This window comes from Marmota monax, unplaced genomic scaffold (assembly GCF_021218885.2).
Source record: "Marmota monax isolate L192 unplaced genomic scaffold, Marmota_monax_Labrador192_F-V1.1 WCK01_AAM20220418_F8-fsc00405, whole genome shotgun sequence".
Classification (NCBI taxonomy): Eukaryota; Metazoa; Chordata; class Mammalia; order Rodentia; family Sciuridae; genus Marmota; species Marmota monax.
In genome coordinates, this window is record NW_026694917.1 from 267,963 (window position 1) to 340,051 (window position 72,089).

General features: G+C 40.6%; 2 protein-coding genes and 1 pseudogene across 3 annotated transcripts; 1 reads left to right on the top strand and 2 right to left on the bottom strand.

The window, feature by feature from the left end:
• Nucleotides 1-22,784: 22,784 nt before the first annotated feature.
• LOC124081079 (coiled-coil-helix-coiled-coil-helix domain-containing protein 10, mitochondrial-like) lies at nucleotides 22,785-23,376 on the bottom strand. Its single transcript, XM_046427210.2, has one exon. It carries the CDS (start codon nucleotides 23,347-23,349, stop codon nucleotides 22,927-22,929), a length of 423 nt encoding a protein of 140 aa, XP_046283166.1. The 5' UTR covers nucleotides 23,350-23,376; the 3' UTR covers nucleotides 22,785-22,926.
• Nucleotides 23,377-26,265: 2,889 nt separating this feature from the next.
• Nucleotides 26,266-34,365, top strand: Gjc3 (gap junction protein gamma 3). Of its 2 annotated transcripts, none has more exons than XM_046427208.1 (2): nucleotides 26,266-26,360; nucleotides 32,993-34,365. In XM_046427208.1, the coding sequence occupies exon 2, from the start codon at nucleotides 32,994-32,996 to the stop codon at nucleotides 33,804-33,806; it is 813 nt and encodes a 270-aa protein (XP_046283164.1). In that variant the 5' UTR covers nucleotides 26,266-26,360; nucleotide 32,993; the 3' UTR covers nucleotides 33,807-34,365. The 2 variants fall into 2 exon arrangements, with proteins under 2 accessions (XP_046283164.1, XP_046283165.1); XM_046427209.1 differs by having other exon boundaries at nucleotides 26,284-26,350.
• A 1,422-nt stretch (nucleotides 34,366-35,787) lies between these two features.
• On the bottom strand, nucleotides 35,788-59,716 carry LOC124081048 (serine/threonine-protein kinase 24-like; annotated as a pseudogene).
• Nucleotides 59,717-72,089: the final 12,373 nt, after the last annotated feature.

Sequence of the window (72,089 nt, forward strand, 5' to 3'; positions counted from 1 at the left end):
CAGTACTGGGGATTGAATCTAGGACCTCATGCATGCTAGGCAAGAACTCCACCACTGAGTCACATCCCCAGCCCTTAGTCTTTTAAAATTGTGTTCTCCCTGACTGAGCTCTGTTTCTGGCTACTTAATTATTTTTTCCCCTCCACTCTTCGGTCTATACTTTCTTGTCTAAGGCCTATTTCTGATGTCTGTTAATCCTCAGGTGTCTGCTCATGTTTACAAGTGAGGAGAGGAGGCAGTAAAGAGTTGCTTTGGGGATTTAAGTGTATGCAAGAGCTTGACTTAATAATCACTTTTAGCTGCTTGCTCATTTAGGTGAGGCTCTTCAGTGTCTTTATCTTTAGGTCTTCTCCATTGGGGTTGATAAAATTCCCCAGAGAAAAACAGGAATATCAGGACATAGAACAACCCATTGCTGGCTTGACTCTGGCTCCAGCCCTTGTTTTCCTTTTTGGTGCTGGGGATTGAACCCAGGGCCTTATGTATGCAAAGCAAGCACTCTACCAACTGAGCTACACCCTCAGCCCTGGCTCCAGCCCTTGATGAACCACCTGGGGCTTTCCAGGGCCAGCAAGGAGGGAAGACCATCCTGTTCCTTAACCTTCCTATTGCTTGTGGCTTCATTCATCTCAAAAGCCCAGCTAGGGACTTTGGTATGCTTCTTTCCCTCCTGTCACAGAGCTGGGGTTGGCAGAGCTGGGGTTGGTGTGGATGGTGGTCACTGCCACTGTCCCTCCCACCCTCATGCTTTAGATCCAAAGCAGCACTTGAAGTTCTGATGCCTGCCCCCAATACACAAAATAGCCTATAACCCTTAACTTGACCTGTGTTCCATGTCTATCAGACTTATCAAAGATCAGTGTGGACCACTTGGATGCAATCCTGCTCCGATCAACAAGAACAGTCAATTCACAAACTACACCTCACCCCTCTGGACAACAGATCACTCAGCACAAAAATAGATGTGGGAGGGACCAAGGAGGATGCTGATGGCAGGGAGAGGCATCTGCCATGGACCTTGGGATCTGTGTTCTTGTTGGGTCTGTCAAGAATGCAGGGCCCTATTAGACCAGAGACCCTGCACCTAAGATCATTGTACTGTCATGTGTAACTAATTAAAACAAATAAAAAAAAGAAAATCTAAAAAAAAAAAAAACCAGAAAAAAGAAAAAAAAAGAAAAAATAGGCCCAAATCCGCATCATGTCCACTTAGGACTTGACTTTCTTTTTCTTTCTTTCTTTTTTTTTTTAAAAAATATTTTTTAGTTGCCAATTGACTTTCATTTTATTTATTTATATGTGGTGCTGAGAATCGAACCCAGTGCCTTACACATGCTAGGCAAGCACTCTACCACTGAGCCACAACCCCAGCCCAGGACCTGACTTTCTTAACAAACCTCCTAAAGCAAGAGAAGTAAAATCAAGAATCAACAAATGGGATGGAATCAAACTAAAAAGCTTCTTCATAGTAAAGGAAACAATCAAGAACGTGAAGAGAGAGCCTACAGAATGGGAGAAAATCTTTGCCACCTGCACCTCAGAGCATTAATCTCTAGGATATATAAAAACTCGAAAAAGTTAACACCAACAAAACAAATAACCCAGTTATTAAATGGGCAAAGGAACTAAACAGGAACTTCACAGAAGAAGAAATATGATTGGTCAACAAGTATATGAATACATGTTCAACATCTCTAGTAACTAGAGAAATGCAAAATAAAACTACACTGAGATTTCATCTTTCTCCAGTCTGAATGGCAATTATCAAGAATACAAGGAACGATAAATGTTGGCAAGGATGTGGGGAAAAAGGTCTACTCATACATTGCTGTTGGGACTGTGAATTGGTGAAACCACTGTGGAAAGCAGTATGGATATTCTTTTGAAAACTTGGAATGGAACCACCATTTGACCCAGTTATCTCACTCCCCGGTTTATACTCAAAGAACTTAAAATCAACATACTACAGTGACACGGCCACATCAATGTTTATAGCAGCTCGATTTACAATAGCTAAACTATGGAACCAGCTTACATGCCCTTCAACAGATGAACAGATAATGAAAATGTGTATATATACACAATGGAATACTACTCAGCAATAAAGAGAAATGAAATTGTGGCATTTGCAGGCAAATGGATGGAACTGAAGATTATCATGCTAAGTAAAATAAGCCAATCCCCCCAAACCAAAGGCTGAATGTTCTCTCTGATATGAGATGCTAACTCACAATAAGGGGGTGGTAGGGAAGCATAGAGAATTTTGGATTAAACAAAGGGGAATGAAGGTAAGGGAGGGGGAATGGGAATAAGAAAGAGAGTAGAATGGATCAGACATACCTCTCTTATGTGCAAATACTATTACACAACCAATGTAATTCTACATCATGTACAACCAGAAGAATGAGAAGTTATAGTTCATATATGTATAATATATCAAAATACATTCTACTGACCTGTATAACTAATAAGAACAAATTAAAAAAAGAATGCAAAGCCCTGTCTAATCTTCCTCTAGGACATTTCTCAGGGTGTGTTTGCAGTGAGGTACTGACCCACTTTGGAAAAACAGCAGGTTTGCTTTTAGTTCACTACAATGGCATGCGTTCCTCAGGGTCAGTGTTCCTTGCCCACAACCAAGTCCACCTGGGCTGCTCAGAGTCACCATCTGTTACTTAGGGGCATAGAGGACTCTCACCAGCAGATGCTTATGCTGCTGGCTGCTCCCTGATCTGCTGTCTCCCACGCAGCCTCTCCGCCAGCATCCAGAAAATGGCAACGGACTAATCCATTGGTTTGCAAATAGGGTTAAATTCTAGACCTGGGCAAGCACCTGTCCCGGGGGAGGATCTCACCTCCTCTCCTGGCTGCATTGGGGTTACAGCTCTGTATGCTGATTCAACCAACCCACCGGAGATGTGGGATGGGGTTAGGAGCCAGGGTTAGAATTGGGTTGGAGCAACAACAGCCGCTAACTTGAGCGTGCTTGCACTGTTTCCAGAAACCCAGTTCACCACTTGGCGGGGCTAAAGGTCAGAACGATCCGGCCTGAAACTTTGCTGGGGACTCCAGAGCCAAATTTAATCCCTTGATGATTGGGCCAGAGCCAAGGAGCAACGATATAAAAGTGGTCGCTAGGTGGCGGCCGATCACCGCGGGACCTGGACGGACCGGTCTCCAGTGGTCTTGGATTTCCAGTCCCGCTCGACGCTCGACGCTCGACGCGGTGCCTCGGCTCTTGCCCTTTGGATCCTGGAGGTGGGAGATTGGTGGCATCCACACTGGGTGACCGCAGAAGCCTCCGGGGGTGATGGTGTGCAGAACTTACGCATTCTGATTTCATGCCTTGCCTTAGATAAACCTTGGGCAAGTTGCAGAACCTTTCCCAGCCCGGCATCTTCATACCTGTTCACAGCCTGTGTGTCTACAGAGCATCATCGCGGTGTCCCCTGCTCCCCCAGCGGGGTCTCAGAGGTCCGAGGCCCCCAGTGCGCAGAGTCTGAGAGCGCAGCTGGACTCTGAGCCACAGGAAGAAGGAGCGGCTTCCTAATCCTGCACCTCGCTTACCCCTTGGGTCCCTGAAGCGGCTTTTGTTAGAAAACGGGTCTTTCAGAATCTCTGTGGGATTGATCTTCAAGCCTATAGTTTAACTTCCAGGGAACTGGGCTTCATCTAAGGGTTCATCGCCTAGTATAGTGATTGCAAAGGTTTTCTCCCTAATGATTGCAAAGGACTTCTCCTCTATCCTGCTTTTATCATCCATGTCCTGATTCTTTTCTTTTGGTACTGGGAATTGAACTCGGGGCACTCAACCACTGAGCCACATCCCTAGCTAGCCCTTTTTTTGGGTATTTTATTTAGAGACAGAGTTTCACTGAGTTGCTCAGCACCTTGCCCTTGCTGAGGCTGGCTTTGAACGTGAAATCCTCCTGCCTCAGCCTCCTGAGCCACTGGGATTACAGGCATGCACCACCTCGCCCAGCCGTGTCCTGATTCTTGATGTTTCTATCTCCTCCATCCATTTTCAACAATTTATCATCCCTTTCCCCTTCCTGAACTCCCACTTTCTGGGATCAGTGCAACCCTTATTAGGACTTCAATCTCCTTCTGGTTATTTGAAATCCTCTTAACTAGGATTTTACCTGATAGAGTGATAATTATTAGCAAATTCACATTTCACAGGGAAGCAGTGGTTGGCCTTGACTCTCACCTCTACCACTATCTGCTAAGTTTGTGACTTTAAGAAAATGACTTAATTTCTCTGTTTCAATTTCCTCATCATTAAAAATGGACATTATAATAATAGTGTTATCCTGGAGGTTTTTTTTGGGGGGGAGGGGAATGAGAATTCAGTGGTCCATAATACTTACTCAATAAATGCCATCTACTAGAAATACCTAGTGTGCATCTCTTCTGTTCCTCATGACTTCTGCCCACAAGTTTTCTGTTCCAATGTCTCCTAGGATCCTCTCTGTTTTAGTCATCTCTATTTAGAAAATAGTCCAGGCTTTTTTTTTTTTTCTAATTTTTCTTTCTGAAGTCAGAGTCTCTAAATTCTGTGCATGTCTACTGTTGCCTTTGGTGCTGCTTCTCCTCCTCCTCCTCCTCCTCCTCCTCCTCCTCCTCCTCCTCCTCCTCCTTCTTCTTGTACTGGGGATTGAACTCAGGGACACTCGACCACTGAGCCACATCCCCAGCCCTATTTTGTATTTTATTTAGAGACAGAGTCTCACTGAGTTGCTTAGCGCCTGGCAGTTGCTGAGGCTGGCTTTGAACTTGCGATTCTCCTGTCTCAATCTCCCAAGCCACCGGGATTATAGGCATGGGCCACAGCGCCTGGCACCTTTGATTCTTTTTGTTTCAGAAAAAATCCAGTCCCAGGGTTTAAGAACCAGCTGTCAAATGCAAAAGATGTGAGACTGAAGAAGGAGGTAGACAGTGGATTGCACAAAGTGCAATTTATTGGGGACTTCTGAGCAGAGCTTGTCTTGGGCAGTGTGAGACAGGTAGACCCCTGTACCCAAAGGCAGGAGAAGGGGTTTATATGCTAAGCCAGTCAAAGATGGGCAATCAGAATGTACCTGGCCTTTCTCAAAAGCTCTTAACAAGGGTGCCGCAGTCTGGCTGGGCACAATCAGGAGCCACTTGTCAAAAGAAACTAACTTTATTTTTAGAACCACACACGCCAAACAAAATAGCCTCTCAGGAAAAACCCTCAGAGCCTCAACTGCCACCACCGGCTTTCCACAAGCCTCTCTCTCCCACACAAGCTTCTCTCCACCTCCCACAATCCTCCTGCTCTTGAGGCCGATTGGCTGGGTCACCTAGGTGGAGCCAAAAAGTCCCCCAATGAGCAGCTCTGTGGTCTGAAAGGGCAGGGAAACAGCCCAATGAGCATCACCGCAGAGGAGCCAATCAGCTAGATGTTGCTGGGGCCGAGGAGCCAATCAGCTAGATGTTGCTGGGGCCGCTGTGAGCCAATCATCAGCCGGCAGCTGGAAGTTTGCTGGCAGCTGGAAGTTTGCTGGGGCCCCTTTGGCTGTGGCTCTCAACATCTCCCTCTCTCTGTTTAAACAACAAGCATGTGGCTTAGGGACCGTGCCTGCCTTAGGTTGTCCAATAGTACATATGGTCCTTAGGTTGGTACCATTGCAATTGGATCTTACCCGTCACTGACTACCGGTCCAGTATACAGCCACACCTGTGGAGAGGTCTTTGTACCAGCCGGGGGGGGGGTGAGGTTCTTTGCCTCACCTCTGTTGGCCCCCAAATTTTAGCTGGACGATCATGACAAGCAGAAGGGAGGAAGATACACCAAGCCAATTGACAGCTCCTTTTGGAAAAATTGTACCACCAATGACATCATCAGCAAAAATACCCCAACACTACCACAAGTCGCTGCACCAACAGATAGTTCACAATGCATACAGGTGAGCTCACAATGTGTCCAGGCAAGTTCTGCAAGCAGTTCAGTGATGGCTATTGTAGAAGCTGTAGATTGGTTTTATCTTTGACTTCACCAGCACTGGGATGAAGATAGGAATTCTGGCAATAATGGCTAAAGAAAAAATTATGTAACATTCCAGAAGGCACTAAAAGAAAACAATTTTCTTAACAATTTACATTATCTTTAAGAGAATTATTAAATATAATGCAAAGGAAAGGTGAAAGTAAACAAACAGATCTGTTAACCTTCTTTTTTGTTTACATATTAAAACAATCCTCAACAGTTGTTTACCCAAATTAAATTAAACCATATAAATCACGTGAAAAAAAATATTTGGATCCATTTTATCATGAGCACTCATCATATATGATATATGGACATACGTACATTCAAACATATAACACAAAACACAAGTGTGCACACATAATATAATACATACAACACATAACATTATAGTAAAGGCCTTATAACTTTTTACAGGTGAAATCTCCATTGCAATGTTTAAAAACTCTATAGTCAAAAAATAGAACTGATCAGCAAAACATTAACCTAGGTCTGTATGAGCTCAAAAAACAAAATAGAACTTCATGATATGGCAAAGGGCAATAATAAAATAGATATTGAAAAAAGCATCCTGGTTCTGTTGCAGATGTAAGAATAGCCAAACTGGAGTTTTGGATATTAGTTGTTATGGATTTGAGCCAAATCATCTTCTTTTTGGTCTGTAGAAATCGCTTTAGTTAATCTTTCTGGAATCCAAATCGGCTGCTGTTCTCCCTGTGGAAACACACAAACAGACCCCCGACTCCAGACAATTACTGGGTCAGGACCTTTCCATTGTCCTGTTAGAATATCCTTCCAAAGTACCTTGGGCTTATGCACATTTTTTGGACACATATGCCTTTCCGCAGCACTAAGTCCTGATGAATCCAAATTTAAAAAGTTTAGAGTAAAAAGGGTTATTTTAAGTTTATCTTTGGGGAATATATACCCCTTCCCAATTCCTTCTTTTTGCTTTAATAAGTACATTTTAATAGTTTGATGAGCTCTTTCAACTATGCCTTGTCCCTGTGGATTGTATGGGATTCCTGTTATATGAGTAATGCCAAATGTTGAGCAAAATTGTTTAAAAGAGGTAGAAGTATAACCAGGGGCATTATCTGTTTTTAACTGTTTTGGAACACCCACAGTGGCAAAATTTTGTAAGCAATGAGCTATAACATCTTTAGTTTTTTCTCCGGCATGAAGGGAGCCCATCAAAAATCCAGAAGAAGTATCAACTGTAACATGCAAATATTTTAATTTTCCAAATTCTGGCAAGTGTGTGACGTCCATCTGCCAAATATGGTTAGGTATCAATCCTCTAGGATTGACTCCAAGATTAACTTGTGGTAAAAAGGTCACACAATTTTGACATTGTTTTATTATTTGTCTAGCTTGTTCCTTAGTTATTTTAAAACGCTTTTGTAAAGTATTAGCATTGACATGGAACTTTTTATGAAAATTTATAGCTTCTTCTAGTGTAGAGAAAATATGTATGTCATGTGTAGTTTTATCTGCTAAATCATTGCCCAAACTAAGGGCTCCAGGCAATCCTGTATGTGCCCTGATATGTCCTATAAAGAATGGATCTTTTCTGTCCCAGATTAGACTTTGTATAGTGGAAAGCAAAGAGAAAACAGTAGAGGAAGGGGAAATCCTACCAGCATCTTCAAGAGATACTATAGCATTAACTACATACTATCAGAAAATAAATTAAATACAGAATCTTTAAACATCACAAAAGCTTGTAAAACTGCATTAAGCTCTACCTTTTGAGCTGATTGCTTGGGTACTAAAAATGTAAAAGTTTGATCAGGGGTAACTACTGCTGCTGTACCATTATTTGACCCATCAGTGAATATATTTGGAGCATTCATGATAGGTGTTTTTCTTGTCATTTTTGGAAAAATTACAGGATGCAATGACCAAAAAGACAATAAAGGATTAGATGGTAAGTGGTTATCAAATGAAACCTTAGATTTGCACATGATTATTGCCCAAGTATTTAACTCATTAGCTAACTCATCAATTTGATTCATAGTATATGGAGTAATAATTTTATTGGGAGAAATTCCAAACACTCCCTTTGCTGCTTTTATTCCTTTGAGTATTAATTGTCCTACAGCCTCAGGATACCTAGTAAGAATAGTGTTAGGAGAATAAGATAAATGTATCCATAATAATGGACCTTCTTGCCAAAATACTCCTGTAGGAATATTTTTTGTTGGTAGTACAATAAATAATAAAGGCAAACTTATATCAATTCTATCCAAATGCATATTTTCCATATATGTTTCAATGATTTTTAATGCCTTTCTTGCTTCAGGCGTTAACATTCGGGGTGAATTTGGATCTGATGGACCTTTTAGGATATCAAATAAAGGTCCCAACTCTCCTGTTGGTATACCTAAATAAGGCCTTATCCAATTTATGTCTCCTAATAACTTTTGAAAGTCATTAAGTGATTTGAGTTGATCTACTCGTATTTGAATTTTTGGTGGACGGACCATGGTTGAGGATAATAGAACTCCTAAATAATTAATTGGAAAATTTAATTGTACTTTATCTATTGCTATCTCTAGATTATAATTTTTTAATAAGTTTGTAAGTGTGGCATAACATTCTAGCAATGTGTTTTTATCTTTGTGTGCTAATAATACATCATCCATATAGTGAAATATTTGTAGTTCAGGATTTTGATTTCTAAGTGGCTGGATTACTTTGTTAACATAAATTTGACACATAGTTGGGCTGTTAGCCATCCCTTGAGGGAGAACTTTCCATTCATATCTCTGATCAGGACCTTCATGATTCAGTGCAGGGATAGTAAATGCAAAACGTGGACTATCCTCAGGATGAATTGGAATTGAAAAAAAACAATCTTTAATATCTATAACTAAAACATACCAGGTTTTTGGCAAAGCAGACAACTGAGGAATCCCTGATTGAGCAGGTCCCATAATAACCATCTCATTATTAATGGCTCTTAAATCTTGCAATAATCTCCATTTACCAGATTTCTTTTTGATGACAAAAATGGGAGTATTATGGGGAGATACAGAAGGTTGTATATGTCCTTCTGCTAATTGTTGTTTGACCAGGTCATGGGCTGCTTGTATCTTTTCTTTAGTCAGGGGCCACTGAGGAACCCATACTGGTCTTTCTGATTTCCAAGTAATTTTTATTGTCTCAGTGGCCCTTTCTGAAAATCCAACTCATGTCTTTCTGTTCCTTGATCTATTTGTATTGGTGCTGCTATACCTTGTTCTTGTTTTTCTAATCTTTTTCCTTTCCTAAAACCTTGTCTAGTCATAATAGTGGGTGCATTTTGGTTGATGTTATTTGTTAATGTCAAACCTAATTGATCTAGGACATCTCGTCCCCATAAATTTACGGGAAGATGATCCAATACATATGGCTGTATAGTTCCTTCACATCCTTCAGGATCCTTCCAATCTAATACCATTGCACTTCTATGGGGATTAGTCGCCACTCCTAGGCCTCGAAGCGTTTGAGTGGCTTGTTGTAATGGCCAATGTTTTGGCCATTCTTGACGAGAGATGATGCTAAGGTCTGCACCTGTATCCAGTAGCCCATTAAATTCATGTCCTTGAATATTTAGTTTTAGCATGGGGCGAGAATCTAAATTTAAAGAAAGCATAGCCCAATCTACACCTGTGGAGCCTAATCCCTTGGAACCTCTTTCTACAGTACGACTGGAAAATTTATCATGTAGGCTGGGTATTATTAGTAACTGTGCTATTCTATCTCCTGGTGAAATTACTGATATACCCTTTGGAGAACTGGCTATAATTTTTATTTCACCTTCATAATCGGGATCAATTACCCCAGGACTTATCATAAGTCCTTTTAGAGTAGAAGAGCTGCGTCCCAATAATAAGCCTACTGTTCCTTTGGGAAGAGGTCCTTTCACCCCTGTGGGAATGATTTGAACTCCCATCTCTGGAGTTAGTACTGCTCTGGCGGAGGTGCAGATGTCCAACCCTGCGCTCCCTCTGGTTTGTCTGATGAGGGATCTGATGGACAATGTGTCCTGGGCACTACCCTGATGGGGTTGCTGGGTTCCTCCAGTGCTCCGTATATTTGTGGTTTTGGGCCCCGGAGCATTGGGCCCCCCTGTCCATTTTTTGGCAATGGAGCCCGATGCCTTTCTCCATGATATCGTGGATAAACACCTGGTCCTTGTTCGTTTTTTGATAATGGAGTACCCTCTATGGTGGTTTGAGAACGGCATTCATTAGCCCAATGTCTCCCTCTACGGCATCGTGGGCAAATACCTGGTATTCTACTCCTTTGATACCTAGTTTTGTTAAACCCTCCTCCAATGGGGCAATTCCTTTTAAAATGTCCTGTTTGTTCACAATTGTAGCATGTTGTTGGCCTGGCATCTAAAGCCTGTTTTACTGCAGCTGCCACAATTTGCCCTTGTTCATTAATGTCTCTGGCATCTAAAGCCTGTTTTACTGCAGCTGCCACGACTTGCTCTTGTTCATTAATGTCTCTACATAATTTAATATATGTGTTTAAATCTTCATGTTTCCATGGTCTAATGATATCTCTGCACCAACGATTCGCTTGCTCATAAGCCAGGTGTTTTAGTAATGGCATTGCTTGTTCTGTATTCCCCAAAACTCTGGTAGCTGTTTGAATAAGCCTATCTACAAATTCAGCATAAGGTTCATTAGCTCCTTGTATTGCCTTAGATAATTGACCTTGTAAACCTCCATGTCCTTGTAAAGTCTTCCATGCCTTAATTGCATCTGCAGCAATTTGTGCGTATACGCCAGGATCATATGCAATTTGTTGCTGCTGATCCTCATAAGGTCCCTTTCCTAACAACATATCTAGATTTCTCTGAGGATAACCAGCTGCTGCATTTCACCTAGCCGTCTCCTTGCAAAATTCCTCATTGGCAACCTTCCATAACTGGTATTGTCCTCCATTTAGCACAGCTTTACACATATTAGCCCAATCTGCTGGCGTCATGTTCAAGTTGGTAATGGATTCGACCATGCTTACAGTGAAGGGTGCTTGAGGACCATAGGTTGTTACAGCCTCTTTTAGCTGCTTCACTGTTTTGAAATTTAAAACTTGGTAAAATCGCTGCCCTCCTGCCTCAAATACAGGGCATGTTAATATTTGAGATCTTGTCTCAGGATCCCAACTATCAACTGTGGGGGTTGGGGACCTCCCAGCATATGGAGGTGGCCTTGTTAGTTGGACACTTACGTCCTCTGGTGATAGAAAGGTGTTAGTAGCAGTCTCCTGTAGAGGTGGTGCTGTTGGTTGGACACTTACACCCTCTGGTGATAGAAAGGTGTTAGTAGCAGTCTCCTGTTGTAACTTTCCCCCTGATGGCTTTTTCTGTTTTACACTTTCTTTCTCTGTCTGACTAGCTTGAGAGGCCTTCTCTTTTACTTGAATCTTTTCCTCTGTCTGACTAACTTGAGAGACCTTCTCTTTTACTTGAATCATTATGTCTTCTTCTTCCTCTACCATTGGGGTTGGGGCTCAGTGGTACAGCACTTGCCTAGCACATGTGAGGCACTGGGTTTGATCCTCAGCACCACAGACAAAAATAAATAAAATAACGTTGTTATGTCCATCTACAACTAAAAGCATTTTTTTTTAAAAAAAGTTATTAACATGTCCAAGGTCAGTTTAGAACAAGAGGCCAGAACAAGGGGCCAGAACACAATGTTTGACTGACTATCTCAGTAGCTTTGTTTGTTCTATAAGGTTGGGGTGTGTGCCAGGGTCACCTGGTGGGCAAGATGGTGGTTACAATAAAAAAGACTATTGTCATGTCAAGTGGGATCTCTACATCTCTTTGAGGCTCTGATATTTTCTTCCTGCTAACACTCCTCTTCACCCCCACTTGGGAACTGCCCCATGAGCTTGTAAAATCCACAAATCTTAGTCCACTGAGCTTCTCTGCTTTTGGAAGAGTTTTTTTGATGTCTTTCAAGTTCACTGTGAAGAATTCCTTCATGGTTTTCTGGACTTATCTGTCTTCCTATCCCCCATCCTCACCAGCTGGGTTTGGGGTTCCAGGGGCTCAGCATTCTGCCTTTATCACCATACAGGAAGAAGGCCTGGCTCTTTGGGGTGGGCAGTGGTCTGAAACCTAGGGAGGCTTTCACAGAGCCAGGACTGTCTGTTGTAGTCACAGATTAAGGACCTGTGAAAATGGAGAGAACTTTGAGGTGTGGGGTCAGCTGGGGAGTCCCACTACTGGGCAGAAGGGAATGGTCTGGTCATTGAGGTCAATAGCTTCCCATTCCCTTCCAGCGCCCAACTTTTTCCTCCTGTTGACCTCCCAGCACTGAAGGAGGCAGACAGAGGATTGCCTTTAGGCCAGAAAATGTGTGAAGGTGAACTTACTAGAAAATTTGAGTAATGAGCCAGAAGGGATCAGCATGGAATAAAACCAAAATACTCCCTCTGCACCCTAGTTCTTTGAGTTGAACTTGTTGCTAAATTGAATCTTTGCTACGGTGGTGACAAATGCTGACTATTTGTAAATATTGCACATTTAAAACCTGCACATTCTTAAGCAATCATTTGAATATAGTTTTGTTTCCCTCCAGATTTCCTTGTGATGGTTGGCCCTGGACTAGATTGGATCTCTTCTCTTTATGTCCTGCCGTGTCTCAGGTATTTAGTTCTGTGGGGAGCTGTTTTCTTGCTGTTTCTGATGATTTTCTTCTGCTGACCTCTCCTAGAGCCTTCTTCCAATGGGAAAGAGGGAGGGAAGGAGAGAAGAAAGATCCCTCCTCCCTTTGTTCTTGGGGTGCAGAGATACTGAACTGCTGTCCTTCTTTCCACTTCCTTCCTTTGGGTGTGCTTGCTCTCTGGGTACCCGGCGGCTCCAGATCCTGGCACACATCATCAACATATGGCCGTGGGAGGAGGCTGGTCTCATCTGGTGGGAAGAGAAGGGACAAGGAGGGCATTGTTGGTGGAATAAAGAAGTGGAATGAGAACTCCTTCTAACCCTGGGGGATTCTTTCTTGGCACCAATCCTCAGAAAGTTATTGTGAAAGAGAAGTTTGTCTTGGTGCTTTAGGGTCTTGACAGCAGCTTAGAAATCATTAGGCAGAACCCCCTGCCCCCAATCCCAGGACCAACCTTGGCCTCCTCTCCTGATACCCACACTGACCCAGACTATGGACATTTATAAATGGAGCCATTGAGGAATCAGGAGAATTTCATGCAACTTTGAAAAATGTCCCTGTGCACTGGGCCCTGTCCATCTCCCCACTTTCTGCCCCCATTGCAGACATTTAGATAAGGGACTTTGGTCACTCTGGCTGGACCATCTGTACAGCACTGAACGGTGGGGGTCATAGCTCTCGGTTTCCAAGAATATGATCCCAAGCCTTGAGCAGAAATGTGCTGACCACACCTGACTCAGTGACTCCTCCCTGAGAAGCTGTTTAGCGGAGGGAAAGAAATGGCTCCAGACTCCAGAACCATCGTTGGTTCTGACCCTGCCTCCTCCACTTACCATCTTACTGGCCTTTGCAGGTGAGCTCAACCTCTCCATACCTTTGTTTCCTCATTCACCTATATCATAATGATGCCACTAATACCTACTTTCTAGGATCATAATGAGGGTCGAATTGTAACAGGAACTTAGAATGGCTTTGCTCAAAGCAGTGACTCTTAGGCCTGAAGGTACCCTGTGGGTATCCAAAGTGTAGGATAAAGCTTGGCATCTCTGACTTCATTTTGTATCTGTCTCCTTGATCACCTTAAACTTTGGGTCAGGTTCCCACTCAGTTCTGCACATCAGTATGCTAATCATTTAAGGAGTGTTTATATGGAAATTAATAATACAATGCTGGGCATGGTGTCACACATCTGTAATTCCAGTGGCTTTGGAGGCTGAGGCAGGAGGATTATGAGTTCAAAGCCAACCTCAGCAATTTAGCAAAGTGCTAAGCAACTCAGTGAGATCCTGTCTTTAAATAAAATACAAAATAGGATGGGGATGTGGCTCAGTGGTTGAGAGCCCCTGAATTCAATATTCAGTACCCCCTCCCCTCAAAATTCCCAAATAATACAGATTTTTATTTTTATTCTTTTGGTACCAGGGATTGTACTCAGGGGGTACTTAACCATTGAGTTACATCTCTAATGGTTTTTGTATTTTATTTAGAGACAGGGTCTCACTGAGTTGTTTAGGGCCTCGCTAAGTTGCTGAGACTGTCTTTGAACTTGTGATCCTCCTGTCTCAGCCTCCTCAGCTGCTGGGATCACAGGTATGTGCCACCATGCCTGGCTATAATACAGGTTTATTAGACTTGGATTTACCCACGCTACCTCATGTCTTTTGATATGTGAGGTCAAATTTTCAGGGAAGTTTGTAGCATCCTGTTTCAGGTCCCTGGAGTGGTGCCGGGAAGTCTTGGGTCCTCGTCCTTCACCTCCAGGAGCAATCATCTCACAGGAACTGAATTGCCCCTTCCAGGATCATAGGTAAACATCCTGTGTAACAAGTGGAAATTGCCCCCTCAGATGTTAAGGAGTTCTCTGAAGCCACCTTACAGAAAGAGAACTTGGAGAATGATCAACCAGACCACAGTTTGACCAAGACTACCTAGTTATGCAGACCTCTTGCCTTGCCTTAATTCTTCCTCTATTTAAACCTAAAGCTCCTGTTGGCATCCCAAAGACAGGGCTGTGATTCTAGGTCTCCCTTGGTCTTCCCAATATAGTCATATAGATTAAAGTTTTCTTTCCTGTTTTTCACTATGATTTTTTCTAATTTTTTTTTTTTTGTGGCGAGTGTCTGGACCTGGCCTCAGGCCTCTGGCCTAGGATTCTGGTTACAAAATGAGTTAGAATTGGACAAATGCTTAGAAAAGTATCTGGCACATTTTATTGAGTCTTCTTTTTTGCTCTTTCCTGGAGGAGTCTTGTTATAATAGACTGTTTCAGTAGGCAGTGTTCACTCTCTGAGTGGGACCAGATGTTTGGATTCAGATCTCTGACAGACCATTGGAGAGGTATTTGGAAACAGGGACTAGGAATTCAGGGTCCCCTGCTGCTGGCTGAGCCATGTGGGAAGACTCATAGTGTGTTGAGCTTGCCTTCATGCCCTGATTTTAATGAGAGAGAGGAGTTTTAAATGCTCTCTGCCCTCCTCCAGTCTCTGCCCACTCTTTGCCCTTGCATAACTTTATAGAAGAATGAGGACAATGATCTAGTGCTATATGTGCTCTAGGAGTCCAGAAGACGCCCAGTCCTGAGTCAGCTGTAGGGGAGGAGGAAAGATCCCAGGGTTAAGTCAGGAGATTTGCTGTGCAACTTTGGGAAGGACACTTCACTCCTCTGGGTCTTATATTTTTTCCTTCTTTGCCTTTTATAGTGCAAAATAACACACATAGAGGAAGCTATATAAAATTTAAATCTATCACTTAGCAAGTAAGTGTAATGCAAACACTTGTGTAAACAGGGCTCAGATTGAGGAACAGAACATGTTAAAGGAAAAAAAAAATCAATGACACTTGTTAAAGCACTGTAAAGAAGATTTCATTCAAGATGGGGCACTATTGCAATAGGTCCATATGATAGAAATTTTGCTGTGGGGAAGAGAGATTGAGAACTTCAAATGCAGTATAAGCCAATGATTATTCATAGCTAAGAGGCAAGGTGGGGGTCAATGGATGGAAAATGACTAAGAGGAGACAGCAAATATTTCCTAAACCCACCTAAAGGAGTCTCGCTGAAGGCCTTGGAGATCTGTCATCTATGCAGATTACTTGCTCAAATCCCAACTTTTCAACTCTTGAATAAGTCACTCTATATTCTTCATTTCTCTTCTCTGTAAAAGGAGATAACCTTACATCATAGGGGTGCTATGAGGGGTGATTGAACACCCACACAGCACTTAGAATATCCATTATTTTATTTTGCAGTACTAGGGATATAACTCAGGAACATTCCACTCCTGAGCGCCATTTGCAGCCCTTTTTATTTATTTGAGACAGAGTCTCACTCAGTTGACCAGGCTGCCCTTGAACTTGTTAACCTCCTGCCTCCACCTTCCAAGTGGCTTGATGAATATCCATTATTTTAAAGCTCCAAATTACATTAGTGAAACTGGGTATTACATAGAAACACTTGGGATTTCAAGATGCAATGCTTAGGAAGTTCAACATCATATATTGCAAAGTGACTTGCTGGTCTGAGATGCAATGTTTCAAAAACAAAAGCAAAAGACAACAACAAATATTAATGTTATGCCATTCTTAGGCCCTACACCCATGTCAAAGTTGCATGAAATGGTAAGATTGTCTGAAATTGGAGGGAGAGGGAATTGGCTTTGGAGAGTGGATATTCTTTGGAAAGGTGTTTTATGAGTTTTCCAAATATGAAGGGAGAAAATGCTATCCTTCAAATCTCAAGTCTAATTTGTCTACTGATTCCTGCCAGATAAATAAAAAATGTGAGTGTTATGGTTTACATATGGGATGTCCAAGAAAGCTCATGTGTGAGACAATGCAAGAATTTTCAGAGATGAAATGATTAGGTTATAAGAGGTGTAACCTAATTGGTGGATTAATCCACTGATATGGATTAACTGAGCAGTGACTTCAGGCAGGTAGGCTGTAGCTAGAGGAAGTGGTCACGAGGGGCATGCTTTGGGGGTTTATATTTTGACCCTGGTGAGTAGAGCTCTGTCTGCTTCCTGGTTTTCCTGTCCTGACTGCTTTCCTCTGCCATGCTCCTGTGTTATGATGTTCTGCTTCACCTTCAACCTAAAGCTATGGAGTCATCTGACCATGGACTGAACCTCTGAAACCACGAACCAAAATAAACTTTTCCTCCTCAAAGTTGCTCTCTTCAGGTGTTTTTTTGTCACAGTGACAAAAAGCTGACTAAGACACTAAAAGATAGGAGAACAAGCAGGTGAATGGAAGGTGATGTGGCCCCATTGGAATTGGCCTTCTGCCCAGGTAAAAGAGTGTGTTACCAGTAATTTTGCTAATAATTTTATCCCAGACAAACTGAAAATCAGGCATAAAATTAATAGAAAAATAATTTGAATATGTGAACTCAGAAAATTTTATTCCCATGGCCCTTCTTAAAAAAAAGTTAGAGCATAAACTTCAGCTAATCATAACACAAGGGACTGGTTGTCAAATAATATAGTAGAAACCAGAGAAAATGGGAAGATAATGGTTGCAGTAGAGAATATAGTATACATTTTGTCAAAAATTTGTTATAACTATAACAACTGCATGGGAGAAGGAGAGGGGAGATGATGGGTGAGGTAACGCTTGTAAATCAAGGAGTGAAATGTAAGCAAACACTACAGTTGAATTGGGAGTAAAGAAGATGAGATCATTACTTAGAGAGACTGTTTACAGAAAGAGAAGGTATTCTGTGAAGTTCAGGTTAGAAGATAACTACTAGATGAAATACAGATCTCCTAAAAATGCCTGGCATGGTGCTGCGTGCCTGTAATTGCAGTGACTTGGGATCGCAAGTTCAAGGACAGCCTCAGCAATTTAGTGAGGCCTTAAGCAACTTAGGGACACCCTGTTTCAAAATAATAATAATAATAAAAAGGGCTGGTGATATGGCTCAGTGGTTAAATGCCTCTGGGTTCAATTTTCTGTAAGAAAACAAAAGCAAGAAAAAATACAGACCTTTTAAATTTTCAGAAAAGACATACCTGAAACAATGAACACATAGACCACATGGTAAAGGAGTTTCAAAAACTATAGAAATGGGACAAATAAAATAATGAAAAGCCTTGTCAAATAGAAGAAAAATGTATTCATATTAGATATACAAAGCAAAACTCAGCCTTGTGTTCAACATAAAAAGTGTCTCAAAAAGGTTGAAAATTAGGGCCAGGGATGTAGCTCAGCATTAGAGCAGTTGCCTGGCTGGTATGAGACCCTAGGTTTAATTTGCAGCACTGGAAGCATGTGCATGTGCACACCCTCACGTGATACACAAAAGTTTTATCAAGCAAAAGAAAAATCACAATTAAGTGGGTATTAGGCTCATAATATCAAACTAAATTGTACTTAATAAGGTAAAGAAGAACACTCTATAAAGTGTTCAATTTATATTGAATAGATTTATTGTAATTGTAAGGAGTCTGACAGTGGAAATGTTCAGGGAAACATTCCCCTGGTGAACAAACTCCCTGGGGGGTAACAGGCACCCTGTTTCCCACCCTTAGAATGCCCTGCAATCTCTCTTAGGATCTAGTAACATAGGGAGTATATGTACAATGCCTAGCTAGTATGGCAATGCCCTGAGAAGCCTCTATGTAAGAGCCTCATCAAGCCTTGACCTTGATTGCTGGCATATGGCTCCTGGGAATAAAGGGACTTGCTTGCTTGATAACTACAATGTTTCACCAAGCTCCAGTGCTCCTGGAGCTGCCCACCTAATAGTAACTTCAGACCATGGACTTTCTTGAGAACTGCACAAAGCTCCTAACATTGCATATTGTAATTCTGAAATGTAACTGCAAAATAAGCAACCTTACTGATACTCTAGACAATAATGTGGTTATGATACTAATGACCTAATGTAAACATAACTGTTAGGACAAGGAGCCACTCTGCCACCTTCCCTGTCTTTGCACCTTGTATCTGTCTCATTATTATTATTATTTTTTACAACAAGAACACTTTATAAAGTATGCAACTTACAATGAATAGATTTATTGTAATGATGCAAAAAAGTAACAATATATTATATGTATATAATATATATGCAGGAGATAGAGAGAGAGATAGGAGTATATTAATAAAAGAAGACTAGTAATTTAGTCTTGTTTTGTCCAACTGGAATTTTTAGTCTTCTGTTTTTCCTACTGTTTTTGTTCAGAGGTCAATTATTGAAGGAAAAACTATAAAATATTTGTTTCCTGTTGGTTTCATATATTTCCTGTTGATTTTATGTATACTTGTGTACATCTGTGTATTATATGTTGTATCTACATATATTAGGTACATGGTATCAAAATCTGTTTATAGATAAATGAGTACTCATAAATTTAATAAAAATATCAAATAATTTTTAGTTTACATGACTTAAACATTTTTAAAAAGGTTCAATTTAAATTGGTTAAACATGGGGGCTGAGGCTGTAGCTCAGTGGCAGAGCACTTGCCTAGCATTTGTGAGGCACTGAATTTGATCCTTAGCACCACACAAAAATAAACAAATAAAGGCATTTTGTCCATCTACAACTACAAAAATTAAAAAAAGTTAGTTAAACAGATAAGAGTTTGAGATTGCTTTGTTTCTGTGTCTTCACTAAAAACAAAGTTACTAAAAGTTAAAATTCTAACATAATTCTATGTGCAAAAAGTGCAAAAAAAGTTTCAGTTGTGTAAATAACATAAAGTATTTCATCTTATTAAGATGGAATAATTAGACCAACATCATTCTAAACGAAGAAAAATTGAAAGTGTTCCCTCTAAAAACTAGAACAAGACAGGGATGCCCTTTTTCACCACTTCTGTTTAACCTAGTTCTTGAAACACTGGCCAGAGCAATTAGACAGATGAAAGAATTAAAGGGATACAGATAGGAAAAGAAGAACTCAAATTATCACTATTTGTTGATGATATGATTCTATACCCAGAAAACCCCAAAAAATTCCATCAGAAATCTTCTAGAACTAATAAATGAATTCAGCAAATTAGCAGGATATAAAATCAACACCCACAAATCAAAGGTATTTCTGTACATCATTGACAAATTCTCAGAAAGAGAAACAAGGAAAAACCCACCCCATTTACAATAGCCTAAAAAAATACTTGGGAATAAACTTAATGAAAGAGGTGAAAGACCTCTACAATGAAAAGTACAGAATGCTAAAGAAAGAAATTAAAGAAGATCTTGGAAGATGGAAAGATCTACTTTGTTACTGAATAGGCAGAATTAATATTGTCAAAATGACCATACTACCAAAAGCATTTTACAGATTCAATGCAATCCCAATAAAAATCTCAATGACATTCCTCATAAATATAGAAAAAGCAATCATGAAATTCATCTGGAAAAATAAGAGACCCAGAATAGCTAAAGCAATCCTTATCAAGAAGAATGAAGCAGGTGGCATCACTATACCAGACCTTAAACTATACTACAGAACAATAGTAACAAAACCAGCATGGTATTGGCACCAAAATAGACCAGTAGGCCAATGGTACAGAATAGAGGACACAGAGACAAACCCACATAATCACAGTTATCTCATATTAGACAAAGGCACTAAAAACGTATATTGGAGAAAAGATTGTCTCTTCAACAAATGGTGCTGGGAAAACTGGAAATCTACAGGTAACAAAATGAAATTAAACCTCTATCTCCCACCATGCACAAAACTCAACTCAATGTGGATCAAGGACTTAGGAATTAAACCAGAGACTTTGTGCCTAATGGAAGAAAAAGTAGGCCCAAATCTTCATCATTTTGGATTAGGCCCCAACTTTCTTAACAAGACTCCTATAATGCAAGAATTAAACCAAGAATCAATATGTAGGATGGATTCAAACTAAAAAGCTTCTTCTAGGCAAAAGAAATAATCAGTAAGGTGAATAGAGAACCTACAGAATGGGAGCAAATCTTTAGAATGAGCACATCAGAGCACCATTCTCTAGGATATATAAAGCACTCAAAAGCTAAACACCAAAAAACCAAACCAAAACAACAACAAAAAACCCCCCACAAATAACCCAATTAATAAATGGGTACTGAAAAATTGTGCGGCCAATATAGAAAGCAGTATGGAGAGTCCTTGAAAAATTGGAATGGAACCACAATTTGACCCAGCTATCCCACTCCTTGGTCTATACTCAGGGACACAGCCACACCCAATGTTTATAGCAGCACAATTCACAACAGCTGAATTGTGGAACCAACCCAGATGCCCTTCAGTATAGATAGGGAAACTTTGGTATATATACACAATGGAATATTACTCAGCATTAAAAGATAATGAAATCATGGCATTTGCAGGTAAATGGATGGGTTTAGAGAATATAATGCTAAATGAAGTAAGCCAATCCCCCCAAACCAAAGGTTGAATGTCTTCTTTGATATGAGGATGCTGATTCATAATGGCAATGGGGGCGTGGAGCATGGGAGGAATGGAGGCACTTTAGATAGGGCAAAGGGGAGGGAGGGGTAAGGAGGGAGGATGGGGGTAGAAAAGATGGTGGAATAAATTAGACATCATTACCCTAAGTACATGTTTGAAGACATGAATGGTGTGAAAATACTTTGTGTAAACCAGTGACTTGAAAAATTGTACTCTATTTATATGTAACAGGAAATGAATTGCATTCTGCTATCATATATAACAAATTAGAATAAATAAGTAATTTAATTAAAAATATAATGGAGTAATTAGAAAAATTCAGAAATTTCTTGAAGATTGTTTAAGAATGTAAATTTTAAGAAAGGGTCAGCATTAGGAAAGAGATATAAGAAAGTTCTCAGTATGGAAATATAAAAAAGTTAGAAGGGAAAGGAAATGTTTCTGGATAAGGAAGTCTTTTGTATGGTAAAGTGAACAAATTGTAGCATGTTTAAGTAAGTTACACAAGGTTTGTGAAGGGTAAATCTCAAGAGGTTTGTGTGTGATTAAATTGGCTATAATTAGCACAATCAGTTGAAGTTATTTAAGGTTTTTTTTCCTGAGGTCAAATGTATTGATATAAACCAGAATTTAATTCTAAATATGTTCAAGTAACAAGGGTTCCTGAAAACATTTATCTGCTTTTATCTAGCAGGATAATTTCTTGTATCTGTTAGGCTTCACTATTTAGGGGAACTAATCTTAAAGGGATTAAGGTTTGTACGACTCTGGTTAAACAAACAACTGTCATTTTAGATTATTACACTACTCTACGGATTCTAAAAATTTCTTATAAGTTAAACTTGATTAATACAAGGACATTCATGTAATTGGAATGCTGTTACTAGCTTTTGTATATTATATGTATTCATGTCCTCCAAGGATACAAATCTTTAAAATATAAGGTTTAGGAGAACACTTTACCAAGCTGATGTTTTCCAAACTAAAGTTTTTCATAGCAGTAGTCTCTTTCAGACTTATATAAAAATACCAAATTTAGTTGGAAATTTATGTGATTTAATATTTTGCAATTGGATAAAAATAACCTGCTATCAGTAACTTATATACAATATTTTGTGTTGCTCTTTACACTGGGGTGGGAACTTGAATGCATTTTTGGCAGGTAACAAGGTGAGCATGATTTATTTAAAGGTTGACAATATGGGATATGAAAACATTTTGCCACTTTTCCACAAAAGAGGTTCAAAGCTGTCTTAGCTTGTTTAATTCATTTCAGATGTAATTTTGAATTATGTTAACTGATATTTATATAGACTCAGGAAATGGTATATGAAAACTTTATACAAATAATATTTAAGAAAGAGGTAACGGTCAGTTTCAAAAATAAACATCTTACCTAAGATTTGTCAAGAGGCCACCTCACTTGAGTTAAGACTCTGCCTCTCACCCTATTCCATGTTAGGATAACCACTCAAGTTCATTTGAAGTTATGTTTAAAAGACAGATTTTATTTTTGATATAAGGATTTATGTGATCTTAAAATAAACAAGGAATATAATATTTAAGTAAATGTTGGGGATTAAAAAATATCTTTCTTGGTTCATAGATATTATAAAAACTAAATATGTTTTTTTTGTGATTTAAAATAAAATCTTTAATTGCACATTTGTGACTTGAGTTCATCTATGAGGTAGGAAACCTCCTTCTTACTCCCAATCCCAGTTACAATCTGTCATCATGGTCCAGCTGTCTGTAAGGGGATGGGGTGGGTGCAGGGTTAGGACCCAGGAGCCATCTCAGAGCTGGTCAATGAGTCTGCACCAACATGTTCAGGGGAGAGAGCTCAGACCATGGTTGTTTTTGCACTGTTTCAGGGCCTCATTGAAGCCCTCACACAGGGACAGGTCGCTCTGAGTGGTTGAGCAGTCCAGAAATTGCTTGATCTCATAGGAGCAGGGCACCATCTGTAGTGGAGCAGCACTGGTAGGGGCCTGCTGGGCAGCAGGCTGGGAAGGCTCTGAGCTTCCTCCACTGAAGGCTCCAGTCAGGACACTGCCCATGACATGTCCCACGGCAGAGCCCATGGCTACCCCAGAGGCCGTTGATGCCATCTGTGCCATGAGACCCGGCTGGCCCGAGGGGGCAGGAATCAGGGCAGCTGCTGAGGGCGGTGGGTGTGCAGGTGGATGGGCAGAAGGTGCCCCTGGGCGACTGGCTGGCCGGGCGGCCACGCTTCGGCTCCCGCGTGGCATGGTGGTTGTGGTGGGACTTGGATGAGCTGAGTCCCTAAATATGTTTTTAACTCTTGTTAATTTCATTTTGTATTTTTCATGTAAACTTTATGACTCTTGTCTGTCAGGGCTTTACAGAAGTACAACTTCTAATACAATAACCTGAATTAGTTTGAAATAATGAGCCATCACCTATAGGCTAGAAAAAATATAAGGCTGACTTCCAGAATAATAGGGACCCCAATTAAATGGAAGGGGTGAACAACTGTAAATATAGACATTAGGGGCCGGGGTTGTGGCTCAGAGATAATGTGCTCACCTAGCATGCGTGGGGTACTGGGTTCAATCCTCAGCACCACATAAATATAAAATAAAAATATTGTGTCAACCTATAACTAAAAAATAAATATTTAAAAAATTATAGACATTAAATTTAGAACACAGTACTCCTATTTTAAGACTGGTGCAACTGGCCTGCTAGATGATTAAACCCCAAATTTGGAGACTAACAATAAGAAAATGAAAGAGCCAAGGAAAATAACCAATATTTGGCTCCTGCCCTCTGAGATCAACTTGGGCCCAGGGAATGATAGGGACTTCCGTAAGAGCTTTATAACTCTGGGCCACATGACCTCCAAATCAGGGGAATCAACAGGATCCCAGAGGACAGGAAGCCAATCAGTGCACATTCTGCACAGAGGAGTGCCATTTGAGAAGGGAATATCCCTGATGCTTCTGAGGGAAGCCACATAGGGTCAGCAAGACCATATTCTAGAAGATGGCACTAGACAAGCTAAGAGGCTTCTCACAAGTTCCCAAAAGTGATCCCCTGAGGATTCTCAGCTTATTCTTAACAGTAGATAGGGACAAGGCCAATATTGACCAACCTTTGTTTTGAACATCTGTCAGGAGAGTTATAACCAAAGCCCAGCTGTGCATGGGCCAGTGTTCATGGCTAAGGTGGTACAACTTGTGGCAAAGGGGTTAAAGATCATCTGGAAGCTACAACCAAGCAAAGCATATCTGGAAACCCACCTACACTGGATCAAATATTGCCAAATGCTTTGTTAATTACTAGGTCTAGCCCTATTAGACAGACAGAATTCTCCTATTATGAGATTCCTCATGGGTGTCCTCCTCCCATAATAAGAGGTATATGAAACCCAAAAATTAAACAACATTATGTCTACCCCTTTAAACCAGGAGATGCTATTTAGGTAAAAGAATGAAATGTCCAACCCCAAAAGCCTCTTTGGAGGGGTCAATTCACTGTCATTTTATCTATCCCTACTCCGGTGAACATGGCCAAGTGGCCTCTTAGATTTATCACAGCAGGGTAAAACCAGCCTCATATGATTGGGAGTATATTCCTGATTCAGCTGCACCATGAAAGTTGAACATCCAAAATAAACAAGGGCAGCCCAGAGGCTCCTGAGGACAACAGCCCTACTTTGGTCACTCTGGGAGCCAACTATGCATGGCAGAAGCTTGAGGAACCAACTGCTAACTGGGATAAACGGACTGCTCTTATTTTCCATATTGGTCTATTTACTGTGATGCTCCTTTTGGCACTTCCGTTCTGTCCCTGCATCCTTAACATACTGACTCAACTTGTCTCCACCCACCTGTAGGCCATGAACTTCCAAATGGTTCTCCAGAGTTACCAGCAGCTTAGCCTAGAGGATATGGACAAAGGTGATGTCCCTTAAAAAGGTTAAGAGGCCATTAAATTGAGGAATGAGATGGCAAAACCAGACCTGGTTGTAAAATAAAATTTTAAGACTCAGTTCTCCTTTCCTTCTGAGAGGCTTTCTTCAGGAAACTTAATTAACCATGGGTCCTACCTTTTGGGCTGTAAGCAACTGTCTCTGACTTCAACCTTTTGAAATGTGAACACCCCTGTGTGAGGCTTTCAAGGCTAGAGATTTAACAGGTGCCTGTGAAAAGGGCCATTTCATCTTATTTATTTCTATAAAAATACTTTATTTTAGAGACCCCTCCCCTCCACCAAGGCCTTCAGTCGTCTAGATTAGGAATTTTTAAAAAAGAAAAACCCACCCTTAATGATAGGATGGGTCCAAGATGAGGCCAAATAACCTATAAATGTTGTGAGAAACTGGATCATAGCCCAGAATTTGGAGTTTTCCTCTGAGCCTGCTGGCATAAAATAAAGTTTGGAGTTCTTCTTCTCTCTGAGTGCTGCCTGTTCCTCGCGATGGGTCTGTTTCCAACAACAAAGAAGCAGCCTAGAACCAGTCCCTCACTCCACGTTCTGCAGCCTCTAGAATTACTTTCCTAACTGGCCATCCGCTTGCCCAGCTTTGCCCCTTCCCATGGAGGGAATTCTGGCTAGCAATGAAGGCAGGAACGGCCATGTCACAATTCTCCTCGGACATGGTGGAGAAGGGCTGGGTTTTCTAGGTTGCTGGGGGGAACATGGAGCAGATGCCTATCATACTGAGAGGGGAGTCTGTGTTATTTCTCTCAATCAAGAGGAGAGGACATCTGGAAGTCACCATGAATTCTAGGAGGAAGAAATGCAGCAAACCACACACACACACACACACACACACACACACGCACTCACACACACTCTTCTGTGGGTGAACTTGTGCTTCAATACTTGGGGCAGGAGAGCAAGGGTTTAGTAGATATTCAAACCCTTGGTAATGCTCTCTGTTGCTGTCTGCAAGGCCCCACCACAGAAATATGCCAGAGGCTTCCCTTTCAGAGTCTGAGAATCCCTGTCTCTGTTCTCTTAGAGAGCACACCCCTTGCCTTCAACAACAGACAGTCATTCTCGGGAGCTCATGCCTTAACAGCAGGGCTGTGCCTGCTCCTCCAGCTGCAATTCTTTCACTTTGCATTGAAGATGCCAGGAATGACAAGGGGAGGGGGGAGAAGTGGGTGGTGCCAGGAGGCAGGGCCAAGGGAAGAGCCCGGACCCTGCAGGGCTTCAGCCTGAGGATTCTTCTCTCTGCTTCTTTCCCCAGAGATTGGTGCTTCTGCTCAGAGCTGTAAGGTGAGTGCAGGTGAGTGCATGGGTGAAGAGCTGCCAGGCTGGCACAGGGCCTGCCGGTAGTAGTGGTGGCGGGAGGCTGCTGGTCTCTAGACACATTTCTCCAGCTCTGACCACACAAATAACCCGGGGATATTATTGATCCAGATATGATCTAGAAGTTGGATATGTGCCAGGAAATGATGCATTCTTGCTGATGTGGTGTTGATGCTTCATGGCCATACTAGAATATGAATAGAATAGATGACTCGAGGCATCTGGAGTGTTTTTCAGGAAAGCTGTGAGATGGGAGCAATGAGCCTGGGTGAGCATTGACAGGTTCTTCCTTGTTGGTGGACATTCCCTCCCTTACTCCTAAACTCCCTGGGATGGTTCTGCCACCAGTGGAATCCCCCCCCCCACACACACCGAAAGAAAAAAAGAAAGAAAGGAAGGAAGGAAGGAAGAAAGAAAGGAAGGAAGGAAGGACACGAGATGCTTAGAAAAATTCTTTCCAAAATCATGATGGAATTTGAAGAATTTGTTTTAGCTATTTGAAAATCTGCTCAAAGTCTGGGCTTTCTTTTCTTTCCCAACTCTTGAACTCACAGGTGATGCTTCACTAAAATCTGGACAGGGCTCAGATTCTGCCAATTCCCAAACTTATTTGCAAACGATTCCCCTATATTTGGTTGTCTGGCATGGTCCTAGGGTGGGTACAAGAAAGAGAGAGGTCATGGGGAAGGAAATAAGAGATACAGACTGTGGGAAGTGCTTGAATTCCTGACCTTGGACCCTGTTAGGCCTGCCCCTTATTACATTTCAGGTCTGCTGGGAGTGCATTTAAATGGGTGCTGGTGTTTTGGAAATCATGCTCAGCAAGAGACCAAGCAAACACGGGAGGACTGCAGAACTTGGGTTTATTTATGCAGAGGATCTAGATGAGTGCTTTTAAAGTTCTGGGCCCTGAGCTGCAGTTACATGGAGCTTTTATAGGAAATTTGACATCATTTCTTAACCATTACAACTTAGTGGGTTTGAATTCTTGGTCTGTGTGACTGAAGACCAGGCACAGGGAATTTATAATAAGTAGTTCAAAGGTGTAGAAGAAAGACAGTAAAACACATGCCTGTGTTATCACCAAGTGGCCTTTACCATGGGCAGCAGTAACTCAAGATGACTTGACTTCATCTCCCCAAGAGCTATATTTCCAAGAACTAAGCCTCTGAGGTTCTAGTTTAAACAGCAGTTAATTGGCATAGAAACCTACACTTTATACTAGCAATTAAGTAATGTAGCTACATTCCTACAGAATTCAGAAAGTTACAAAGTATAAGAATAAAGGACTCTTTTCACAGGCACCTGTTGAATTTCTGGCCTGTGGAAAGCAGGAGTGTTTATATTTCAAGAGGGAATCCTCAGACTCCTGGAGACAGTTATTTACAATCCAATAGAGAGGGACCCAGGGTTGACTAGGTTCCCTGAAGACAGGTTGACAGAAGGGGGGGGGGATTAACTTTTTACCCAAGCATTGCTTCTTCATCATAATATTCATATTTCTTTTAAACATTTATTTATTTATTTTTTACATACATGACAATAGTGGAATGCATTACACTCATTATTACCCAATTACAGCACAATTTTTTGTAACTCTGTATATAAAGTATGTTCACGCCAAATTATGCCATTATACATGTACTCTTTTTTTTCTTTTTGCATTACAATTATTTTTTAAAAAGATTCACTCCTTAGATGTTTATTGATTTATTCATTTACATACGTGCTGAGAATCGAACCCAGTGCCTCACATACGTTAGGCAAGTGCTCTACCACTAAGCCACAACTCCAGCTGCATTACAATTCTTAATACACATATACACCACAATTTATCATATCTCTGTTTGTACATAAGGTATGTTGACACCAAAATAATATTCATCTTATAATCAGGTCTGGTATCCCTGATATATTGGGCCTACATTTTGAAATAAGATGAGGCTGAGACCAAAATTTGAGAATTTTCTGAGTTACCATTCAGTCTGATAACTCTCCAAGAGAGCCAGGGCAGATAATCTCAGATCCCTGGAGCTGTCTCCTCAACTCCAGGGACCCTGTAGCTTATGAGGTGGGATGGGGGCATCCTCACAAAAGGGACTGATTGGGGGGAGATTTGTATCCAACCTGGAAGGTGGACTGAGTATCTTGGTCCCCCACATGGAAGGCCAGAAAAGCTCTTTGAGAAGGTCTTTGAAATGTCTACAGACATACTACTTTACAGAGTTGTTCACAGAGGCCAAGAATGGAGAAATGATAGGCCAGTGCTACCCTGTAACAGCGCTTCTTAACCAGGAGTGTGAAATTGCCCCCCAGGACATTTAATGGTGTCTGGGGACCTTTTTGGTTGGAAAGAGTATGCTGCTGGTGTTTAGTGGGTGGACACCAGGCACGCTGCGAAACATCTTCCACTGTGCAGAGAGGCAAATAGAATTATTGGGTTCCAACTAGTGCCAAGGTTGAGTGGCCTAGCACCAGCTTTGGAACTAGATGTTCCTTTTGGTCTTCTGTGGAGCTCAAGTTCAACTCAAACAAAACAGTCAAACATTTATGGAGGAATGACTTTTTTCAGGCACTTTACTAAGTGCTTCTCATGCAGTAAGTCAGCTGCAAGTTGAGTATCCCTTATCTGAAATGCATGGGATCAGAAGTGTTTTGAATTCTGGATTAAAAAAAAACATTTTAGAATATTTGCATAGATATAGTGAGGTATCATGAGCCTGAGAATCAAGTCTAAACACAAAATTCATTTGTTTTATACATATTCACACAGCCCTGAAGATAATTTTATATAATATTTTTAGAGCACTTGCCTTTTGTCTGTGATGCACGTGTCGGATAAAGTCAGGTATGAAATTTTCTTCTTGTGGCATTATGATGGTGCTCAAAATGTTTTGGATTTTGGAGCATTTTGGAGTTTTAGGTTAGACTTGTAGTGATTTTATTATTATCTTGATTTTCAGAATTAAAAAAAGATTTTGTTCCTATATTTACTTACTTTTTGTTACATTCATTATTCATTTTCTTCTACTCAATTCTAAAAGAGTTTCCCAAGTCTGTTTTCCAGTGTCCCAATTTGATTTTCCTGCAAATATCATATATTGCCTTCAAGTTTTAATTGCGCTATGATTCTTGTCCTATTCTACTTGCAGTATTTTTTGATTAATTTTTCTCAGTTATTTATTTCTCATGAGTATATGCATTTAAAAAATCCATTTATTCTCTCTCTCTCTCTCTCTCTCTCTCTCTCTCTCTCTCTCTCTCTCAACCAGGGATTGCATCCAGGAACATTTTACCACTGAGCTACATTCCCAGCCCTTTTTATGAGCTACATTTCCAGCCCTTTTTATTTTTTATTTTGAGACAGGGTATTGCTAAGTTGCTTAGGGCCTAAGTTGCTGAGGCTGGCCTCAAACTTACAATCCTCCTGCCTCTGCCTCCCGAGATGCTGGGATTTCAGTTGTGTGCCACTGCACCTGATTCTATTCTCATTTTTTTGAGGAGTTTTGGAAAGAAATATTTTTAATATTACATCTTTAATTATGAGACCAACTTTATATCTTTTTAGAGATTAAAAATGAAGCCTTCTAAAAATCTTACCCATTTTAATAGAAAAATCTCAGTAACCCAATATACTTCTAATATAGCCATCATAAGTTTAATAGTCAATGATGGAGGTAGAAGTATAGGGCCTGAAGGAAGGCAGAGATTCAAACTCTGACTCCCTGTGGCTGAAAACACATTTCTGTCCCATCTGGTAGACATATTTATCTGGTCAATCTAAGACCCTTGGAATGATCCCTTGGGAGCATCTCAGTCCATCCCTTCTGCCTAAGCTTTGGCATATGCTTTGTCCTTATATATGGGTTATAATACTCATGCTCATTTAAAGTTGTTTTGTGATTGTTACTGGGTATTATAATCTGGAAACTGATATGAAACAAATTAGATATGTCTCATTTGCTGCCATGTTAACTTAGAAATCCAGGTAATTGATATTAGAGTTAAAGGGAGATAGCTAAGCATATTCAAAGCCAGAGAGGGAACAGGATGTAGGAGGTCTGAATTACAGGGAAGATAATTTGGGGATCAAATCTTTAAAGAATCAGGAAAGTAGAGACCTAGTAAATACATTTGGGAGAATAACACTGGGCAAGTGTAGGGCCATCTCTGTTTAAGATGTGTTTTATCTTAGTAGTAAGCTGTAGTAACTGTGGAATTTCACTTGAGAGTTTCTATTTCCTCTGTGGAATAAAAGGTTTGTATGATGTCTTAGTCTGTTCAGGCTGCTATATCAAAATGGCTTAATGTAATGTATAAACATCAGAAATGTACTTCTCCAAGTTCTAGAGGTTGGGAAGTCAAAGGTCAGGGTCTTAGCAGATATTGCATCTGGTGAGGGCCTGATCTTCACAGAGGGTGCCTTCTTTGTGTTCTCTGTGATGGAAGGGTGGAAAGAAAAGCTCTCTCAAGCTTCTTTTATAAAGTCACTAATCCCACAAGAGCAAAGCCTTTACGACCTAAAGGTTCCATTTCTGATTGCTGCCACATTTGGTACTGGGATCCAACATACGAATTTTGGGAGGATACCACTATTCAGATCATATCACATTGTCTTCTGGCAGCGAGAAGAACCAGGTTTGTAAGGATTTGGGTTAAATGGAAATTGTTGTAAACAGCTTCTGGGCATTGAGAAAACCTACTGATTAGGGCAGAGATCAATATGGCAAACTTGGGTTTGAAGCATGATGGTATTTTGGTCATGGAACTTAATGCATTTCTGAAACTTGTCCATCAACATGAGGGAGATACATACCCAAAGACCAATGGCAAAGGAGAGTAAAAAAACATTGAATTTCTGTGTTCTCATTTCTGGTGTTGGCCCCAAATCCCCGTGGCCTTTAATTATGGAAGATTCTCCAGGGTTACCTTCAAATCATTCTCTTGTTTCTATTTTGGAAGGTTCAAAGAGCATCAGACTAAACTAAGCCTTGAAATTCAATCTGTTTATTTAATCCATCTCTATCTATCTCCTTAAATAGTCCCCTCTAGTCTTGCTACTATGATGGGAGTAGAGATAATTCCAGTATACCTGTGAGCACCCAGGGGCACAGCACCAGAGAAAAGCAGACAGCAAGAGAATGCACGTACCCTCCCAGTGTCAGCACTGATATGGTTAAGATGATGTTGTTAGTGGCACCAGACCTGGTAGAAAATTTCCCAAAGGTGAGAAATAAAAGTGCACCCTGGTTTCTTACTATTAGTCTTTGGGAAAGGGAGAGAGGGAAAGAGGAAAAGAAGGACATAGATATTCTCAAACTGCCAGTTCTCCATTCCAGGAATACAGAAATGGGAAGCAGGGGAGAGGGAGAGGGAGAGGGAGAGGGAGAGGGAGAGGGAGAGGGAGAGGGAGAGGGAGAGGGAGAAGTTCAGTAAATCAGACAAAGGTGAACAAAGGGAAGGGAGGGGTATAGGAATAGGAAAGACAGTAGACGGCTCTGATTTCTGATCAATTCTTGTATATACATAACCCAAACCCCCTTAATATCAAGATTATTCAACACACAGACACATACTTGGGAAGATTATGGAGAATTCAGGTGTTTATGCCTCGTTGACTATTGACTGTCAAGAGAAGGAGATGGAGAGGGAGAGGGAGAGGAAGAGGGAAAAGGAGAGGGAGAGGGAGAGACAGACAGACACACACACACACATACACACCTAAACACTTTCCTTTTTAATATTTATTTTTTAGTTGTAGTTGGATGCTATACCTTTATTTTATTTATTTTTATATGGTGCTGAGGATGAACTCAGGGCCTCACACATGCTGGGCGAATGCTCTACCACTGAGCCACAACCCCAGGTCTCCTACACACATTCTTTACTGTATCATTATCTTACATGGATGATTCCATTAGTTAAATAGGGGCAGAATCTTGATATTTGCTATAGTTTGCATGAATATTCCCCTAAAAGTCCATATATAAAGACTTGGATCTCCGGGTGACTGTATTGGGCGGTGCTTTGAGAGGTGGGGCCTATGAGAATTTTTTAGGTAATTGAAGAGATGCCATGAAAGGGGTTGTGGGACCCCATCCATTCCCACCCTCTCCTTGGATTGCATATGTGAGCATTTTGCTCCAACATGTAGTCTCTGCCATTTCCACCCAAGACATGAAGTGAGGTATTCAATGGATGACTTTCTTTTTTTTTTCCTTTAATTTTTATTGTTGGTTGTTCAAAACATTACATAGTTCTTGACAAATCATATTTCACACTTTGATTCAAGTGGGTTATGAACTCCCATTTTTACCCCGATACACAATGGATGACTTTCAACAAACCTGTGCTATTCTGTTTGCACTTTGAAGCTCCAAAACTGTAAGCTAAATGAGCCCTTTTTCTTTATAGAGTTAATTACCTCAGGTGCTGTGTTGTAGGTATGCAAAGCTGACTAATGCTATATTTGATTGACCAGACTTTGGAGAGGATCAGAAAGGCTTTTCAGATCCTCCAGTTAGCAGTGACAAGGTCAAGAGTGACAAGCTCCCTCTAAAGGGCAATGAGCAACACCTGCACTGATCATCCTCCTCTGTTCCATTACAGGATGTGTGGCAGGTTCCTGAGGCAGCTGTTGGCTGAGGAGAGCCAGCACTCCACCCCTGTGGGACGCCTCCTGCTTCCTGTTCTCCTGGGAGTCCGTCTTGTGCTGCTGGCTGCCAGTGGGCCTGGGATCTATGGTGATGATCAGAGAGAATTTGTGTGTCACACTCAGCAACCAGGCTGCAAGGTGGCCTGCTACGATGCCTTCCACCCACTCTCTCCGCTGCGCTTCTGGGCCTTCCAAGTCATCTTGTTGGCTGTGCCCAGTGTCCTCTATCTGGGCTTCACCCTTTATCATGTGATTGAGCACTGGGAAGAATCAGAAAAGGTGATGAAGAAGGAAGAGATCCTGACCCACAAAGGGGACAGCAGCAGAAGGGTCTCAGTGGCTAGAAGCCTCAAGCTGCTCTGGGTCTATGTGGCACAGCTGGGTGCTCGGCTGGTTCTTGAAGCGGCGTCCCTGGGGGGGCAGTACCTTCTGTATGGGTTCAACATTCCCAGCTCCATATCATGTCGCCAAGAGCCTTGCATTGGCAGTGTAACCTGTAATCTGTCCCGCCCCTCTGAGAAGACCATCTTCCTAAAGACCATGTTTGGGTTCACTGGCCTCTGTCTCTTGGTTACTCTTTTGGAGCTGGTGCTTCTGGGTTTGGGGAGATGGTGGATGATCCTGAAACACAAATCTTCCTCCCCAACTTCAGAGAGCACTACAAAATACAAGGAACCAACTGACAACTTCCCAGTGGTGGAAACAAAAGAGCAGTTTCTAGAAGCAGGTGAGAAGGACCCTAAAGACCCTCTCACTTCCTGTCCCTGATGTCTCTGTCTACCTGGGGCAAATCCTTCACCCTTCCAGGAAGTACAACTTCCATATGTTCCAAGTAGATAACCAGTTTTCAGGCAGATGAGTTATGACCACTGCCCCCAAGTCCATTCCCCAGTGTCCATCCCCATCAATCGAACAATTCCAACCATGGACCAGGATGCAAGTACAAGTCCCTTCTACTGCCTGCCCTTCAATTTTCCTACTTAGGAAATGTCTCAGCTTCTGCTCGATGTCTACTTTACAGAGTTATAAAGGCACCTGGCTTGCCTGAAGGAAACCCTATGATTGGATCTTCTTTGAAGCATTTAGTTAGTGGGGATTCACATCCATGACAAGTTAGAGGCTCTCGAAGGATATCAAAGGACCACATTGGCCCAGGCTATTGAAAACATTACTTTAAAGAATTCCTGACTCTGTCTTCTTCCCACAATTACCTGGTGTCAGCATCACAATTTTCCTGGGTTTGGTTCAAACATCAGCCAGAAAAAGCCTCCTTAAAGGACAGACTTCTCTTGCCATCCTCAATAAATATTGATGACTATTATTGGCATTCCTGTTGCTGCTCTTTCCTGTGTCAGTTACTCCACTTATTTTTTTTCTGTTCCATATTCTGTGCTCCTCCCTAGCTTCAAAGACCTATCATCTGTGAATGCCACCCAGCCCTGCAGCATATGTCATAGTTAGAAACTTTGGCCTTCCAAGTATATACATAACCCAAACTCCCTTAATATCAAGATTATTCAACACACAGACACATACTTGGGAAGATTACCGAGAATTCAGGTGTTTATGCCTCGTTTACCACTGACCATTGATGGCTCTGATTTTGTGTGTGTGTGTGTGTGTGTGTGTATTCTGTATAGTTTTTTGTTTTTTAAAATTATTTTTAATTTTCTTTAGTGAATATATATATGTATATACTATTATATATATTAGTTGTAGATGGATACAATACCTTTATTTTTTAATTTGTTTTTATCTGGTGCTAAGGATCGAACCCAGTGCCTCACACATGCTAGGTAAGCGCTCTACCACTGAGCCATAACAAGCCTCTATTTTCTTCATTTTTATTTTATTTTTTTAAATTTATTTTATTTTTTAAAGTGTGTTATAAAAATTTATTGGTGTAAGCATCCAGACACTTCCAGGTGGGAAAGATGATGATATGCAGATTCCACTAGGAGGTGCAACAGAAAATCGTGTGGGCAGGACAGAACGCCTGGTGCACGACTCCAAACAAAGGTTAGATGAGAGCGCTTCCTCTGGGAAACTCAGAATAATAATTTAAAGCTTCATGAGGCAAGATATGTCCCGATTTAAAACACTAAGAAATAGTGCCATCAATGAAAAAGGAAATCAGCTTCTAAGTGTACCAAAAGGGGTGAAGGACAAACAAGAGGGACATTTGCATCTGTCGAGGTACAAATGGGAGTGTTCCATCGAGGGGCGTTAATTATTATTAATGGCAAACCCTGCAGATACAAAATAAAACCCAAATCACTGGTCACATGATTCAAAATTTATATGTAATAAAGGCAAGGCAATAGACTCAAGTTATGGCCTGTCAAATATTTACTCCATGGACATTATCTGCAGAAGCATTTGGCCGATTTTTACACAGTGATTCCTTATGCACGCCAAAGGGATTTCTGTAAAAATGTCGCTATATACAGTCTGTACACACATCCACCAGTGATTCTCCATCTCCCGGGGGAGTTATCGACTTAAAGCAGGATACCTGAGGTTTCATGTCTTTAGTTGCCTTATCACAATCCCAAATATACACTTCAGGGGTTTTGTTTTCAAAGACAAACAAATTTTCCTTGAATATGTGCACTATGGTTAAAATTAAAAACAATAAAAAAATAAAATAATTGCTTGAAGGAGCTGGCCCTCCCCACCCCATGCGAGAGACTTCATCAGGCTGTGGCACAGCGAGGGCTGAGTGTGTCCCTGGACTGCGCCGTGGGGGTGGCCCTCTGTGGCGCCTCCAGCAGAGCCGGCAAAGGTTCTCCTCGACTTTCAAAAGGAGGATGCAAAGGAAAGGAGGGAAAACAAAACCCCAGAGGCCAAAGGGTTTCAGTGGGACGAAGTTCCTCCACCACTTAGAGAATATCTCTGCAGCCGCTGCACCAGCTGGGGCACCGTGGTGCCGGAGATCCCGGGGCAGGCCTCTTCTGCTAGGTAGATGGCCCCTCGCAGCTCCTCTATGGACCCCAGGTTCCCTCCACATGCTTGGCTCTTCTCCTTCAGCTCCGCAAGCAGAGGAGAAATAATTGTCGATAAACACTGAGAGAAAGGCCTCTTTGGGATTTCTTTCATCTTGTTTCTCTCCAAATCCAACGGCTGAAGAGCTCCGTTTTCAAGATTCTTGGGATCCTTCTCTCGGATTGTGAAGATCCAGTCCCCGGAGTCACTACCTCCAGATGCCTGGCCATCTGTTTCCACGTCCGAGTCCTCAGAGCTGGAGTCATCCTGGCTCTGCTCGGCCTTCCACCGCTTGTACCTGTCGATGATCTCCGTCAGGTAGGATGTCTTCTTTGCATTGTGCATTATGAATTTGTGCTTCAGCAGCTCCTTAGCAGTGGGTCTAAAGCTCAGCTCCTTGTTCAGACAGGCCTCCACGAACTCCTTGAGGGGTTTTCTGTAGTTCCCTTCCAGTGTCGGGGGCGGGGGGGTTTGTTCTTTGGAATCAGGAATAAAACCTTCATGGGATTCAGCTCGGAATGAGGGGGCTCCCCTTTCGCCAGTTCTATAGCTGTTGTACCTAGTGAACAGATGTCCGTCTTCAAGTGGTAAGCTGACTGTTTAATGACCTCGGGCGCCATCCAGAAGGGGGTGCCCACGAAGGTGTTCCGCTTTATCTGGGTATCTGTCAGCTGGCCCGCCACTCCGAAGTCGGCCAGCTTCACCTCTCCATGCTCAGATGTCTCTGTGGATTTTCTTCTCTGAATGAAGATAATCAAGTCCTTTCAGAATTTCTCTTAATATGGTGGCAATCTGAATTTCATCTAAAGGGCCAGGTTCTAATAGATCCAGTGCAGAGCCTCCATAAGTCACAATAAAGGAATGGGGAGGGGAAGAAGAGAAATTCAGTAAATCAGACAAAGGTGAACAAAGGGAAGGGAGGAGTATAGGAATAGGAAAGACAGTAGATGGCTCTGATTTCTGCTCAATTCTTGTTCTTCACTTGGTGCATTGCATGGGATCACAATTTCCAGGGCAGCAGCAACTCAAATGCAGGACCATAACCCTCAATATCACTGAGGGAAGGTGATAGAGATTTACTGCTGATTGGGAACTACCAACCAGGGAGGTTTACAAAACAGGGTGATTCAGTAGATCCTTTAAATCTAAGTATCAGGTTTCTTGACTCTTTCCTTATTTCTGTTGGAGAATGCTTCCCTCCACCATCTTTTTGCAGAATTCTCTTTCTCTGTAGTTCCTTCTCACCCATGAAAGTCTCATTATATATAGTTACTGTGTCTTAAGTTATCCCCAAGTATGTCAGATGATCAACAGATCATCTGGTAACAACTAGAAAAAAACTTTTCTTCCTGTTACAAAAGTGTTTCATGAGAATCCTTTATCTGCTATAGCCAGAGCTCGGACATGGGGACCAAGGAACAAAACACAAATGCCATCATTATTCTTCCTTATCCTACTCCTTTAAAAACAGATACAATCCACAAACCATGTAATTTATGCATTTAAAGTATACAATTAAATGGGTTTCAGTATAAACACAGAGTTGTATATCCATCAACACAATTTTAGAATATTTTTTCAGTTGAAAAATGCTTATCCCCCAACCTCTAAATGTAAGTAACCACTCAGCTATGGCTTCTGTGGATTTTTCTACCCTGGGCTTTTCATATAAATGAAGTCAAGCAAAATGTGGTCTTTTGCATCTTGACTTCTTTCACTTAGCACAATGTTTTCTTTCTTTTCTTCTTCTTTCTTTTGGTACTGGGAATTGAACCCAGGGGCACTTTGCCATTAAACCACATCCCCAGCCCTTTTGTTTTTTACTTTGAGTCAGGGTCTCACTGAGTTGATTAGGGCCTCCCTAAGTTGCTGAGGCTGGCCTTAAATTTGTGATCCTCCTGCCTCAGTCTCCCAAGCTGCTGGGATTATAGGTGTGTGCCACTGTGCCTGGCAGCATAATGTTTTCAGGGTTCATTCATGTTGTAGCATGTTTCAGCACTTTATTTCTCTGTATTTCTCATTATTACCATACACCACATTTTGTTTATCTGAACATTTCTGTTGTTTCTATTTTGGGGGGTATTATGAATGCTATTTCTATAAATGTTTACATATCACTTTTTTGGGTAAACATGCTTTTGATTCTCTTGAGTAAATACTTAGGAGTAGAATTGCTGGGGTATATGATGACTCTGTGTGACTTTTAGAGAAACTGTCAAACCTACTTCCAGAAAAACTGCATTATTTTTACATATCTACCAGGAGTGTGTAAAGATTTCATGCTAGCCATATTCTCACCAACACTTGTAATTTTTAAAAATATTTTTATTTTTTAGTTGTACATGGACACAATATTTTTATGTGGTACTGAGGATTGAACCCAGGGCCTCACACATGCTAGGTGAGTGATCCAGCACTGAGCCACAATCCATGCCCCAACACTTGTCATTTTTTATGTGTCTGTGTTTTAAAGCAAAATTCTAGCCATCCAGGTGGATACAAAATGTCTTCTCATTGTTTTGATTTGCACTTCCCTAATGACTAATGATGTTAAACATTTTCCACTTGCTGTTGACCACTTGCATATCTTCTTTAGAGAAATATTGGCTCAAATCTTTTGCAAATGTTAAATTTGAATTATTTGTGGTTTTGTTGTTATAACCTAAGAGCCCTTTACATATTATGGATATTAGATATTTATTAGAAACATTATTTCCAAGCATTTTCTCCCATTCTATGGGTTGTATTTTACTTTCTTGATAGTGTTCATTAATGCACAAAAGTTTTAATTTGGGGGCTGGGGATATAGCTTAGTTGGTAGCATGCTTGCCTTGCATGCACAAGGCCCTGGGCTCAATCTCCAGCACCACAAAAAAATAAAGTTTTTAATTTTGATGAAATCCACTTATTCATTTTTTCTTTTGTTCTTTGTGATTTTTGCTGCATATTTAAGTAGATATTATCTAATCCAAAGCTGTGAAAATTCACATCTGTGCTACCATCTAAGGATTTTATAGTTTTAACTTTTACATTTATGTCTCTGATTTTGACTTGATTTTTATAGCAGAACAAAGACAAAGATGACCTTGATTTCTCATTGGAAACAATGTAAGGGAGAAAATTCTTTAAAATACTGAAAGAAAGCACTTTTAACCTAGAGTTCTATAACTTTCAGAAAAACTTTTCAAAACAAAAGGTTAAATAAAGAAGTTTTCAGGTATAAGAAAGCTGAAAAATTTTATCTATAGCAGATCAACTCTTCAAGAAGTGTTAATAAAAGTTCCTTAGGCAGAAGAACATGACACCAGATGAAAATCTCTTTCTGCACAAAGAGCACCAGAAATAGTAATGCATGAATATATCTGCTGTTATTTAAATCCTCTCTAAGAAGTAATTTTGATGATAGCTGTATGTATTATATTTCTGATTCACAGGGTGTACAGATATTTGGCCAAAAATTATTCTAGTTGTTTCAGTGAGGATGCTTTTGGATGAGATTAAATTTAAATTGGTAACCTTTAGTAAAGCCAATTGCCCTCTCTAATGTGGGTGGGCCTCATGCAATCAGTTGACAATCTGAATAGAAAACAAATAACCTTTCCCTGGAGCAGGAGGGAATTCTGTAACATTGGACTTCATCAGCCATCTTGGCTCTTCCTGCCTGATGGCATTTGAACTTGAACATCAGCTTTTTCTGGGTCTTGAGGCTGCCATCCCACATAGAGGATTTGAATTGCCAGCTATCATAATCATGTGAGTTAATTCCTTATAATAAACCTCACACACCCACACATTTATGCATACGTGTATACACACAGACATCCTATTGGCTCTGTTTCTTTGGAGAACCACAACAGGAAAGTAATTGACTATTTTAAAAAACAAAACCATAGGCTCCCGTTCGCCTGCGTCTTGCAGACAAATGGCTGTGACTCAGCGCTAAATGATCCCGCTGAAACAACTTTTCAGCTTTTCCTGATCCTGCAGAGGTTAATACCAACCGAGCCTCCATAGGCAGTGGCCACAGGATTGAGACGGGGCTTGGGAGAGCCAGTCAGGACCCACCTGTTGCATCGGTCACCCGGCAAAGGAAACGAACTGTCGCCATTCACATGGGATATCACCATGGCAGAGAACTGACGTCACCAGAATGCTGCGGAGGAAATAACTTCATTGAAACAAGCAGCGGCAGCTGTGTAACCCCCTAGCCCTCCCTCTCCACACAGCGGGGAATCCTCAAGGGCCCCTCCCAGCTCTCCCATGAGCGTGATAGTCAGACCCGGGGAATCAGGAGTGGCGCGGACCCGCGTCGCGGGATCCTGGCTACTGCTCCCACCAGCGCTGACAACTGAGGTCTCTTGAACAAGCTACCGGGGGCGTGGCTACGGGAGGGCAAGCAAAATACGCTGAGGGTTCTCAGCCCCAAGCTCCACAACCTTAGGGTCTGAGGGAATGGCAAGCAGGGAGAGTGTGCCCAGTCGTTCAAGAAAATAGGGCTCTCAGGAGCAGCAGACCTGGCATGTAGCCAGTATTGTGGTGAGCATCACCAATGAGCAGGGCCTGGCTGGAGAAAGGGCCCTAGGCAATCAGGATTGGAGACCTGCCCAGTGGGGGAGGAGGAGCTAGTTCACAGTGATTGGTTCTGGCGTATTGAGAGGAGAAGCTTGGCCCGGTGGGCACAGCTCCACCTACTGGAAGAGAAGTTAATCAAACTGTAAGACTACACTTTTTAATTTTTTTTTAAATTTAAATTTAAATTTTTTAAATTTTAAATTTTTATTTTTTTGATTATTTTAAATTTTTTTTCTTTTTTCTTTTCTATTTTTTTCTTTTGTCTTTTCATTTCTTTTCAGTTTCCTAATTCCCCTTTCCTTGACTTCTACCTGTTTACTCTCATTCTCTTTAGTGACTTCTTCCCTTCTCTTCTAATAACTTTCCTCCCAAGCATCACGTCGCTGTTTATGTGTAATTTACTAAATATGTATAGGTAAGTGTTCTGAGGCATTATATAGTGCTACAAAGTCCCTAGCTACCCCCAAATACTCCAGACCATTCTCCTGTTAATATCCCTTGTCAGTAGAGCAACCCTCCAAGGTTGCCAAGAGATACCATCCTCAATACCATCACATCATTCAACCTAAATATAAGTCCCAAGACCAAACCACAGACCGCTATATGCCATCAGAATCTGTACACAGTTTAGGAAACGAATGAATCTGCATTAAAGTGCAACAAAACTCATCATCTCTAGTCATAGTCTCCCATCACAAAAGAGAGACCCCAGAGATACACAAAACCAAATAAATTTATAGGAGTAAACAGTAACTCAGCAATCAAACAGAACAAGAAGTAACATGAGCAGCATGAAAAAGCAAGGAAGAAAATGAGTACAAACAATGCAGGACAGCCTAAATACTCAGGAGGACCTAGAGGCATCAGAAAAATGGTCAAATAAAGAACTCAAGGAATACCTTAGACAGATGGAATGGAATCTTAAAGAGGACATGAGACAGCAAATTCAAACAATGAAAGAACACATTGAAAATGAATTACATAAACAGATAAAAGAAGCAAATAAGCATCTTTATCAGGAGATAGAGATTATAAAAAAAATCAAACAATAATCCTAGAAATGAAGGAAACTACAAACCAAATTAAAAACTCAAATGAGAGTATCACTAACAGAGTGGAGCAAGTAGAAGTCAGAACTTCAGATAATGAAGACAAAATATATCCTCTTGAAAAGAGTCTAGCCAACTCAGAAAGGCTGGTAAAAAATCACAAGGAAAACATCCAAGAGATATAGGATAACATAAAAAAACCAAACTGGACAGAAAAGGCCCAGTGGCCTGCGGAGGGACAGAGCTTCCAATCACTCCTGCAAGGTAGGCGGGCCTGCGACCCACCAGCAGAAGAGGAGCAGCGGCCTGCTGAGAGGCAGAGCCGCCCCCTCCCCCTGCACCGGCAAGGTAGAGGGAACTGTGACCACCCACAGAGCAGGCCCAGCGGCCTGCTGAGGGGCAGAGCCGCCCCCCACCCCCCGCGCCTGCCAGGTAGGCAGAACTGTGACCACCGACAGAAAAGGCCCAGTGGCCCGCGGAGGGACAGAGCTTCCAATCACTCCTGCAAGGTAGGCGGGCCTGCGACCCACCGGCAGAAGAGGAGCAGCGGCCTGCTGAGAGGCAGAGCCGCCCCCTCCCCCCGTGCCTGCAAGGTAGACGGAACTGTGACCACCATCAGAACAGGCCAGTCCTGCAACCGACAGACAGAACAGGCCCAGTGGCCTGAGGAAGGGTAGAGCCGCCCCGCCCCCCACGCCTGAAAGGTAGGCGGACCTGCGACCCACTGGCAGAACAGCCCCAGAGGCCTGCAGAGGGGCAGTGCCGCTGCCTGCTCCTGCAAAGTAGGCAGAACTGCGACCACTGACAGAACAAGCCTAGTGGCCCGCAGAGGGACAGAGCCGCCGCCCGCGCCTGCAAGGTAGGCGGACCTGCTACCGACCGTCAGAGCAGGCCCAGTGGCCTGCCAGAGTGGTAGGCACATTGCCCCAATTGGAGGAGGGGCAGAGCCGCCTCCCGCACCTGAGAGGGAGACTTTGCAACTATACAAGACCAATATAAATATATAGGGGGAAAATTCAATAGCACAACAGTTTCACCAAGTAGAAAGGAACGCGAACAGTATGAAGAGACAAGGAAAGAAAGGACCACAAGCAATGCAGGTCAACTCAACTTTAGAAGAGGTAATAGCTGCAGCAGATGGAATGTCAGATAAAGAATTCAGGATATACATGCTTCAGATGATCTGGAGTCTCAAGGAAGACATCAGACAGCAAAATCAGACAATGAAAGATCACTTCAACAATGAATTACATAAACAAATCCAAGAAGCAAAAGATCAACTATACAGGGAGATAGAGGTTATAAAAAACAAACAAACAGAAATCCTAGAAATGCAGGAAGCAATAAACCAACTTAAAAACTCAATTGAGAATACTACCAGCAGAGTAGAACACTTAGAAGATAGAACATCAGACAATGAAGATAAAGTATTTCAACTTGAAAAGAACATAGACAGCTCAGCAAGACTGTTAAGAAACCATGAGCAGAACATCCAAGAAATATGGGATAACATCAAGAGACCAAATTTAAGAGTCATTGGGATACAGGAAGGGACAGAGTTTCAAACCAAAGGAATGAGCAATCTATTCAATGAAATAATACGAGAAAACTTCCCAGACTTGAAGAATGAGACAGAATCCCAAATCCTAGAAGCCTACAGGACGCTAAATGTGCAAAATCATAAGAGACCCAAACCTAGACACATTATAATGAAGATGCCCAACATACAGAATAAGGAGAGAATTTTAAAAGCTACAAGAGAAAGGAAGCAGATCACATTTAGGGGTAAGCCAATCAGGATAACAGCTGATCTTTCAACACAGACTCTGAAAGCTAGAAGATCCTGGAATAACATATTTCAAACACTGAAAGAAAATGGGTTCCAACCAAGAATTGTGTTTCCAGCGAAATTAAGCTTCAGGATGGAAGATGAAATTAAAACCTTCCACGATAAACAAAAGTTAAAAGAATTTGCAGCTAGAAAACCATCTCTTCAAAACATCCTTGGCAAAACATTACAGGAAGAGGAAATGGAAAATAACAATGAAAACCAACAGTGGGAGGTAGGACAGTAAGGGGGGGAAAATAATCAAAGAGGAAAACAAACCATGTTTAGTAACATAAATAAACAAATATGGTTGGAAGAACAACCCATATCTCAATAATAATCCTAAATGTTAATTGCCGCAGTCTGGCTGGGCACAATCAGGAGCCACTTGTCAAAAGAAACTAACTTTATTTTTAGAACCACACACGCCAAACAAAACAGCCTCTCAGGAAAAACCCTCAGAGCCTCAACTGCCACCACCGGCTTTCCACAAGCCTCTCTCTCCCACACAAGCTTCTCTCCACCTCCCACAATCCTCCTGCTCTTGAGGCCGATTGGCTGGGTCACGTGGGCGGAGCCAAAAAAGTCCCCCAATGAGCAGCTCCGTGGTCTGAAAGGGCAGGGAAACAGCCCAATGAGCATCACCTCAGAGGAGCCAATCAGCTAGATGTTGCTGGGGCCGCTGTGAGCCAATCATCAGCCGGCAGCTGGAAGTTTGCTGGCAGCTGGAAGTTTGCTGGGGCCCCTTCGGCTGTGGCTCTCAACATCTCCCCCTCTCTGTTTAAACAACAAGCATGTGGCTTAGGGACCGTGTCTGTTAGGCAGTCCATTTCAACATATGGTCCTTACCCGTCATCGGATGAACTGACCTCTAGGCGTCAGCCTCCTGTCTTAGGTTGGTACCACTGTAATTGGATCATACCCGTCACTGACTACCGGTCCAGCATACAGCTATACTTGTGGATAGGCCTTTGCACCAGTGGGGGGGTGAGGTTCTTTGCCTCACCTCTGTTGGCCCCCAAATTTTAGACCATCACTAGTAGAGGAGGATGCAAAATGCCATGACATTAAGCCAATTGAGGGCTCCTTTGAAAAATTGTACCACCGGTGACATCATCAGCAAAAATACCCCAACACTACCACAAGTCGCTGCACCAACAGATAGTTCACAATGCATACAGGTGAGCTCACAATGTGTCCAGGCAAGTTCTGCAAGCAGTTCAGTGATGGCTATTGTAGAAGCTGTAGATTGGTTTTATCTTTGACTTCACCAGCACTGGGATGAAGATAGGAATTCTGGCAATAATGGCTAAAGAAAAAATTATGTAACATTCCAGAAGGCACTAAAAGAAAACAATTTTCTTAACAATTTACATTGTCTTCACCGGCACTGGGATGAAGATAGGAATTCTGGCAATAATGGCTAAAGAAAAAATTATGTAACATTACAGAAGGCACTAAAAGAAAACAATTTTCTTAACAATTTACATTATCTTTAAGAGAATTATTAAATATAATGAAAAGGAAAGGTGAAAGTAAACAAACAGATCTGTTAACCTTCTTTTTTGTTTACATATTAAAACAATCCTCAACAGTTGTTTACCCAATTTAAATTAAACCATATAAATCACGTGAAAAAAAATATTTGGATCCATTTTATCATGAGCGCTCATCATATATGATATATGGACATACGTACATTCAAACATATAACACAAAACACAAGTGTGCACACATAATATAATACATACAACACATAACATTATAGTAAAGGCCTTATAACTTTTTACAGGTGAAATCTCCATTGCAATGTTTAAAAACTCTATAGTCAAAAAATAGAACTGATCAGCAAAACATTAACCTAGGTCTGTATGAGCTCAAAAAACAAAATAGAACTTCATGATATGGCAAAGGGCAATAATAAAATAGATATTGAAAAAAGCATCCTGGTTCTGTTGCAGATGTAAGAATAGCCAAACTGGAGTTTTGGATATCAGTTGTTATGGATTTGAGCCAAATCATCTTCTTTTTGGTCTGTAGAAATCGCTTTAGTTAATCTTTCTGGAATCCAAATCGGCTGCTGTTCTCCCTGTGGAAACACATAAACAGACCCCCGACTCCAGACAATCACTGGGTCAGGACCTTGGTTAATCTCTCTGGAATCCAAATCGGCTGCTGTTCTCCCTGTGGAAACACACAAACAGACCCCCGACTCCAGACAATTACTGGGTCAGGACCTTTCCATTGTCCTGTTAGAATATCCTTCCAAAGTACCTTGGGCTTATGTACATTTTTTGGACACATATGCCTTTCCGCAGCACTAAGTCCTGATGAATCCAAATTTAAAAAGTTTAGAGTAAAAAGGGTTATTTTAAGTTTATCTTTGGGGAATATATACCCCTTCCCAATTCCTTCTTTTTGCTTTAATAAGTACATTTTAATAGTTTGATGAGCTCTTTCAACTATGCCTTGTCCCTGTGGATTGTATGGGATTCCTGTTATATGAGTAATGCCAAATGTTGAGCAAAATTGTTTAAAAGAGGTAGAAGTATAACCAGGGGCATTATCTGTTTTTAACTGTTTTGGAACACCCACAGTGGCAAAATTTTGTAAGCAATGAGCTATAACATCTTTAGTTTTTGCTCCGGCATGAAGGGAGCCCATCAAAAATCCAGAAGAAGTATCAACTGTAACATGCAAATATTTTAATTTTCCAAATTCTGGCAAGTGTGTGACGTCCATCTGCCAAATATGGTTAGGTATCAATCCTCTAGGATTGACTCCAAGATTAACTTGTGGTAAAAAGGTCACACAATTTTGACATTGTTTTATTATTTGTCTAGCTTGTTCCTTAGTTATTTTAAAACGCTTTTGTAAAGTATTAGCATTGACATGGAACTTTTTATGAAAATTTATAGCTTCTTCTAGTGTAGAGAAAATATGTATGTCATGTGTAGTTTTATCTGCTAAATCATTGCCCAAACTAAGGGCTCCAGGCAATCCTGTATGTGCCCTGATATGTCCTATAAAGAATGGATCTTTTCTGTCCCAGATTAGACTTTGTATAGTGGAAAGCAAAGAGAAAACAGTAGAAGAAGGGGAAATCCTACCAGCATCTTCAAGAGATACTATAGCATTAACTACATACTGACTATCAGAAAATAAATTAAATACAGAATCTTTAAACATCACAAAAGCTTGTAAAACTGCATTAAGCTCTACCTTTTGAGCTGATTGTTTGGGTACTAAAAATGTAAAAGTTTGATCAGGGGTAACTACTGCTGCTGTACCATTATTTGACCCATCAGTGAATATATTTGGAGCATTCATGATAGGTGTTTTTCTTGTCATTTTTGGAAAAATTACAGGATGCAATGACCAAAAAGACAATAAAGGATTAGATGGTAAGTGGTTATCAAATGAAACCTTAGATTTGCACATGATTATTGCCCAAGTATTTAACTCATTAGCTAACTCATCAATTTGATTCATAGTATATGGAGTAATAATTTTATTGGGAGAAATTCCAAACACTCCCTTTGCTGCTTTTATTCCTTTGAGTATTAATTGTCCTACAGCCTCAGGATACCTAGTAAGAATAGTGTTAGGAGAATAAGATAAATGTATCCATAATAATGGACCTTCTTGCCAAAATACTCCTGTAGGAATATTTTTTGTTGGTAGTACAATAAATAATAAAGGCAAACTATATCAATTCTATCCAAATGCATATTTTCCATATATGTTTCAATGATTTTTAATGCCTTTCTTGCTTCAGGCGTTAACATTCGGGGTGAATTTGGATCTGATGGACCTTTTAGGATATCAAATAAAGGTCCCAACTCTCCTGTTGGTATACCTAAATAAGGCCTTATCCAATTTATGTCTCCTAATAACTTTTGAAAGTCATTAAGTGATTTGAGTTGATCTACTCGTATTTGAATTTTTGGTGGACGGACCATGGTTGAGGATAATAGAACTCCTAAATAATTAATTGGAAAATTTAATTGTACTTTATCTATTGCTATCTCTAGGTTATAATTTTTTAATAAGTTTGTAAGTGTGGCATAACATTCTAGCAATGTGTTTTTATCTTTGTGTGCTAATAATACATCATCCATATAGTGAAATATTTGTAGTTCAGGATTTTGATTTCTAAGTGGCTGGATTACTTTGTTAACATAAATTTGACACATAGTTGGGCTGTTAGCCATCCCTTGAGGGAGTACTTTCCATTCATATCTCTGATCAGGACCTTCATGATTCAGTGCAGGGATAGTAAATGCAAAACGTGGACTATCCTCAGGATGAATTGGAATTGAAAAAAAACAATCTTTAATATCTATAACTAAAACATACCAGGTTTTTGGCAAAGCAGACAACTGAGGAATCCCTGATTGAGCAGGTCCCATAATAACCATCTCATTATTAATGGCTCTTAAATCTTGCAATAATCTCCATTTACCAGATTTCTTTTTGATGACAAAAATGGGAGTATTATGGGGAGATACAGAAGGTTGTATATGTCCTTCCGCTAATTGTTGTTTGACCAGGTCATGGGCTGCTTGTATCTTTTCTTTAGTCAGGGGCCACTGAGGAACCCATACTGGTCTTTCTGATTTCCAAGTAATTTTTATTGTCTCAGTGGCCCTTTCTGAAAATCCAACCCATGTCTTTCTGTTCCTTGATCTATTTGTATTGGTGCTGCTATACCTTGTTCTTGTTTTTCTAATCTTTTTCCTTTCCTAAAACCTTGTCTAGTCATAATAGTGGGTGCATTTTGGTTGATGTTATTTGTTAATGTCAAACCTAATTGATCTAGGACATCTCGTCCCCATAAATTTACGGGAAGATGATCCAATACATATGGCTGTATAGTTCCTTCACATCCTTCAGGATCCTTCCAATCTAATACCATTGCACTTCTATGGGGATTAGTCACCACTCCTAGGCCTCGAAGCGTTTGAGTGGCTTGTTGTAATGGCCAATGTTTTGGCCATTCTTGACGAGAGATGATGCTAAGGTCTGCACCTGTATCCAGTAGCCCATTAAATTCATGTCCTTGAATATTTAGTTTTAGCATGGGGCGAGAATCTAAATTTAAAGAAAGCATAGCCCAATCTACACCTGTGGAGCCTAATCCCTTGGAACCTCTTTCTACAGTACGACTGGAACATTTATCACGTAGGCTGGGTATTATTAGTAACTGTGCTATTCTATCTCCTGGTGAAATTACTGATATACCCTTTGGAGAACTGGCTATAATTTTTATTTCACCTTCATAATCGGGATCAATTACCCCAGGACTTATCATAAGTCCTTTTAGAGTAGAAGAGCTGCGTCCCAATAATAAGCCTACTGTTCCTTTGGGAAGAGGTCCTTTCACCCCTGTGGGAATGATTTGAACTCCCATCTCTGGAGTTAGTACTGCTCTGGCGGAGGTGCAGATGTCCAACCCTGTGCTCCCTCTGGTTTGTCTGATGAGGGATCTGATGGACAATGTGTCCTGGGCACTACCCTGATGGGGTTGCTGGGTTCCTCCAGTGCTCCGTATATTTGTGGTTTTGGGCCCCGGAGCATTGGGCCCCCCTGTCCATTTTTTGGCAATGGAGCCCGATGCCTTTCTCCACGATATCATGGATAAACACCTGGTCCTTGTTCGTTTTTTGATAATGGAGTACCCTCTATGGTGGTTTGAGAACGGCATTCATTAGCCCAATGTCTCCCTCTACGGCATCGTGGGCAAATACCTGGTATTCTACTCCTTTGATACCTAGTTTTGTTAAACCCTCCTCCAATGGGGCAATTCCTTTTAAAATGTCCTGTTTGTTCACAATTGTAGCATGTTCTTGGCCTGGCATCTAAAGCCTGTTTTACTGCAGCTGCCACAATTTGCCCTTGTTCATTAATGTCTCTGGCATCTAAAGCCTGTTTTACTGCAGCTGCCACGACTTGCTCTTGTTCATTAATGTCTCTACATAATTTAATATATGTGTTTAAATCTTCATGTTTCCATGGTCTAATGATATCTCTGCACCAACGATTCGCTTGCTCATAAGCCAGGTGTTTTAGTAATGGCATTGCTTGTTCTGTATTCCCAAAAACTCTGGTAGCTGTTTGAATAAGCCTATCTACAAATTCAGCATAAGGTTCATTAGCTCCTTGTATTACCTTAGATAATTGACCTTGTAAACCTCCATGTCCTTGTAAAGTCTTCCATGCCTTAATTGCATCTGCAGCAATTTGTGCGTATACGCCAGGATCATATGCAATTTGTTGCTGCTGATCCTCATAAGGTCCCTTTCCTAACAACATATCTAGATTTCTCTGAGGATAACCAGCTGCTGCATTTCGCCTAGCCGTCTCCTTGCAAAATTCCTCATTGGCAACCTTCCATAACCGGTATTGTCCTCCATTTAGCACAGCTTTACACATATTAGCCCAATCTGCTGGCGTCATGTTCAAGTTGTTAATGGATTCGACCATGCTTACAGTGAAGGGTGCTTGAGGACCATAGGTTGTTACAGCCTCTTTTAGCTGCTTCACTGTTTTGAAATTTAAAACTTGGTAAAATCGCTGCCCTCCTGCCTCAAATACAGGGCATGTTAATATTTGAGATCTTGTCTCAGGATCCCAACTATCAACTGCGGGGGTTGGGGACCTCCCAGCATATGGAGGTGGCCTTGTTAGTTGGACACTTACGTCCTCTGGTGATAGAAAGGTGTTAGTAGCAGTCTCCTGTAGAGGTGGTGCTGTTGGTTGGACACTTACACCCTCTGGTGATAGAAAGGTGTTAGTAGCAGTCTCCTGTTGTAACTTTCCCCCTGATGGCTTTTTCTGTTTTACATTTTCTTTCTCTGTCTGACTAGCTTGAGAGGCCTTCTCTTTTACTTGAATCTTTTCCTCTGTCTGACTAACTTGAGAGACCTTCTCTTTTACTTGAATCATTATGTCTTCTCCTTCCTCTACCATTGTCTGAACTGAAGGCTTTGGACTAAGCAAACAAGATATGAACGTCCACAATGGCAATGTGCCAACTGGCAGAGTCCCTGGGCTTTTCTTTTCTATTCTTTTTAAATCTTCACCATGATGGTTCATTGTGATATATTTAACAACTCCTCCTTAAAAAGCCATGGGCTACATTTTTGTATTGTATCAACGTATGCCCTGATTGTTCTTGATTTTACTGAGATGCCTCCTTCCTCTAACAATTTACTTAACACTCTTTCAGTTTGTTTTTTACTAATTTCTGATCCCGTATTTCTACTATAATACAACCCAACAAGATGACGCCAAACAAAACCGAGACAGAATGAAATAAAAAGGGAACAACAAAAAGTCATTATAGCCTTTCTATCCTCATGACATGTGCATCCGTCCTTTCTCCCTATCTGTTCCTCAGACGTAAATAGTTTTTCCTCAGATGTGAGCAGTTTTTCTTCCGTCTCACTCATCTCCAGGGACAGGCAACTTAAAACAAAAGTGAAGCAAAATAAAAGAGGAATCTTAAAATGGCTACCCATCCTCTCGCCCTGCCCTCAGGGGCGAGCAGTTTCACTTACCCTCAGTCGCTCCCCGTACGGGCCACCAAATGCCGCAGTCTGGCTGGGCACAATCAGGAGCCACTTGTCAAAAGAAACTAACTTTATTTTTAGAACCACACACGCCAAACAAAACAGCCTCTCAGGAAAAACCCTCAGAGCCTCAACTGCCACCACCGGCTTTCCACAAGCCTCTCTCTTCCACACAAGCTTCTCTCCACCTCCCACAATCCTCCTGCTCTTGAGGCCGATTGGCTGGGTCACGTGGGCGGAGCCAAAAAAGTCCCCCAATGAGCAGCTCCGTGGTCTGAAAGGGCAGGGAAACAGCCCAATGAGCATCACCTCAGAGGAGCCAATCAGCTAGATGTTGCTGGGGCCGCTGTGAGCCAATCATCAGCCGGCAGCTGGAAGTTTGCTGGCAGCTGGAAGGTTGCTGGGGCCCCTTGGCTGTGGCTCTCAACAGTTAATGGCTTAAACTCACCAATCAAGAGACATAGGCTAGTAGAATGGATCACAAAACAAGACCCAACAATATGCTGCCTACAGGAGACGCATTTGATAGGAAAAGACATACATAGGCTGAAGGTGAAAGGTTGGGAGAAATCATATCACTCATATGGACTTCAGAAACAAGCAGGAGTGTCCAGACTCATATCAAATAAAATAGATTTCAAGCCAAAGTTAATCAAAAGGGATAAAGAGGGACACTACATACTGCTCAAGGGAACCATACACCAACAAGACATAACAATCATAAATATATATGCCCCAAACAATGGTGCAGCTATGTTCATCAAACAAACTCTTCTCAAGTTCAAGAGTCTAATAGACCACCATACAATAATCATGGGAGACTTCAACACACCTCTCTCGCCACTGGACAGATCTTCCAAACAAAAGTTGAATAAGGAAACTATAGAACTCAATAACACAATTAATAACCTAGACTTAATTGACATATATAGAATATACCACCCAACATCAAGCAGTTACACTTTTTTCTCAGCAGCACATGGATCCTTCTCAAAAATAGATCATATATTATGTCACAGGGAAACTCTTAGACAATACAAAGGAGTAGAGATAATACCATGCATCCTATCTGATCATAATGGAATGGAACTGAAAATCAACGATAAAAGAAGGAAGGAAAAAGCATGTATCACTTGGAGAATGAACAATAGGTTACTGAATGATCAATGGGTTATAGAAGACATCAAGGAGGAAATTAAAAAATTCTTAGAGATTAATGAAAACACTGACACAACATATCGGAATCTATGGGACACATTGAAAGCAGTTCTAAGAGGAAAATTCATTGTTTGGAGTTCATTCCTTAAAAAAAGAAAAAACCAACAAATAAATGATCTCATACTTCATCTCAAAATCCTAGAAAAAGAAGAGCAAAACAACAGCAAAAGAAGTAGAAGGCAAGAAATAATTAAAATCAGAGCTGAAATGAATGAAATCGAAACAAAAGAAACAACTGAAAAAATTGACAAAACTAAAAGTTGGTTCTTTGAAAAAATAAACAAAATCGACAGACCCTTAGCCATGCTAGTGAAGAGAAGAAGAGAGAGAACTCAAATTACTAGCATACGGGATGAAAAAGGCAATATCACAACAGACACCTCAGATATACAGAAGATAATGAAAAATTATTTTGAATCCTTATACTCTAATAAATTAGAAGATAGTGAAGGCATAGATAAATTTCTTAAGTCATATGATCTGCCCAGATTGAGTCAGGAGGATATAGACAACCTAAACAGACCAATATCAATTGAGGAAATAGAAGAAACCATCAAAAGACTACCAACTAAGAAAAGCCCAGGACCGGATGGGTATACAGCAGAGTTTTACAAAACCTTTAAAGAGGAACTAATACCAATACTTTTCAAGCTATTTCAGGAAATAGAAAAAGAGGGAGAACTTCCAAATTCATTCTATGAGGCCAACATCACCCTGATACCTAAACCAGACAAAGACACTTCAAAGAAAGAAAACTACAGACCAATATCTCTAATGAACCTAGATGCAAACATCCTCAATAAAATTCTGGCGAATCGGATACAAACACATATCAAAAAAATTGTGCACCATGATCAAGTAGGATTCATCCCTGGGATGCAAGGCTGGTTCAATATACGGAAATCAATAAATGTTATTCACCACATCAATAGACATAAAAATAAGAACCATATGATCATCTCGATAGATGCAGAAAAAGCATTCGACAAAGTACAGCATCCCTTTATGTTCAAAACTCTAGAAAAACTAGGGATAACAGGAACATACTTCAATATTGTAAAAGCAATCTATGCTAAGCCTCAGGCTAGCATCATTCTGAATGGAGAAAAACTGAAGGCATTCCCTCTAAAATCTGGAACAAGACAGGGATGCCCTCTCTCTCCACTTCTGTTCAACATAGTTCTCGAAACACTGGCCAGAGCAATTAGACAGACGAAAGAAATTAAAGGCATCAAAATAGGAAAAGAAGAACTTAAATTATCACTATTTGAGGACGACATGATTCTATACCTAGCAGACCCAAAAGGGTCTACAAAGAAACTATTAGAGCTAATAAATGAATTCAGCAAAGTGGCAGGATATAAAATCAACACGCATAAATCAAAGGCATTCCTGTATATCAGCGACAAATCCTCTGAAATGGAAATGAGGACAACCACTCCATTCACAATATCTTCAAAAAAAATAAAATACTTGGGAATCAACCTAACAAAAGAGGTGAAAGACTTATACAATGAAAACTACAGAACCCTAAAGAGAGAAATAGAAGAAGATCTTAGAAGATGGAAAAATATACCCTGTTCTTGGATAGGCAGAACTAACATCATCAAAATGGCGATATTACCAAAAGTTCTCTATAGGTTTAATGCAATGCCAATCAAAATCCCAATGGCATTTCTTGTAGAAATAGATAAAGCAATCATGAAATTCATATGGAAAAATAAAAGACCCAGAATAGCAAAAACAATGCTAAGCAGGAAGTGTGCATCTGGCGGTACAGCGATACCAGACTTCAAACTATACTACAGAGCAATAGTAACAAAAACAGCATGGTACTGGTACCAAAACAGGCGGGTGGACCAATGGTACAGAATAGAGGACACAGAAACCAATCCACAAAACTACAACTATCTTATATTTGATAAAGGGGCTAAAAGCATGCAATGGAGGAAGGATAGCATCTTCAACAAATGGTGCTGGGAAAACTGGAAATCCATATGCAACAAAATGAAACTGAATCCCTTTCTCTCGCCATGCACAAAAGTGAATTCAAAATGGATCAAGGAGCTTGATATCAAATCAGAGACACGCCGTCTGATAGAAGAAAAAGTTGGCTACGATCTACATACTGTGGGGTCGGGCTCCAAATTCCTCAATAGGACACCCATAGCACAAAAGTTAATAACTAGAATCAACAAATGGGACTTACTCAAACTAAAAAGTTTTTTCTCAGCAAAAGAAACAATAAGAGAGGTAAATAGAGAGCCTACATCCTGGGAACAAATCTTTACTCCTCACACTTCAGATAGAGCCCTAATATCCAGAGTATACAAAGAACTCAAAAAATTAGACAATAAGAGAACAAACAACCCAATCAACAAATGGGCCAAGGACCTGAACAGACACTTCTCAGAGGAGGACATACAATCAATCAACAAGTACATGAAAAAATGCTCACCATCTCTAGCAGTCAGAGAAATGCAAATCAAAACCACCCTAAGATACCATCTCACTCCAGTTAGATTGGCAGCCATTATGAAGTCAAACAACAACAAGTGCTGGCGAGGATGTGGGGAAAAGGGTACACTTGTACATTGCTGGTGGGACTGCAAATTGGTGCAGCCAATTTGGAAAGCAGTATGGAGATTTCTTGGAAAGCTGGGAATGGAGCCACCATTTGACCCAGCTATTCCCCTTCTCGGTCTATTCCCTAAAGACCTAAAAAGAGCATGCTACAGGGACACTGCTACATCGATGTTCATAGCAGCACAATTCACAATAGCAAGACTGTGGAACCAACCTAGATGCCCTTCAATAGATGAATGGATAAAAAAATGTGGCATTTATACACAATGGAGTATTACTCTGCATTAAAAATGACAAAATCATAGAATTTGCAGGGAAATGGATGGCATTAGAGCAGATTATGCTAAGTGAAGCTAGCCAATCCCTAAAAAACAAATGCCAAATGTCTTCTTTGATATAAGGAGAGTAACTAAGAACAGAGTAGGGACGAAGAGCAGGAGAAGAAGATTAACATTAAACAGGGATGAGAGGTGGGAGGGAAAGGGAGAGAGAAGGGAAATTGCATGGAAATGGAAGGAAACCCTCAGGGTTATACAAAAGTACATACAAGAGGAAGTGAGGGGAAAGGGAAAAATAATACAAGGGGGAGAAATGAATGCCAGTAGAGGGGGCAGAGAGAGAAGAGGGGAGGGGAGGGGAGGGGAGGGGGGATAGTAGAGGATAGGAAAGGCAGCAGAACACAACAGACACTAGTATGGCAATATGTAAATCAATGGATGTGTAACTGATGTAATTCTGCAATCTGTATATGGGGTAAAAATGGGAGCTCATAACCCACTTGAATCAAAGTGTGATATATGATATATCAAGAACTATGTAATGTTTTGAACAGCCAACAATAAAAAATTAAAAAAAAAAAAACAAACCAAATTTAAGAGTCATCGGGATAGAGGAAGGTATAGAGGTTCAAACCAAGGGAATGAGAAATCTGTTGAATGAAATAATTATGGAAAACTTTCCAGAGAGGTCATTCCTCAAAAAAAGAAAAAACCAAGAAATAAATGAGCTCACACTTCATCTCAAAGCCCTAGAAAAGGAAGAGTAAAACAACAGCAAATGTAGCAGAAGGCAAGAAATAATTAAAATCAGAGTGGAAATCAACAAAATTGAAACAAATAAACTATTGAAAAAATTGACAAAACTAAAAGTTGGTTCTTTGAAAAAATAAATAAGATTTACAGACCCTTAGTCATGCTAATGAAGAGAAGAAGAGAGAGAACTCAAATTACTAACATACGGGATGAAAAATGCAACATCACAACAGATGCTACAGAAATACAGAAGACAATTAGAAATTATTTTGAAACCCTATATTCCAATAAAAAGAAGATAGTGAAGACATCGATAAATTTCTTAAGTCATATGATTTGCCCAGACTGAGTCGGGAGGATACACACAATTTGAACATACCAATATCAATGGATGAAATAGAAGAAGCAATCAAAAGACTACCAACCAAGAAAAGCCCAGAACCAGATGGGTATACAGCAGAGTTTTACAAAACCTTTAAAGAAGAATTAATACCAATACTTTTCAAGTTATTTCAGGAAATAGAAAAAGAGGGAGCTCTTCCATATTCATTCTATGAGGCCAACATCACCCTGATTCCGAAAACAGACAAAGACACCTCAAAGAAAGAAAATCACAGACCAATACCTCTAATGAACCTAGCTGCAAAAATCCTCAATAAAATTCTGGTGAATTGGATACAAAAACACATCAAAAAAATTGTGCTTCATGATCAAGTAGGATTCATCCCTGGGATGCAAGGCTGGTTCAATATACGGAAATCAATAAATGTTATTCACCACATCAATAGACTTAAAGATAAGAACCATATGATCATCTCGATAGATGCAGAAAAAGCATTCGACAAAGTACAGCATCCCTTTATGTTCAAAACACTAGGAAAAACTAGGGATAACAGGATCTTACCTCAACATTGTAAAAGCTGTCTATGCTAAGCCTCAGGCTAGCATCATTCTGAATGGAGAAAAATTGAAGGCATTCCCTCTAAAATCTGGAACAAGACAGGGATGCCCTCTCTCACCACTTCTTTCAATATAGTTCTCGAAATACTGGCCAGAGCAATTAGACAGATGAAAGAAATTAAAGGCATAAAAATAGGAAAAGAAGAACTTAAATTATCACTATTTGAGGACGACATGATTCTATACCTAGAAGACCCAAAAGGGTCTACAAAGAAACTACTAGAACTAATAAATGAATTCAGCAAAGTGGCAGGATATAAAATCAACACGCATAAATCAAAGGCATTCCTGTATATCAGTGACAAAACTTCTGAAATGGAAATGAGGACAACCACTCCATTCACAATATCCTCAAAAAAAAAAAAAATACTTGGGAATCAACCTAACAAAAGAGGTGAAAGATTTATACAATGAAAACTACAGAACTCTAAAGAGAGAAATAGAAGAAGATCTTAGAAGATGGAAAAATATACCCTGTTCATGGATAGGCAGAACTAACATCATCAAAATGGCGATATTATCCAAAGTTCTCTATAGGTTTAATGCAATGCCAATCAAAATCCCAATGGCATTTCTTGTAGAAATAGATAAAGCAATCATGAAATTCATATGGAAAAACAAAAGACCCAGAATAGCAAAAGAAACTCTAAGCAGGAAGTGTGAATCAGGCGGTATAGCGATACCAGATTTCAAACTATATTACAGAGCAATAGTAACAAAAACAGCATGGTACTGGTACCAAAACAGGTGGGTGGACCAATGGTACAGAATGGAGGACACAGAGACTAATCCACAAAGTTACAACTGTCTTATATTTGATAAAGGGTCTAAAAGCATGCAATGGAGGAAGGATAGCATCTTCAACAAATGGTGCTTAGAAAACTGGAAATCCATATGCAACAAAATGAAACTGAATCCCCTTCTCTCGCCATGCACAAAAGTTAACCAAAATGGATCAAGGAGCTTGATATCAAATTAGAGACTCTGAGTCTGATAGAAGAAAAAGTTGGTTCCGGTTTACATATTGTGGGGTTGGGCTCCAAATTCCTTAATAGGACACCCATAGCACAAGAGTTAATAACTAGAATCAACAAATGGGACTTACTTAAACTAAAAAGTTTTTTCTCAGCAAAAGAAACAATAAGAGAGGTAAATAGGGAGCCTACATCCTGGGAACAAATCTTTACTCCTCACACTTCAGATAGAGCCCTAATATCCAGAGTATACAAAGAACTCAAAAAATTAAACAATAAGATAACAAATAACCCAATCAACAAATGGGCCAAGGACCTGAACAGACACTTCTCAGAGGAGGACATACAATCAATCAACAAGTACATGAAAAAATGCTCACCATCTCTAGCAGTCAGAGAAATGCAAATCAAAACCACCCTTAGATACCATCTCACTCCAGTAAGATTGGCAGCCATTATGAAGTCAAACAACAACAAGTGCTGGTGAGGATGTGGGGAAAAGGGTACTCTTGTACATTGCTGGTGGGACTGCAAATTGGTGCAGCCAATTTGGAAAGCAGTATGGAGATTCCTGGGAAAGCTGGGAATGGAACCACCATTTGACCCAGCTATTCCCCTCCTTGGACTATTCCCTAGAGACCTTAAAAGAGCATACTACAGGGATACTGCTACATCGATGTTCATAGCAGCACAATTCACAATAGCTAGACTGTGGAACCAACCCAGATGCCCTTCAATAGATGAATGGATAAAAAAATGTGGCATTTATACACAATGGAGTATTACTCTGCACTAAAAAATGACAAAATCATGGAATTTGCAGGGAAATGGATGGCACCAGAGCAGGTTATGCTAAGTGAAGGTAGCCAATCCATAAAAAACAAATGCCAAATGTCATCTTTGATATAAGGAGATCAACTAAAAACAGAAGAGGGAGGAAGAGCATGAGAAGAATATCACCATTAAACAGGGATGGAGGGGGGAGGGAAAGAGAGAGAGAAGGGAAATTGCATGGTAAAGGAAGGAGACCCTTATTGTTATACAAAATTACATATAAGAGGAAGTGAGGGGAAAGGGGAAAAAAACGAGGGGGAGACATGAATTACAGTAGAGGGGGTAGAGAGAGAAGATGGGAGGGGAGGGGAGGGGAGGGGAGGGGGGATAGTAGAGGATAGGAAAGGCAGCAGAATACAACATACACTAGTATGGCAGTATATAAAAAAGTGGATGTGTAACCAATGTGAATCTGCAATATGTATACGGGGTAAAAATGGGAGTTCATAATCTGCTTGAATCAAATGTATGAAATATGATATGTCAAGAGCTTTGTAATGTTTTGAACAACTAATAATAAAAAAATTAAAAAAAACAACAAAACCAGCATATTGTGGAGTTTGTAATGTATTTAAAGTTGAAATACATGACAAAAATTGACACCTTTATCACTAGGAAATGAACTTTATCTCTGGTACTATTTTTTGCTCTGAAATCTGTTGATATAATATAGTCACTCTAGATTTCTTTAGTATTGACATCTTATATCATTTTAATTCTTTTACTTTAAACATACATGGGTCTTCCTATAAAATGATCATAGTTGGGTCTTGCTTTTTAAGATGATACAACCAAACTCTCTGCCTTTGGCTTAGGGTAACTAAGATAATTTATATTTAATGTGATCAATAATACAGTGAGATTGGTGTCTATTATCTTGCTATTTGCATTTTGTTGTATTTCTTTCTTTTTCCACCTTATTTTTGATAAATCAAGATTTTAAAATCATTCCACTTTATTTCCTTTGTTGATTTATTATTTACAATGGTTTTATTTTAGTGTTGCTTTAAGGGTCACAGCATATACTGATAAACCCAGCCTGATTACCTCTTAATATTGGGAGCCATCTTGCCACAAAGGCATGAAAAGCTAATTTCAGCTTTACTATAAATTACTGAGAATTCTAAACTTGCTTGGAATGCCTGCCCGTGCCTTGAACTCACCCATGCCTGGCTTTCCCTAACCAGATAACAACCCTCTCTGAGGCTCTAATGACCTTCATAAATTCTGATGTTGGGGCCAACAAAAATATAAACTAGCCTTTGTGTTATGCTCGTCAGAATTTTGTTATCTGTAAGTTCTCACCCCCGCCCCTTGTGTAATTTTCTGGGCTATAAAACTGTGCTTCTAGAAAGTTGCAAGGCTGTCTTTTTTTCCTGTGGTTTTTGTGGGAGAGGCAGCCTGGCTGGTCAAAATAATAAGTTTGCTTTAATTTGATTTTAATTGGAGTCGGTGGTCTTTTATTTGCATCCTGGTCTACTAATACCTTTATCAGTCTACCATCAAGTGATATTATACAACTTCACAACTAAGAAATATGTAATATTATATTGCTATTCCCCCCCACCCCCATCTCAATCTTCATGCTATTGTCTGGATAAAGGAATCCTCAAAATATTATAAATAGATTTCAACACTAACCACCTGTTCTGGGGAAAAAAAAGACATTTTTACTTCAGGGTAACATTACTGGTAATTGGAGAGCAGAGAAAGATTGAAGATTACTGTGGGAGTATGTTAGAGGTTAAAAAATATCTACCTCCTCATGTGGAAATCTGGGATAATCATTGGAATTCAGCTGGCCATCAGTCTCTAGCAAGTCTCCCTGTCATCCCTCCAGAGGGAGACACAACTCTTCACCAGGTGGGGTTTGCCTAGCTCATGAGGTATTGTACCGTAGCACTGTGGACAGAGTACACCTGACATTTTTTTCTTCTCCTTTTGTCTCACACCTCTGGCTGTATTCTTTGTCTGAGTCCCCTAACATCTTTAGTTAGGCCATTAATGACTCATGGGAAATAAAGCTATTCTTCTTTTGAATGAAAATTCCCTCCTTGAACTCTGGCTTAGAGACACACATTCCTTGGCTCCCTTTCCCCCCCTCATTTGTGTCCTGGGTAGTCCATCAGTACTGTCCATTTAGATTCCAATTTCATGTTCCGTTCAGCTCCTGCATAAGATGCACACAAACAAATATGGTAGCCTCCATTGGTCACTTTTCTAGTGGCCACCAAACACTTCTTTCTCCTCTGGATTCTCCTAATTGAACTATTTAATATTCACTCTCCATGAGCTTCGGAAGATGCAGTCTCATTTAAGGTATTTACGGCCAGTGGAGCTAGGACAGAAAATTTTCCAAGGTGCGTCTAAGTCATATTCAAATATTAAAAATATTTTATATTAATTATATTTAAATATGAATATTTTGAATATTAAAAAGAACTTTAAAAAACATTTTTACCATTTCTGATGTTAGCAGCTATATTGGAACTGAGAACACAGGGACAGTGGTCTTGGTTAAAGATTTCCCTAAGCTTTGTTTTGGCAGTTCTAAGAAATGATTACACCTTCTTATCAGGACTTCTTCCAGTACCCACATTGATAATTTCTTATCATTGGGAAACTCATCAATACTTTTTCCTATTCTTCCTGTGGGCTGTTGCAAGGTTGATTGATTCTTCTACAAATCCTTATTCTGATATCAAGTGGAGCCGATAAACAAATTTTATTTTTTCATCCTTTGGCTTCCTTTTAAATCACTGGTGGCAACAGTTCCAAACCTTTCCTCTACAATTGGGAAGAAGTTAAATTTTCATTTGAGGGGGGATAAAACCACATTCATATCCTCACCTCATATTATTCAGTCCTTTTCCTCTTTTTTTGTGGGTCTTGATGTTGACCCTCCTCTGCTCATCAGGTATGGATGGGATTCAAATATCTGTAATTAATAATAATAACGAAACAACAAACTGAAACACTGAACCCCTTCGATGCTTTTTACATACAAAACATAATTGAGAAGAAACTTTCATGGTAGATTTTCAATTTTACTTAGGGACTTCTGCGAGATTTTTCTATGTTAATGTGTGATATGACTCATTAAAAGTGTTGGCAGCAATTCAGCAGCATCTTTCACCACAGAAGCCATTGTTCTTGGCACAGTGATTGGGACTTCCTAGAAGGAAATTTGGCCATCCCTACTTATCCTCCAGTTTCTGGGCCCCACGTGGACCTTCTAGGATCTCAACTCCTCAGTTCCACAGTGAGAGCCAGACTGCATCGCCCTGGCCCTCTCAGGTCATGGGTATCCTCCTCCACTGGAAGGTGCTCTCTGCCAGGTGCCAAAGAGGGTAGAGGGGCATCTTGACGTGAGGAAGACAGACAGGCCCATCCCTTAGACAGTCTTTATACGGGTGGGTCGGAACTAAACTCGGTGCACTCTGAAGACCTGGTGGATCCTAGAAGGGGAGACGGAAGTGCTGGCGGATGGATCCTGGTGAAGGAACGGATGTGCAGCCTGGGCGGCTGGGAGCGCCCAAGTGTCTCTTCTGGAGGATGAGGCTCTTCCCTGGTGTTGTTAATCTTCAGCCCGAGGTTAAGGCTGTGTTAACTAGGTTTTTATTTTTTTTATTTTTAAAATTCACATTTTCCCATTATTTATTTGTGCTTTAAAAACCAGTAACTGGGCTGGGGTTGTAGCTCAGGGAGAGCAGGTGAGGCCTTGGGTTGGATTCTCAGCACCACATTAAAAAAAAAAAGTCACAAAGTCTCTCGCACACCCAAGGGGTTGAGGAAGCAGTTAGGAGAATGAAATTGGGGGCAGGGGCCGGAGCCAAGCGACGCCTGGTGGCAAAAGTATGTTTGTGTGTGAGATGTGTGTCCACTTAAATTATTTGTAATGCTTCTGAGCGGAAGACTTCCTTTCTCCTCCATTTGTTTAATTACTTATGCCAAAAGAAGCTCATGGAGATTTATTTTATATTTTGGGTTGCAATCCAGCATCACATTACTTATCTTTTGGTCAAATTATTCCAGCTTTGTTCATTAGGAATCCTTCATATTAGCTCCCGTGTCCTTCCAATTATATTTCCATTGTGTTAGGTCCATTTGGTGTATTGTGTTCAAGTATTCTGTTTCCATATGGATTTTTTGTCTGCATGATTAATCTGTTATGAATTAATGGCTCCTACTGTTATTGTGTTGCTGATGATATCTTCCTTCAGATCTGTCAGTGTTTACCTTAAATTAGGTAGAGTGATGTTGGTTGCATACGTTTTTTTTTTTTTTTGGGTTCTGGGGATTGAACTCAGGGACACTTGACCACTGAGCCACATCCCCAGCCCTATTTTGTATTTTATTTAGAGACAGGGTCTCACTGAGTAGCTTATTGCCTTTCCATTGCTGAGGCTGGCTATAAACTGGTGATCCTCTGTCTCAGCCTCCTGTGGCTGGGATTACAGGCGTGTCCCACTGCAAACAGTTTGCATACCTATTTTTAATCATTACATTTTCCTATTGAATTGACCCTTTAATCATTATATAATGACATTTTTTGTCTCCTAATGCCAGTTTTGACTTACCTATTTGTCTTGTATAAGTATAACCTCACCATGTTTTCTATCAGTTACTGTTTGCATGGAATATCTTTTTCTTTTCCTTTACTTTCAGCCTATGAGTGACCTGAAACCTGAAGAGAATCTCATGAAGACAGCATATAATTGGATTTTGTTCTCTTAAATCAATTCAGCCACTCTAGGTCTTTTGATTATTAATTTCATTGCATGTAAAGTGATTGGTGATAAGTAAAGGATTACTATTACCATTTTAAAATTGTCTTATGTCATTTTTTTAGTTCTTTTATTCCTCTCTTTGTAGATGTTTTCTACAAAGTTTTGATGACTTCTCTTTTGTAGTGACATATTTTGATTGTTTTCTTTTTTTTGGGTATTTATTTGTATAGTTTATATCTGCAATGACCCCAAAGGCTCATTATTGAAGGCTTGGTCCCAAGCTGATGGTGCTATTAGGAGGTGATGGGTACTTCGGAGATGGAGCCTGGCTGGAGGAAGTAGATCATTGGGGGTATAGAGGTACATGGGGACATGGGCCCCTTCTTCCCTCTCTTTCTGCTTCCTGTCTTCCATGAGGTGAGCAGATTTCCTGTGTCATTTACTCACCACCATGATGTTCTTTCTTTGCACATACCCAAAGCAATGGGACCATGGATAGTGACCTCTTAAAATGTGAGCCAAAATAAATGTATTCATTTTAAGTTGTTTATTTTGGGTGTTTTGTCACAGCAATGAAGCTGGATAATACAGAAAATTGGTTTTCAATAGTGGGGTCATAGTTGTGATTATACCTGGTACTGTGGTTCAGAAGCCTCTGGAATTAATTTTGGAAGACTTTTCAAAAGGTTTGGAATTGTAGAGTAGTGAAGCTCTAGAATGCTGTAAGTGAAGCTTAATGGGCAATTCTGGTGAGGGCTCAGAAGATCAGACTTCTATAGAAATGCAGAGAGTAAAGAATTTGCTAATGAGGTTGCAGATGAAAATGAGGACTTGACTGGGAACTGAACTTTAGGCCATTTATGCTATATCCTAGAAAAAGAACTTGTCTACATTTTGTCCATACCCTGAGACTTTGTGTGAGGCTGAGTTTAAATTTTAAAGGATTAGTTAATCTGGTGGAGGAAATTTCAAGGCAACACAGCATTCAGTCTTTTGCATGGGTATTACTAACTCATTTTAACCATATTTATATTGAGCACAAAATGCAGAGTGGAAAGATTTGAAAATTTTTCATTTGGCCAGATAATGGTATGAAAAGTTGTGGTCAAGGAGGGTGTGGTTGCTGAAGAGATTAATACCATTTGAAAGAAGCCAAGTACATTGTACCAGGACAATAAGAAAGATAGCTTGAGGGATCTCAGAAGTTAGAAAGAACCCGCTCCCCATAGCAGACTGAAAGGGTATACAAGTGTAAACTCAGATCAAAGACTTTTGTTTGAGAAGAAAACCTTGGGACACCCTGCTCTCGTAGGGCCCCCTAAGAATTTTTTTCCCAAAGGATTTCCTTTCCCATGTTCAGGTGATGTGTACTTAGGAGGTGGAGCTTGGCTGGAGGAAGTAGATCATTGGGGGTATAGAGGTACATGGGGACACAGGCCCCTTCTTCCCTGAAGAGGCTTTTTCAGTCAAGGTTAGAGCAGGCCACAGTAATAAAGTTCAAGCTGTCAGCAGACTTTGGCATTGTTCATGAGGTGCCATTTTTTTTGGCAGTCATGAAGAATGAAAGTGTTCTGGGGTTGGGGATTCTTCCACCAAGATCTCAAAGGAAAACCTTGAAGGACAGCCAACGTGTGTGACAGAATTGGAGTTCCTTTAGGCAGCCTGTGAGTGAGCAATGTGTGAAGTTGTGAGAATGAGTCCAGAGTGGCAGTGGAGACTTCAGGAAATCAGGTATGCAAGAAATATGGAACGTCTGCCAAGGAAAGCCACAGGTAATGAGCAGAGAGTGGCAGTGTGGGCTGCAGCAAGCAAGGCTGCAGGGGCAGGCCTGTCAAGTCTGTTGGAGCTCACATAACACCACTGTGTGTCCCAGCTCTTGGAAATGGAGCTATAGGTTTTATTATTTGTCCTATTGGGTTTTGGTCCAACGCTTCCTTTGTATATCCCTATTACTTTAGAAATTGGAATATTTCTCCTGTGCCATTATGCCTTGGAATTATGAAACATTTAAAAAATATTTTTTTAGATATAGATGGACCTTTATCTTATTCATTTATTTATATGTGGTGATGATAATTGAACCCAGTGCCTCACACATGCTAGGCAAGCACTCCACCACTGAGCAACAACCGCAGCCCCTATATAACATTTTTTAATATATACATTTATTTTATTTATTTATATGTGGTGCTGAGAATCGAATCCAGTACAGGCAAGTGGGCTGTGGCCTGGTAAAAATTTGTCTTGAGTCTCAGAGGAGAATTTGCATAGATATTTGAGCAATGTTGAAACTATTGAATCTCTTGGGACTCTTGGAAATGGACTAAATTTATTTTGCATCATAAGATGCATGTGAGCCTTTGGGCCCCAGGAGTAGAATGTTGTAGTTTGGATATGGAATGTCTCACAAAGGCATATATGTTGAAGGTTTAGTCACTAGCTGGTGGTGCTCTTGGGATATGGTGGAAATTTTAGGAGGTATGGCCTAGTTGGAGTTAATAGGTCATTGAAGATGTGACCTTGAAGGATACATTTGGACCCTGGCTGTGTCTATTCTCTCTCTTTCTGTTTCCTGACTGCTAAGAGGTGAGCAGTTTGCCTCTGTCAAGTGCTCCCTGCCATTGTGTTCTGCCTTGATACAGGCCCAAAGCAGTGGGATTAAGCAACTCTGAACTGAAACCTCTGAAACTGTGATTCCCCCCAAAAATCTTTTCCCCTTAAAGTTTTCTCAGGTAGTTTGTCACAGGAACAGAAAGCTGACACACTGATAAGACTAATGCCATGAGGGTGGAGTGATTAGATTAATGTCATCATCACAGGATTGAGTTGATTACAAAAATATTTAGTTTGGCTTTCCTTTTTTCCACTTTTCTCTCTTACTCTCACTTTCTTTATCTCTCTTCTTCATTCCACTATGGGATGTTTGCATCCAGAAGACCCTCATCAGATTCTGGTCCCTCTGTCTTAGACTTCTCAACATCCAGCACTATGAGCACAATAGATTCCCACTTTATTATAAATTTATTCAGTCTGTGGCATTCTCTTATATCAACACAAAATGGACGAAGACAACAGTCAACTTATATTCAAGAAAATCCCTTAGAAATAAACAGAGAAAAATGTCCTGATATTTGTCTTTGCAGTGAGTTCTTTTTAAAATTTTTTTAGCTGTTGATGGATCTTTATTTCATTTATTTATATGTGATGCTGAGAATTGAACCCAGTGCCTCACACATGCCAGGCAAGTGCTCCACCACCCCAGCCCCAGCAGTGAGTTCTTGAATATGACATCAATAGCACTGGCAACAAAAGCAAAAATATCTATGAAGTGCTAATTAAAAACACTTAAATAGAGGAAAGAAAGGGAAATGGGGGAGGAGGGGAGGAAAAGTGGATGTACTCTCACTCTCAGGCCACTATAGGGAACTAAGGTGGAACAAATTATATTTTATGCTTGTATGATTAGGTCAAAATGAACTCCACTATTATGTTTAACTATAATCCACGAAAAAAGCAAAAACAGATAATTGAGGAGATCTTAAACTAAAGCTCTTCTGCTCAGGAAAAGAAATAATCAACAAAATGGGCAACCTATAGAATGGGAGAAAATATTTGCAATCCTTATTCGAGGTTGATATCTAAAACATATAAGGAACTCCTGTAACTGAACAGCAAAGCAATAATCCTATTAAAAATGGGCAAAGGATCTGAATGGAAATTTCTCAGAGAAGACGTACAAAGGACCAATAGGTATATGAAACTCAACATCACTAATTATCACACAAATGACTATCAAAATCACAGCAAGATATCACCTCACACTTGTTAGGATGGTTATGGAGAAAAGTAAACCCTGTGTGCTGTTGATGGAAATACAAAATGGTGTGCCACTGTGAAAAACAGTATGGAAGTTCTCTGAAAAATTAAAAATATCACTATTTCATGATTCAGTAATGCCAATATTGGGTATACTCAAAGGAAATGCAATCAGGATGCTGAGGAAATTATCTGCATTCTAATGTTCATTGCAGAGATGTTCACAATGGCTAAAACATGAAAGCAACTTAAATGTCTACTGATGGATAATAGATAAAGAAATTGTGGTATGCATATACAGTGGAATATTACTCTTCCCTAAAGAAAGAAAGAAATTCTTCCATTTTCAAAAATGTAGAAGAACATGGAAGAGAGTATGCAAAATGAAATAAGCCAAAGAAGGACAAATTCTACATGACATGTATATGAGGAAGCTAAAACAACTGTCCTCGTAGGATCAGTAGAATGGTGGTTGCCAGGGAGCTGGGGAGGCTTTTGTACAAAGCCAAAGTGTATAGATTTACAGTTATACAAGATGAATATGTCATAGTGATTCTACTATACAGTGTATAGATCTGTGGGAGGCTGCCTGCCCATAAGCTGAGCATCCTCTCTCAGCTTTGAGTAAGGGGGTGCTGGTCTAGTATCATACACCTTACTCTATGCGATGGAGTGACCCCCACCTTCACTCTGCAAAGAAGTTTGCTCTAGCCCTGGAGTTGAGTGTTACCCAGTGGGATTAGACAACCCCCTTTGAAACTGTATCCCCTGCCTTATTTGGTGAAGAACATTCTATTGAAACTCCTGTGTGTCTCCCCTATAAACATAAAGAGATTCTGGGTGCACACTCTCTTTTCTAGTGCTCTTTCCAGCATGGAAGCTGACCTTTAAGGTCACAGGCAGTCCACCCTCCATGTGAAAATTTCTTCTGTGTCCTGTGCTTTTTCACCATTTTCTTAGCTTAATGTTGCAGCCCCAGCTCTTGTGAACCCAGTGCATCTTGTCAGTGCAGGTGGCTGGCGAGATAGAGCCTATAGTTATCAATTATACTTTGTATACTTAAAAATTTGCTAAGACAGTAGAACTTATATTGTGTTTTTTAACATACAGAAATTATAATGATAAATAAAGAGAATGAGAGTAAAGTTTTGGAGATGATGGATATATTTATAGCATAGTTTATGGTGACTTCATGGGTATATTTATCTCTGAACTCATCAACTTTTATTTATTAAATATGTCCAATGTTTTGTATGTTACTCCTTCCTCAGTAAAGTGGTTTTATTTATTTATTATTATCTTCAATATTTTTAGTTGTAGATGGTCACAATACCTTTATTTTGTTTATTTATTTTTATGTAGTGCTAGGGATCAAATACCAGTAAAGTGTTTTTTTAAAAAGATAATCCATTTTATTTATTTATTTTTTAATGGACTTTTATTTTATTTATATGCAGTGCCAAGAATTGAACCCAGTGCCTCACACATGCTAGGCAAGTGCTCTATCACTGAGCTACAACTCCAGCCCAGCAAAGTGGTTTTAATGTACAAAACAAAACACATTTTTTATTTTCCTTTTGATTTCTTTTTTGACCTATGGGTAATTTAGAAGTCTCTCAATATTTGGAGTTTCAGGAGATATTTCTATTATTGATTTCTAATTTTATACTTGCCTGAGAATACATTGTATGACTTAAAGTTTAAATTTATTGCTCCTTTTATTATGGCCTAGAATATAGCTTATGTTGATAAATTTTTCCACATACATATAAAAATGTTTTCTGTTTTTTTAGATTGGAGTATTTGGTAAGTTTCACCTAAGTCAAGTTGGATAATAGTATTACTTTTTCAGATTTTTTTCTGTTCCTCCTGTCTCTACTCTTTCAGGGCTCCAATTACATATATATTAGATGGCTTGATGTTGTCCCAAGGATAACAGATGCCCTGTTTATGTCTTTGCCTTTACCTGGACCTTTCTTTGCCTTTTATTACCTGGATAAACTTTACCCCAGTTTAAAGATCTTAGCTTAAATGTCACTTCTCAGTCGGTAGAGCATGGGACTCTTAATCTCAGGGTCATGGGTTCAAGCCCCACGTTGGGCGCCACTTCTACCATGCGACCAGTGCGAGCTTCATGAAAGAATGTTCAGTTCATAAGAAATTGCTAGTGAGTTTTAAATTAAAGAGTCAGACTCTCATTACCTTTAACCCAGCTCCAAGATGGCTTCTCCTAGCTCCCGCCTCCAGCCACCTAATGCGGTGGCGAAGTTTACAGAAGAGAGAGAGAGAGAGAGAGAGAGAGAGAGAGAGAGAGAGCGAGCGAGCGAGCATGCCAGGGAGTGAGCTTTTATTGGGGAACAAAAAATTCAAGGGAAAATCCCATCCAATGAAGGCTAAGGGGGGCAGCATCCCAAGGTCAGGGGCAATGATTGGGTCTTCAGGGCAGTGGCCAGGCATGCCTCTGCATGGACAAGCCCCGGGACCTGGGAAAGAGTGGGGAATGGCTCAGACACAGCTGTGTTTAAGCACCTCTCACCCAGCCAGGGAAGTAACTCAAATCACGTGCGAGGATGGCCTCCCACAGTCATTGGAGAAAGGAGTTTTCCCATTTGATTCAGTTTAGTACAATAATTGAGAACAGTGATTGCTTCAAGGAGTGGCTATCAGCTAAAGCTCTGTTGTGCCAATTCTTTCCTTGGTGTTTTCTAGCCAGGAGGAGGAGTTTTGGGTTTTAAGCCATGAATATGGCCTTAAGAGTTTCCAGATACCATGTGTGCCTTTCATATAGAAATGCCTGGGAGAATGAGATTGACACAGAGACCCAAGCCAAGATGAAAAGTGGATTAAAAAAAGCTCTGGAATTATTCAAATTCCTGGATCTATTTGATTCTAAGATCAGTCATACTCTTCTCATTGTTATGATTTTTTCCATAAGATACAATAAATTGGAAATAGGCTAGGCAGTGATTACTGATCCCCTCACAACAAGAAAGAAGACAAAGAAACAACATATCTGAGAGATGAGTAACAAAATAAATGCACCAAGACCCAATATTACAAACTCTGAGACCTGGAGGAATTTGAATATTGGGCATGAGAGTAGAAAACAAGCACAGAGTTCCCCAATCCTGAACCTGGACCAGGGTGAGGGGAAGAGGAAGGGGCAACAGAGAGAAAGCGGGAATAGGAAAGCACATAAGCTCACCCCCTTAACAACATTTGGAAAGAAAACTAGGAAAAATTAAAATGTAACAGGAACAGCAGTGTCCTTGAAGCAGATCAAGCAGTATAAAACCAAATTGTGAATAGAAAGCCCTGTGACACTGTAGCCATATTGGGGAGACCACAATTGACCTGTCATCCCCTTAAATAAACATGGCATTTCCCTACTTCCAGACAGCAGCAAGTTAGTACAGAGCTCTCTTGTAATGGGTTCTTTTTAAGAATCTGGCTAGGAAGAATTTGTAGAAGGATCACTACTAGCTGAAACTTGTTGAAACCCCCTCTCCTTCACTGAGAACAAGGGGAAAGGGTAAACAGCCCTGCTCAGGAAGTGCTCACTCAACCTAGTGTTTTGCTCAGCTGCCACTGAGGCCACAGCAGAGATGGAGCAGATGCCTGCAATTCAGGGAGTGATGGAGCTCAGATCTGAGCAGAGGATGGGAAAGGGGAACCCTTAGAACTGCTGGCCACCGGCTGAGAGTAGAGGGAGAAGTGGTGGGAAGTTGTGCTAGTTCTAAGAAACCCAGAGAGACTGTACCCCTGATCATGGGCCTGTAATTACAGATTTGGGGGACCCAAAAGACCACCAGGAGCCAAATCTGATGCAAGCACACAAGAGTCTTTATTGCAAGCTTGAGCCTGGACTCACAACTGTTTCCAACAAGTGGTTCCCAGGAGTGAGTCCCGGTCCTTCAGTGAGATTTTATAGGTTTTTGGGGATACTCTAAGCATCACATAGCAAATCATTCCACACCACGGGAAAATCAAACAACAACTCTTAGCATTGATTGGTACATTCATTGGTGGGAAAAAAGTTGGGAAGGGGTGATTGGTTAGTACAAGAGGTGGATTCGTTTGAACTGATTGTTTTAATCTGCGAGGGGTGTATGTGCTACACTACATGGTTTCCTAACATGTTATCAATCATCGAGACTACTGGGGGGTTCACCTGGCATTCCAGGTATTTTCCCTGTCTCATGCTGATTTGTTGTTGCTAGGGGGTTGCTATGGGTCATCATGGTCAGGCCTTTGGCCTCACACATTCTTTGGTCTTTCCAGGAACTAGCTCAGTCAGGGAAACCTGGTCCTGCAGATCTCTCCTATTATTTACAGACAAACTACTCTGCAGGGTGGCTATGTGCCTAGGAATGGTCTGTGGGTTTTCCAAGAACAAAGGTCACCCCCTCTCCCCCTTTGGACAGGCCTTGAGGTAGAGGCTGTTTTTTTCCCCCCAAAATGGAGTCACATCAGTTTCTCAGGCCTCCATGGGGCTGACCTGGAGAGAAGCTGCCTGAATATCCAATGGCACAGAGGTACAGATCCCTAGATTGTGGCCTCATCTGGTGGAAATCTGTGACAAGAAGGTGTCTAAGTCCCTCAGAAGCTTAAAGGAAAAGTGCCCAGACCTTTACCATAGCCATTGGGAGGTCAGTCAAGATAGAAATTTCCCTGGGTCCCAGGCAACAAAAAGCAAGGGCCTCCAACCAGACCCACCTCCCAGCCTGACTTTTGCCCACAACTGTGGAGTGAAAGGAAACTGTTGGGATACTGGCTGGACTTTGCCTCAGTCACAATCAGCAGAGGGAATCTGCACCCATTATTCACAACCCGGAAACTAGAACCCAGATGAAAAAGCTGAGTTCTTTTACACAGTAGTAATGACAGCACCTCA

What these genes read in the sequence shown, in the direction of transcription:
- LOC124081079 (XM_046427210.2), bottom strand. Translation starts at nt 23,349, where the DNA reads ATGCCACGCGGGAGCCGAAGCGTGGCCGCCCGGCCAGCCAGTCGCCCA.
- Gjc3 (XM_046427208.1), top strand. Translation starts at nt 32,994, where the DNA reads ATGTGTGGCAGGTTCCTGAGGCAGCTGTTGGCTGAGGAGAGCCAGCAC.